Source organism: Arachis stenosperma, chromosome 6 (assembly GCF_014773155.1).
Source record: "Arachis stenosperma cultivar V10309 chromosome 6, arast.V10309.gnm1.PFL2, whole genome shotgun sequence".
Taxonomy (NCBI): Eukaryota; Viridiplantae; Streptophyta; class Magnoliopsida; order Fabales; family Fabaceae; genus Arachis; species Arachis stenosperma.
The window spans coordinates 72,913,303-72,985,391 of NC_080382.1; the positions used below are offsets into that span (position 1 = coordinate 72,913,303).

A 72,089-nucleotide genomic window follows, 5' to 3' on the forward strand; every position below is an offset into this window, starting at 1 on the left:
CGCGTTCTGTTCGATCTTTCAGGTTGGCCTATATTTTCCGCAGTTTTTTCTTCTAATTCTCTGCGCTTGCGAGCCTCCCTTCTCAAATCTTGTTCTTTTCTTTGTTGCCTTTAGGTCCTCTTCGAGTTGTTTCAGTCGGTTTTGTTGTGCCCGGACCGCTTCTAGAATTTCGAGCTCCTTTCTCTTTCGGATTTTGTGGATCTTTGTTTGGGGGTGATGTCTTTGGGCGATCCTGTTTGTTTCCTCCTGGAGTGCGTGGTGATAGAGGCTGTCCGGTCGTTCTCCGGTGTCAACTTCCTCCTCTTGTTCTGAAGCAGCATGGTCATTGTTGAGAGGATCGTCCGCCATGGTAAAGGGATGACTTCCAGGGTCCCCGGCAACGGCGCCAATGTTCCGAGGGTTACCTGAAACGTGTAGCTCGGTCCTCTGGCAAGACCCGAGGTGGGGGTTCCGTGACCCGAGCTTGATGCGCTGAGCGGCGGGTGGTACCTGCAATGACACTCCGATGCTTAAGTTAGCACGGGTCCAAGCAGATATGTGTAGAATATAGAATGTGTGTTATACCTGGGTGCTCCAGTGTATTTATAGTAGTTGGCCGTGATCTTCCCTGGATAAGATATTCTTATCTTTATCTTATCTTTTGGGGGTTTTTTCCCTATCTTTGTGGAACCGCCTTTCCTAGGCCGTTTCGGCCTTTAGGTTTTTGGGCTTCGTTCCTTTTGATGGGCCTTCTTTAGCTTATTTGTCCGAGGTCCGACCTCAGGCGTGGGCCTTGGAACAAGGTCGGACCTGCTATGGACTTACCGAGTTTGGGGAGCTCGGTCAGGGTATGAACAATAACCAACCTACAGCAAGCATAAAGACATGGAAACAGTTGTCAGACAAATTCCTGAATCATTTTTACCCTCCAAAGAGGATGACACAGCTAAGGCTGGACATCCAAGGCTTTAAACAAGAGGATAATGAATCCCTTTATAATGCCTGGGAGAGGTATAGAGGTATGCTAAGGAAATGTCCCTCTGAAATGTTTTCAGAGTGGGTTTAGTTAGACATTTTCTACTATGGGCTTACAGAAAAAGCTCAGATGTCTTTAGACCACTCAGCTGGTGGATCTATACACATGAGGAAGACAATTGAAGAAGCTCAAGAGCTTATAGACACTGTTGCTAGAAACCAATACCTATTCTAGCAATGGAGTTCGTTCCAAAGAAGGAAGTCATGGCATTAGTCACTGATCCTAATCCTCAAGAACAAATGAATGAGCTTAATCAACAACTACTCCTGATGACAGAACAGTTAGCAGAATTTAAGGAGATGCTCCATGAAACTAAAGTTGCTAATAAGAGCATAGAATTGCAGTTAAATCAAGCAAAACAGCAAATATCTAAACAGATAACAGAGGAATGTCAAGCAGTTCAATTGAGGAGTGGGAAGACCTTGAATAACACTGCTCAAAAGAACAAAAAGCCAAACAAGGAACAATTGACAGAGGACAAGCACACTACTGTTCAAAATCTCTTTGAGGACAGTAAGAGCCCAGAGAGGAATGTCATTGGCGTTCAAACGCCAGAAAAGGAAGGAAAGCTGGCGTTAAACGCCCATTCCTTGCCCAATTCTGGCGTTCAAACGCCAGAAAAGGAAGAGAAGTTGGCGTTTAACGCCCAAACTTCACCCTTTCCTGGCGTTCAAACGCTAAGGGAAGATCAGACACCTGAGAGTGCTGAATATCACTCTAACAAGGCTTCTTCAACCACTTCTGTAAGGAATAACCTGCAGCATCCAAGGTTGAAGAATATCAAGCCAAGATGCCTTATCCTCAGAAACTCCGCAAAGCGGAACAGGATAAGCAGTTTGCCGCTTTGCAGAATATCTAAGGACTCTTGAGATAAGATTCCGTTTGCAGAGGCACTTGAGGAAATACCTTCTTATGCTAAATTCATGAAGAAATTTTAAGCCATAAGAAGGATTGGAGAGAAACTGAAAAGGTGTTTCTCACTGAAGAATGCAGTGCAGTCATTCTAAAAAGCTTACCAGAAAAGCTTCAAGATCCTGGAAGCTTTCTGATACCGTGCACATTAGAGGCACTTGCACCAAGACAGCCCTATGTGATCTTTGAGCAAGCATCAATCTAATACCTGCATCCTATCAGAAAGCTTGGGTTGATTGCAGAAGTCAAACCAACCAGGATATGCCTCCAACTTGCTGATGGCTCCATTAAACACCCATCAGGCATAATAGAGGACATGATTGTCAAGGTGGGCCATTTGCCTTTTCCAACTGACTTTATGGTGCTGGAAATGGAGGAGCACAAGAGTGCAACTCATTCTAGGAAGACCTTTCCTAGCAACTGGACGACTCTCATTGATGTACAAAAGGGGGAATAACCTTGAGAGTCAATGAGGATGAGTTCAAGTTGAATGCTGTAAGAGCTATGCAGCATCACACACAAATGACTGCATGGCGCTGACATTATTGACTCTCTGGTAGAAGAGATCAATATAGCTGAAAGCCAAGAATCAGAGCTTGAAGACATCTTCAAAGATGCTCAACCTGATCAAGAAGAACTAGAGGAAGCAAAGGAATTTTCGAAAATTCCTCAGGAAGAGGATAAGCCCCTAAGCCTGAACTCAAACCACTACCACCATCCCTGAAATATGCATTTCTGGGAGAGGGTGACACTTTCCAGTGATTATAAGCTCTGCTTTAAATTCACAGGAAGAGGAAGCGCTGGTTCAAGTGCTAAGGACACACAAGACAGCTCTGGGTGGTGAGCCTGTCCAAGTTGTTCCCAAAAAGGGAGGCATGACAGTGGTCCATAATGAAAAAAATGAACTGGTTCCTACAAGGACAGTCACAGGGTGGCGATGTGTATTGATTACAGAAGGCTCAATATAGCCACCAGAAAGGATCATTTTCCTTTACCATTCATAGACCAAATGCTAGAAAGACTGCTGTCATGATTACTACGCTTTTTGGATGGCTATTCAGGCTACAACCAAATTGCAGTAGATCCTCAGGACCAGAGAAAACAGCATTCACCTGCCCTTCTGGCGTGTTTGCCTATAGGAGGATGCCTTTTGGTCTGTGCAATGCACCTGCAACCTTTCAGAGGTGCATGCTCTCTTCTTCTCAGACATGGTAGAGAAATTTCTGGAGTCTTCATGGATGACTTTTCAGTATATGGAGACTCATTTAGCTCATGTCTTAATCACCTAGCACTTGTCCTGAAAAGATGCCAAGAGACTAACCTAGTTTTAAACTGGGAGAAATGTCACTTTATGGTGACTGAAGGAATTGTCCTTGGGCACAAAATTTCAAGCAGGGGAATAGAGGTGGATAGGCAAAGGTAGAGGTAATTGAAAAATTACCACCACCTGCCAATGTTAAGGCAATCAGAAGCTTTCTGGGGCATGCAGGATTCTACAGAAGGTTTATCAAGGATTTTTCGAAAATTGCTAAACATTTGAGTAACCTGTTAGCTGCTGACACGCCATTTGTGTTTGACACACAGTGTCTGCAGGCATTTGAGACCCTGAAAGCTAAGCTGGTCACAGCACCAGTCATCTCTGCACCAGATTGGGCATTACCATTTGAATTAATGTGTGATGCAGTGATCATGCCATTGGTGCAGTGTTGGGACAGAGGCATAACAAACTCGCATTCATTTATTATGCTAGCCATGTTCTAAATGATGCACAGAAGAATTACACAACCACAGAAAAAGAATTACTTGCAGTGGTCTATGCCATTGACAAGTTTAGATCCTACCTAGTGGGATCAAAGGTGATTGTGTACACTGACCATGCTGCTCTTAAATACTTACTCACAAAGCAGGATTCAAAAACCCAGGCTTATCAGATGGGTGTGCTTCTGCAAGAGTTTGATATAGAAATAAGAGACAGAAAAGGGACAGAGAACCAAGTGGCTGATCATCTGTCCGGATAGAACCAGTAGGTGGGACGTCCCTCCCTTCTACTGAGATCTCTGAGACTTTCCCAGATGAGCAACTCTTTGCCATTCAGGAAGCTCCATGGTTTGAGATCTCTGAGACTTTCCCAGATGAGCAACTCTTTGCCATTCAGGAAGCTCCATGGTTTGCAGATATTGCAAACTATAAAGCTGTGAGGTTCATACCCAAGGAGTACAGCAGAGTGCAAAGAAAGAAATTAATTTCAGATGCCAAGTACTACCTCTGGGATGAACCATATCTCTTTAAGAGATGTGCTGACGGAGTGATCCGCAGATGTGTACCCAGAGAAGAAGCACGAAGGATCCTATGGCACTGCCATGGATCACAGTATGGAGGACATTTTGGAGGTGAGCGAACAGCCACTAAAGTTCTCCAGTGCGGCTTCTACTGGCCTACTCTCTATAAAGATTCCCGAGAGTTTGTGCGTAAACTGTGACAGTTGCCAAAGAGCTGGTAACCTGCCTCACGGATATGCCATGCCTCAACAAGGGATATTGGAGATAGAATTGTTTGATGTATGGGGAATTGACTTCATGGGGCCATTCCACCATCATACTAAAACTTACATTCTGGTGGCAGTAGACTATGTATCTAAGTGGGTAGAAACATTTTCAGCAGGTTTGGCGTCCCCAGAGTGCTAATCAGTGATGGGGGCACTCATTCTGCAATAACAGCTATACTCTGCTATGGTTAGATATGGAATCAGCCATAAAGTGCAACTCCGTATCATCCACAGACAAATGGGCAAGCTGAAGTCTAACAGAGAGCTAAAAAGAATCCTAGAACGGACTGTGATAGCCCGAAAAGGATTGGGCAAAGAGCTTGGATGATGCTCTGTGGGCATACAGAACAGCATTCAAGACTCCTATAGGAACCTCTCCATACCAACTGTGTATGGGAAGGCCTGTCATTTGCCTGTGGAATGGAACATAAGCCTACTGGGCAACCAGATTCCTAAACATGGATGCACAGTTAGCTGGTGAAAAAAGATTGCTCCAGCTAAATGAGCTAGGGGAGTTCAGACTCAATGCCTTTGAAAATGCAAAATTTATAAGGAAAAGGCAAAGAAATGGCATGACAAGAAGTTGTCAACCAGAGTCTTTGAGCCAGGACAAAAGTTCTGCTCTTCAACTCTAGGCTCAAATTGTTTCCAGGAAAACTCAAATCCCGATGGAGGGGTCCATGTATTACAGGATCTCACCATATGGGTATGTCGAGCTTCAGGATATTGATTCTGACAAAAAGTTCATTGTAAATGGACAGAGAATCAAGCATTATCTTGAAGGAAATTTTGAGCAGGAATGCTCAAAACTGAGACTCGAGTGATTCTCAGTGAAAGTCCAGCTAAAGACAGTAAAGAAGCGCTTGCTGGGAGGCAACCCAGTCATTAGGAAGTTGTATGATTAGTTCTTACAGAGGCAAGCATCAAAAATGAAGGAATTCACAGAGTTACAGAAGGATTCAGCTCAAAAAGCAGAGAAAATGAGCTTACTGGCGAAAAAACGCCAGTAAGGGGCATTTTGGGCGTTAAACGCCAGAATGGGTACTGTTCATACCCTGACCGGGCTCCTCCAACTCGGCAATTCTATGAAAAGTCTGACCTCGTCCTAAAGGCCCACGCCTAGAGGTCGGACCTCGGACAACAAAGCAAGGAAGGCCCAACAAAAGGAACGCAGCCCAAAACCTAAAGGCCGAAAAGGCCTAGCAAAGGCGGTTCCACAAAGATAGGGATAAAACTCCCGAAAGATAAGATAAGATAAGAATATCTTATCCAGGGAAGATCACGGCCAACTACTATAAATACACTGGAGCACCCAGGTATGACACACATTCCACATTCTACACATATCTGCTTGGACCCATGCTAACTTAAGCATCGGAGTGTCATTGCAGGTACAACCACCAACCACTCTACATATCAAGCTCGGGTCCCTGACCCCCACCTCGGGCCTCTCCAGACGACCGAGCTGCACGTTTCAGGTAACCCCCGGAACATTGGCGCCGTTGCCGGGGAACCTGGAAGTCATCCCTCTATCATGGCGGACGACCCTCTCAACAATGACCACACCGCATCTGAACAAGAGGACGAAATTGACACCGGAGAACGACCGGACAGCCCTCTATCACCACGCACTCCAGGGGGAAACAAACAAAATCGCCCAAAGACGTCACTCCCAAACAAAGATCCACAAAATTTCGAAAAAGAGAAGAACTCGGAGATTCTAGAAACAGTCCGGGCACAACAAGACCGACTGAAACAACTCGAAGAGGACATAAAGAAGCAGAAAGAAACTGAACAAGACCTGAAAAGGGAGGCTCGCAAGCGCAGAGAATTAGAAGAAAAATTACGAAAAATAGAGGCCAACCTGAAAGACCGGACAGAGCGCGGCACCACCTCCGAAGGCAACCATGATCCCTTCACACGAGAGATCATGAAGGAGAAGGTGCCGCGAAACTTCCAACCACCCGACATGGACCTCTACGACGGCACCACCGATCCAAGTCACCACCTCAGCAACTTCAGAAGCAGAATGTACCTAGTCGACGCCTCCGACGCGATTCGGTGCAAAGCCTTCCCCACCACTCTCACCAAGTCGGCCATGAAGTGGTTCGACAACCTGCACCAAGATCAATCACCAGCTTCGAAGACCTAACCAAAAAATTCCTAACAAGGTTCTCTATTCAAAAGGACAAGGCAAAACATGCCCCCAGTCTACTCGGGATCAAGCAAGGTAACCAAGAAACTCTCCGAGAATACATGGAGCGATTCAACAAAGCTTGCCTGGACATACAACACTTGCCCACTGAAGCAGCCATCATGGGACTAGCAAACGGCCTAAAAGAGGGACCGTTTAGCCAATCCCTATCCAAACGCTATCCGACCTCCCTATACGAGGTGCAGGAGCGAGCAGAGAATATATCAACATGGAGGAAACCTCCCAACTAAGAGACTCTTCTAGGAAGGAATCAACCTACCCACCCCGAGATCGGGATCGGGAACAGAAGAAAAAGAAGACCCCAACTCGGACAAGCCACGGAAGTACCACAACTACACCCCCCTCCGAGTCTCCCTGGTAGACGTCTACAGAGAAGTATGCCACACCGAAAGATCCACCACCCCGACCGCTAAAACACAAGAGAGCGGGAAGAGATCGGTCCGAATACTGTGAATATCACAAGCTCTACGGTCATTCTACCAACGACTGCTACGACCTAAAAATGTTATAGAAAAGCTGGCCAGAGAAGGAAAACTCGACAGATACATAGCAGAGAAAGGAGAAGAGACCAGGAAGAGAAGGCGGGGAGATAACGAAGGTCGGGCCGAACAAACCCCGCGAACCCCTGAAAGACATTCACATGATAAATGGAGGTTTTGCAGGCGGAGGAACATCCAGATCCTCGCGAAAAAGACACCTCAAAGAAGTCTATCATGTCCGAGAAGACAGCCCCCTGCCGAGTTACCTACTATCTCATTTACCCGAGAAGATGCTCAAGGGATAATCCCCGGACACGACGATCCAATGGTAGTCACCATTATCCTAGCAAACGCCAACTTACATCGAACCCTGATTGACCAGGGAAGCTCAGCAGATATCCTATTCAAAACGGCATTCGACAAGCTCGGACTTGAAGAAAAAGAACTAAAGGCCTATCCCACCGACCTATTCGGGCTAGGGGATACCCCGATCCATCCCTTAGGATACATCCTGCTACACACTACCTTTGGAAGAGGCGAGCAATCTAAAACATTAAGCATCGACTACATTATAGTCGACGTCACTTCGGCGTACAACGCCCTCATTGGGCGACCAACCCTAAACAGGCTGGCAGCTATAGTCTCAACCCCACACCTCTGTATGAAGTTCCCTACCGCAAAAGGAATCGCTACCCTAAAAGGCGACCAAAAACTAGCGCGGCGATGCTACAACGAAAGCCTGAGCCTAAAAGGGAAAGAGATCAACACAATAGAACTCGGACGAGTTCAAGCCCGAGAAGATCTTCGGCCACAACCAGAGGGAGAAACCAAAAAAGTCCAGATTGGGAACACACCCGAAAAAGTAACAAACGTAGGAGCAAACCTCAAAGCGGACCTAAAAAAGGAACTCATAACCCTCTTAAAGGAGAATTCCGACCTCTTCGCCTGGAAAGCCTCCGACATGCCAGGCATAAGCCCCGACCTGATGTGCCATAAACTATCAGTTTACCCGGGATCCCGACCTGTCCAACAAAGACGCCGGAAGCTCGGACCCGAGCGCATGCAAGCGATAGAAGAACAAGTACAAGCACTACTAGATGCAGGGTTTATTAGGGAAGTAAAATACCCCCTATGGCTTGCAAACGTGGTCTTGGTAAAAAAGCCCAACGGAAAATGGAGGATGTGTGTCGATTACACAGACCTCAATAAAGCTTGCCCCAAAGACCCATATCCACTACCAAACATCGACGCCTTAGTAGACGCAGCCTCAGGCTACAGATATCTCTCCTTCATGGACGCATACTCGGGATACAATCAAATCCCGATGTACGGACCCGACCAAGAAAAGACCTCGTTCATAACCCCAAGGGCAAACTACTGCTACGTAGTAATGCCCTTCGGGCTGAAGAACGCAGGGGCAACCTACCAGAGGCTAATGAACAAAGTGTTCTCAGAGCACATCGGACTACAGCTAGAGGTGTACGTCGACGACATGCTGGTAAAGACACAAGAAGACAGAAACTTGCTGACCGACCTCGCCAGCGTCTTCGGCACCCTCAGAAAACACAACATGAGACTTAACCCGACAAAGTGCACCTTCGCCGCAGAAGCCGGAAAGTTCTTAGGCTTCATGCTGACTCAAAGGGGCATCGAAGCGAACCCGGACAAATGCCAAGCAATACTCAATATGAAGAGCCCGACGTGTGTCAAAGAAGTACAACAACTGAATGGAAGGCTAGCCGCCCTATCAAGATTCTTGGCAGGATCAGCGATAAAATCACTACCTCTCTACTCGCTCCTAAAGAAAGGGAAACCCTTCTCATGGACCCCGGAGTGCGAAAAGGCCTTCCAAGAATTCAAGGAATTCCTCGGGCAGCCACCAATCCTAACCCGACCTTTAAAAGGAGAAGAACTCGTACTATACCTCTCGGTTGGAAATCGAGCAGTCGCCTCGGCGTTAATACGCGAAAATGATCAAGGACAACACCCTATATACTTTGTAAGCAAGGCACTACAAGGGGCCGAATTAAACTATCAGAAGATAGAAAAATTCGCCTACGCCCTAGTGTTCACAGCTCGGAGGCTCCGTCCCTACTTTCAAGCCCACACCATCAAAGTCCGGACAAACCAACCCATGAGACACATCCTGCAAAAAACGGACCTAGCAGGACGAATACTACAATGGGCGGTAGAACTGTCCGAGTTCGACCTCCACTATGAAGCCCGGACTGCCATAAAATCTCAGTATCTAGCCAACTTCATCGCAGAATACACTGAGACCCCTGGAACCCCACTCTCATGGAACCTGTATGTCGACGGGTCCTCAAACAAAACAGGAAGCGGAGCCGGGGTTATACTCGAAAGCGACCAAGGAACGCAGATAGAACTATCCCTAAAATTTGAGTTCCAGGCTTCGAACAACCAAGCCGAATACGAGGCCCTACTAGCAGGTCTAAAGCTAGCCGAAGAGGTCGGAGCCCAGAGAATCACGATCTTCAGCAACTCCCAGGTCGTCACGTCACAAGTAAATGGAAGCTACCAGGCCAAAGATCTAACTTTGAAAAAATACCTGGACCAAACACAGGCACAATTACGCCACTTTTCAGAAATACAGATCCAGCACATACCTCGGGAACAAAACGCCCGGGCAGACGCCCTCTCAAAAATCGCCAGCACCAAGCCCGGAGGTAACAACAGAAGTCTCCTCCAGGAAACCTTACAATCTCCCTCCGTGATAAGAGAGGAAGAAACGCTAAATATATCCAACCAACAGCAAGGATGGATGACCCCCATACTCAACTACCTGAAGTCGGGAACTCTCCCCGCCGAAAGAAAAGAAGCTAAAAGACTCGCGAAAGACGCCCAGAATTATACACTAATTCACGACGTATTATACAGAAGAGGATTCGCAAATCCCCTCCTTAGGTGCGTCCCGACCTCAGAAACGAAGAGCGTCCTCGAAGAAGTCCACGGAGGAATGTGTGGGAACCACCTCGGAGCTCGGGCATTATCCAAGAAAGTAGTCCGAGCCGGGTTCTACTGGCCAACTTTGCAAAGAGACGCAACGGAGTTTGTGAAAATATGCCCCCCTGCCAAAAACACGCCAATTTTCACAAAGCACCACCCGAAGACCTTATCAGCGTCACCGCACCATGGCCCTTCGCAAAATGGGGACTTGACCTACTCGGCCCGTTCCCCCAAGGACCGGGGCAAGTCAAATACCTCATAGTAGGGGTCGACTACTTCACAAAGTGGATCGAAGCCGAACCCTTAGCCACCATTACGGCTCAGAAAAGCCGCAAATTCCTATACAAAAACATTGTCACAAGGTTCGGAGTCCCCTACTCCATTACAACAGACAATGGAACACAGTTCACGGACACAAGTTTTCAGAACTTGGTAGCCGAACTAAAAATCAAACAGCAATTCACCTCAGTGGAGCACCCACAAGCCAACGGACAAGCAGAGGCCGCAAATAAAGTCATCTTGGCCGGGTTAAAACGAAGACTCCAAGAGGCCAAAGGAGCATGGGCCGAGGAGCTCCCCCAGGTATTATGGGCGTATCGGACAACTCCACACTCTACAAGGGGAGAATCGCCATTCCGACTAGCTTACGGGATGGAGGCAATGATTCCTACCGAAATAGATGAAGGGTCACCCAGAGTCATCTTCTACAACGAAGAAGGTAACCCGCAGGCACAAAACGAAGAACTCGACCTCCTCCCCGAGGTCCGAGAAAGGGCCCGGATCCGAGAAGAAGCCTTAAAACGGCGAACGGCCCTCAGATATAATCAGAAGGTAATAAAACGAAGCTTCTCCACTCACGACCTAATTCTAATCCGAAATGACATCGGAACACAAAAGTCGGGAGAAGGAAAGCTAGCTGCAAATTGGAAAGGACCCTACAAAGTAACGGAAGTTTTAGGAACAGGCTATTACAAGATATCCGACCTAGAAGGCAATGAGCTGCCCAGGGCCTGGCACGCCTGTAATCTAAGACGGTACTACAGCTAGAAAAATTCGACCCGAGGTGTACTCTTTTTCCCTACAAGGGTTTTTAATGAGACACCCGGTCAAGTAAGGCACCCGACCTAGTCAAGGGTAAACACTCTGTAAATATTCTTTCTTTTTAATAACTAATCAAATTTTTCTATTTTCTTTGTTCTTCCTCGTGATGAAACAAATCCTGAAAAAGTACCCCGCCAAGGCGCATTAATTTATGCTCGACAAAACGCAAAAAATCATTGCCAAGAGACCATACAAGGTCGGCAAGATAAAGCGACGAGGTTCAAATTAATGTGAGAAGTTATAAAGCAACTCTGAAAAGGCTCAAAAAGCCAAACAAAAGAGATTACAAAAATAACTTAAAGGGCCGACCAACGACAAGGTCGGACCCAACAAAGGGAAGTACTCGACCGACCCAACCGAGCCCGAGAAAAGCCCAGATCCGAAAAAGAAGCCTTAAAACGGCGAAAACAAAGATTTCGAAAACGCTTACTAAAAAGTTGCTATGCAAAACAACTAAAAAGTACAAGCGAAAAAACGAAATCAAAAAGAGAAAACAAAGATTTCGAAAACGCTTACTAAAAAGTTGCTATGCAAAAACAACTAAAAAGTACAAGCGAAAAAAACGAAATCAAAAAGAGAAAACAAAGATTTCGAAAACGCTTACTAAAAAGTTGCTATACAAAGGCAACTAAAAGTACAAGCGAAAAAAATGAAATCAAAAGGAAAAAAGCGCTAGCTAAAAGGTTGTTACCCAAAAACAACTAAAAAGCATAATGCGGAGCTAAAAGTCAAAACGCAAACCAAACACCGCAAAATAAAGCTAAAGAAAGTTACTACAAGTAGCTAAATAGCAAAAAGGTGTTCAAAGCATCTAAAAAAGAGCCCACAGGCCGGGCAAACAACCAAAAGATAAAAAGATTACAGGGAACCAAGACCCTTCCCGGACTCCACATCGGTAGAAGGCTGCGGAGGAAACATTGAAATCGGGACAGCATTGACGGCACCGTCATCTCGGTTCAAAACCTCCACACCAGATTCCTCCTCGGCCAAAGACAAAGTCGGGTTCACGACCGGAACTTTGGGGTCGGACACCGGAACTTTGGGGTCGGACACCAGAGCCTCATCCTCGTTGGGAGCAAGAACAATATTTCCCTCTACAACAACGTTATCCGTACTGAATAAACTCAGATCCAGGTCAGGAGCAAGAACCCGGACCTGAGCTTTCAAATTTTCATACATAGCATCCATACCCTTAGCCACATGCCCTTCTAGCTCGTAAAAATCATCCTGAGCAGACTGCAACTTCTCCTTTGTCTCCACAAGCTCGGTGTATACCCGAGTATAATTCTCCGTCGCCGCCTTCGCCATCTCCTCAGATGCTTTTGCTGCCGCCACAGCCGCGGTAGCTTTAGCTTTCTCTTTCTCCAAAGAGGCCTCCAGCTCAGTAATCCTAGCAGCCTTCAGCTCACTAATCCTCTCAAACTCAGACTGAGCCTTCTCAAGTCGGGAGCTGGTCGCACCAATGGGGGATTTCTTGAACTCCCGGGCAATAGCAGCATGAAGACTGGCCATCCGAACACAACTCTGCGCCATATACTGAAAATGGTGCTCCATAGACACGTCATCAGTAGAAATAAAAGTCTGAGGGAGAATATGCTGTTCAATCCAACCAAGAGCATCGAAATCCTTATCGTTAAAACCCGCAAGCTCTTGAGAGGTCTTCTGCTTCTTGGAAGGAGGACCCGAGAACGGGGGAGGAGAAGGTAGCAGGCCCGGAGGTCGGAGGGTCTTGACTTATAGCTCGGAACTGGGGAGTCGGAATAGTCTTCGACCGAGTCTGAACACCCACGGTAGTCTTCTGCGGAGAAGATCGGGCAGAAGCCTCCCCAGCCTCGATATTTCGAGCAGCCACAGACTTCTTCGTCCGACGAAGGAACTTCATGGAATCCGCCTGAGAAGACATCTCTGCAGAAATAAAAAGAAAAGGATTACCACAACAGAAATTCCACCAAAAACAAGCAAAACCAAAATACTAAAAAAGAAGAATCTCGGAGAGGTCGGGAAACTACCTAACTCGGAACGGAGAAGGCTTGGATCTCCCAACATTTTCTTCGTATCCAAGTGAGGTGCCCGACCCCATAAACTGCTCACCACACCAACAAAAGCCTGCTCAACCTCATCTAGACTCTCAAAAGTATACTTAGCAGACACTACATTCTCCTGCCAACAAAGAGGAAAAGAAGGCTCCCCACTCTCATCCAGAAAGAAAGGTCGGACGTCTCCAGTAGCCCGGACCTTGAAATAAAAGTTCTTGAAATCATGAAAGGACTCATCATAAAGGGTACAAACTTCCTCCCCTGGTTAGCCCTAAAAGAGACCCAAGACACCTTACCTCCACCCGACCCCGGCTTCGTCAACACAAACAAGTAGGAAAAAAGAGAAATAGAGGGAGCGACGCCCAAAAACTGACACAAAAGTTGAAACAGCTTTAAAAACGCCCAAGAATTTGGATGGAGCTGCGTAGGGGCAAGGTTACAAGACCACAACACCTCGGACTCCAGGTCGGTAAAAGGAAGTCGGACACTCAGCTTAGAGAAAAAACAATCATAAGCATAAAAGAAGAGCTTCTCGGAACTATCTAAGGGCGGGAAGCAAACTCTCTCCTCGGAATCCGGGGCTACTAGTTCATAATCCCTCTCAGACTCTCTATTCTCACATATGCTACAGTGCCTACAGAACCTAGCCAAATATTCAGAATCTACCACAGAAGGGACTTTTAGAGGAAGAGGGTCTACCCAACCAAGACCACTTGGAATCTTGGTCGACATCGCTTGAAGAACCTTTCGAGACATAAAACTCTTACCTACAAAGAAGAAATACAACAGCAAGCAAAAATCACATAAAGCAGACAGCGAAAACCTGTTCAGCCAAGCAAGAAACAAAAACCCAAAAGAAAATGCGGCAACCCGGAACAAAGTACCAGAAAAACAAAAAGAGCCCCCCCCCCATATACAAACAAAGCAATGGCGGCGCCTCTTTTCGGGGCAACCCAGGCATAAAAAAAAAGAAACAAACAAAGAGCCACACGAAGAACAGAAGCATATGATCACAAGAAAATAGAAACAGAAGAACAAACCTGGAAGAAAAGAAAACGAAGGCGAAGAGCTCCGAAGCAAGGAGAACGAAGCGGCGGCGCAGAGGAAACCCCGGAAAGACACACGGAAAGATTCGGGGAAAGAAGAAACAAAGAAAGAGAAGCAGTGCTCGAAAAAGGAGATGGCGAAACTTAGAAAAACAGGAAAGGAGCAGAATAAACGAAGAAAAAGGAAGGGAGCAAATAAATAATGCCTTCACAGAGCCCGAACGGAAATCGAGGAGAAACGGTAAAATGCAATAAATGCAGAAACGGCCATTTTTGAATTTTGAAAAACTACTATGCCCGAGCTCGACCTCCAAAAAAAAAAAAAAAGGACGAACTCGGGCAGGGGCACTGTTCATACCCTGACCGGGCTCCTCCAACTCGGCAATTCTATGAAAAGTCCGACCTCGTCCTAAAGGCCCACGCCTAGAGGTCGGACCTCGGACAACAAAGCAAGGAAGGCCCATCAAAAGGAACGCAGCCCAAAACCTAAAGGCCGAAAAGGCCTAGCAAAGGCGGTTCCACAAAGATAGGGATAAAACTCCCGAAAGATAAGATAAGATAAGAATATCTTATCCAGGGAAGATCACGGCCAACTACTATAAATACACTGGAGCACCCAGGTATGACACACATTCCACATTCTACACATATCTGCTTGGACCCTTGCTAACTTAAGCATCGGAGTGTCATTGCAGGTACAACCACCAACCACTCTACATATCAAGCTCGGGTCCCTGACCCCCACCTCGGGCCTCTCCAGACGACCGAGCTGCACGTTTCAGGTAACCCCCGGAACAGGTACCATTCTGGGCGTTTAACGCCAGGAATGGTGCCATTTTGGGCGTTAAACGCCAGAATGGGCACCATTCTGGGCGTTTAACACCAGGTGTGCAGCATCTTGGGCGTTTTGAAAAAACGCCCAGTGACAAAGGATTTCTGGCGTTTAACGCCAGCCAGGGCACCTGGCTGGGCGTTAAACGCCCAAAAGGGGCAACAAATGGGCGTTAAACGCCAGAATGGGTGCCATTCTGGGCGTTTAACGCCAGCAAGGTGGGGGGGACCACAATTTTGTTTTCAAATCAAATTTTTTCAAACTTTCCTTTTCTTACCCACACTTTTCTACAAAATCACACTTCAATCATTCATCATTCACTTTCAAATCTTCAAAAATCAAAACCATTTTTCAAATTTATTTCAAATCAATTACAAACATTGTTCAAAAATTTCACCCTTTTCTCAATTTCTTTTCATATCTTCTCAAATTTCCTTTCAAATTCTTTTTTTTCGAAAACTCCCCTCCCCAGCTTATAAATACACGTTTGTTCCCCCTCTTCCAACCACACCATTCGAATTTCCTCTTCCTCCCCCTCTCTTATCTCTTTTTTTTTGCTTGAGGACAAGCAAACCTCTAAGTTTGGTGTGCTTTTCCGTGATCACTAAGCCAAGATTCATCAATATCATGGCTCCTAAGGGAAAACAAACCAATTTAAGAGGCAAGAAAGAGAATAATCCAAAGAATCTTTGGAATCAAGAGAAGTTCTTAACCAAGGAACATGAAGACCATTATCACAAAATAATGGGTCTGAGGTCAGTGATCCCGGAAGTTAAATTTGATCTGAAAGAAGATGAATATCCGGGGATCCAAGAGCAAATTCGAAACAGAGGATGGGAAGTTCTAACCAATCCTGAGACAAAGGTTGGAAGGAACATGGTTCAGGAATTCTACTCAAATCTGTGGCTGACAGATAAGCAGAGAATGACTGGAACCGCTTACCATACCTACAGAACCATGGTCAGAGGGAAAGTTATGTACTTCCATCTGGACAAAATAAGAGAAATCTTTAAATTGCCTCAACTGCAAGATGATCCTGACTCCTTTAATAGGAGGATGGTGAGAGTAGATAAGGGGTTGGATCAAGTTCTAGAAGACATATGTCTCCCTGGGACTAAATGGATAACCAATTCAAAGGGTGTCCCAAACCAACTCAAGAGGGGAGACCTCAAGCCAATTGCAAGAGGTTGGCTAGACTTCATTAGGCGCTCCATATTGCCCACTAGCAACCGTTCTGAGGTCACCATCAAGAGCAGTGATGATTCATTGCATTATGCTTGGAAAAGAAGTGGAGGTCCATCATGTGATTGCTTGTGAGATTTACACAATTGCAAATAAAAATTCCACTGAAGCCAAACTGGCTTACCCAAGCTTGATTTCCTTGCTCTGTAAAGAGGCTGGGTGAAGATGGGGGTAGATGAATTCATACCCATTGAACACCCAATCACCAAGAAGTCAATGGAAGGACAAGTGCAAGACAACTCTATCAAAAGGAGGGCGCATGAGTTCCTCCCTGAATTTCCTGAAATTGGCTACTGGGCCAGCCTGGAAGCATCTATCACCAAGTTGCAAGAGACTATGGAGCAACTTAAGGAAGAACAGCAGAATCAGAACTGCATGCTCTGCAAATTGCTGAAGGAACAAGAGAAGCAGGGGCGTGAAATCCAAGAGATGAAGCGCCAAAAGCTCTCCTCTCAAGCTGAGGGAGCATCCACTTCTCAAAATCAAGGTTGTTGAGTCCTAACTCTGTGAAGACCTCTATCATTGGGAGTCTAATTTTTTTTGCGTTTTTCTTTTGCTTTCTATTTTTATTTTAGTCTCATCTTATATCTATATTTGAGTCTTGTCCTTAGTTCATAATTAATAAAATTTATGCCTTAAAGTTATGAATGTCCTATGAATCCATCACCTCTCTTAAATGAAAAATGCTTTAATCACAAAAGAACAAGAAGTACAGGATTTCGAAATTTATCCTTGAAACTAGTTGAATTAGCTTGATGTGGTGACAATACTTTTTGTTTTCTGAATGAATGCTTGAACAGTGCATATGTCTTTTGAATTTGTTGTTTTAAGAATGTTAAAAGTGTTGGCTCTTGAAAGAATGAGGAGAAAGAGAACTGTTATTGAGGATCTGAAAAATCATCAAAATTGATTCTTGAAGCAAGAAAAAGCAGTGAAAAAAAAAATTTTCAAAAAAAAAAAGAAAGAAAAGAAAAAGAAAAAGAAAAAGAAAGAAATAAAGTTGTGAACCAAAGCAAAAAGAGTGTGCTTAAGAAACCCTGGACACCTCTAATTGGGGACTTTAGCAAAGCTGAGTCACAATCTAAAAAGGTTCACCCAATTATGTGTCTGTGGCATGTATGTATCCGGTGGTAATACTGGAAGACAGAGTGCTTTGGGCCACAGCCAAGACTCATACACTAGCTATGTTCAAGAATTATTACACTTAACTAGGAGAATCAATAACACTATCTGAGTTCTGAGTTCTCATAGATGCCAATCATTCTGAACTTCAAAGGATAGAGTGAGATGCCAAAACTGTTCGGAGGCAAAAAGCTACTAGTCCCGCTCATCTAATTGGAACTATGTTTCTTTGATATTTTGGAGTCTATAGTATATTCTCTTCTTTTTATCCTATTTTGATTTTCAGTTGCTTGGGGACAAGCAACAATTTAAGTTTGGTGTTGTGATGAGCGGATAATTTGTACGCTTTTTGGCATTGTTTTTAGTATGTTTTTAGTATGATTTAGTTAGTTTTTAGTATATTTTTATTAGTTTTTAGTTAAAATTCACTTTTCTGGACTTTACTATGAGTTTGTGTGTTTTTCTGTGATTTCAGGTATTTTCTGACTGAAATTGAAGGTTCTGAGCAAAAATCTGATCCAGAGACCAAAAAGGGCTGCTGATGCTGTTGGATTCTGACCTCCCTGCACTCGAAGTGGATTTTCTGGAGCAACCGAAGCCCAATTGGCGCGCTCTCAACGGCATTGGAAAGTAGACATCCTGGGCTTTCCAGCAATATATGATAGTCCATACTTTGCCCAAGATTTGATGGCCCAAACCGGCGTAGCAATCCGGCCTCAGAAATCCCAGCGTTAAACGCCGGAACTGGCATAAAACTTGGAGTTAAACGCCCAAACTGGCATGAAAGCTGGCGTTTAACTCCAGAAAAGGTCTCTACACGAAATTACTTCATTGCTCAAACTCCTGAGTAGGATTCAATGATTGAATGACTGTGACGTGCTTCAAACTCCTGAAGGCGGGGCGTTAGTGACAGACGCAAAAGAATCACTGGATTCTATTCTGGCCTGATTGAGAACCGACAGATGGATAGCCGTGCCGTGACAGGGTGCGTTGAACATTTCCAATGAGAGGATGGGAGGTAGCCATTGACAACGGTGAAACCCTACATACAGCTTGCCATGGAAGGAGCCTTGCGTGTTTGATGAAGAAGACAGTAGGAAAGCAGAGATTCAGAAGATGGAGCATCTCCAAACCTCAGCCTATTCTCCATTACTGCAAAACAAGTAACAATTTCATGTTCTTTTGCTTTTTACAATCAATCCTGATAATTTCTGATATCCTGACTAAGATTTACAAGATAACCATAGCTTGCTTCAAGCCGACAATCTCCGTGGGATCGACCCTTGCTCACACAAGGTATTACTTGGACGACCCAGTGCACTTGCTGGTCAGTTGTGCGGGATTGCAAAAGTGTGATTGCAATTTCGTGCACCAGAGTACTACGAGGAGTTTCAGTAACTTTTTTACTTAGCTGACCCACTTGTGCCTCCAAATTTCTGATGGAGGACCTTGTCTCAGTCATGAAACTGAGAGTGGCCTTAGATAGATCAGAGACTGTGTTTGCTAAGCCAGAGGGACTCTGCTCAGAATTCTTTGTCTGTTGCTGAGAAGATGATGGAAAAGGCTTGCTATTGCCAAACCTATTTCTCCCACCATTATTATTATTGAAGCTTTATTGAGGCTTCTGTTGATCCTTCAATGAGAAATTTGGATGATTTCTCCATGAAGGATTATAGGTGTTTCCATAGGGTTCTCCCATATAATTCACCTCTTACATTGTAGGATTCTCAGGGTCATAAGCTTCTCCTTCAGAGGAGGCTTCTTTAGTACTGCCGGATACAGCTTGCAATCCAGTCAGATTTTGAAAAATCATATTGACTTGCTGAGTGAATATTTTGTTCTGAGCCAATATGGCATTTAGAGTATCAATTTCAAGAACTCGTTTCTCCTGAGTCACCCATTATTCATAGGATTTCTTTCAGAGGTGTACATGAAGTGGTTATTTGCAACCATCTCAATGAGTTCCTGGGCTTCTGCAGGTGTTTTTAGATGAAGAGATCCACCAGCAGGATAGTCCAATGACATCTTGAACAATTCAGACAGACCATCATAGAATATACATATGATGCTCCATTCAGGAAGCATGCCAGAAGGACACTTTTTGGTTAATTGTTTGTATCTTTCTCAAGCTTCATAGAGAGATTCACCTTCCTTCTGTATGAAGGTTTGGACTTTCACTATAAGCATGCTCATCTTTTGAGGTGGAAAGAATTTGGTCAAGAAAGCACTGACCAACTTGTCCCACGAGTTCAGGCTTTCTCTAGGTTGTGAGTCCAACCATATCCTAGCTCTGTCTTTTACAACAAAGGGGAAAAGCATAAGTCTGTAGACCTCGGGATCAATCCCATTGGTCTTAACAGTATCACAGATCTGCAAGAATTTAGCAAAGAACTGATAAGGATCTTCTGATGGAAGTCCATGAAACTTACAATCTGCTGCATTAGAGAAACTAATTGAGACTTAAGCTCAAAGTTGTTTGCTCCAATGGCAGGAATTGAGATGCTTCTTCCATAGAAGTTGGAATTTGGTGCAGTATAGTCACCAAGCATCTTCCATGCATCTCTAGCATTGTTGTTCGGTTCAGCTGCCATGTCTGCTTCTTTTTCGAAATTTTCTGTAAGGTCCTCTCCGGAGTGTTGTGCTTTAGCTTCTCTTAGCTTCCTCTTCAAAGTCCTTTCAAGTTCAGGATCAGCCTCAACAAGAATGTCCTTATCCTTATTCCTACTCATGAAAAAAGAAGAGAACAAAGAGAATAGTGGAATTCTCTATGTCACAGTATAGAGATTCCTTGAGGTGTCAAAAGAACAGATGAATAAAGGAATGAGATAGAGAGAGGAGATGAGTAATTCGAACAGAGAGAAGAGATAGGGGTTTGAATTATGAGTAAAAGAGAAGTGTTAGTGATTACATAGAATAAATAGAAAGAGATGAGAGATAGAGTATTCAAATTTTAAAATAATTAGTTAATTAAAAAGATTTTCGAAAAAGTGGTTAGTGATTTTCAAAAATTAGAAGTGGAAAAGTAGTTAGGTGGTTTTGAAAAAGATAAAAAATAGTAAACATTTTAAAATTAAAACAAACAAGTCAAGTGGTTAGTTGAAAATATTTGAAAATAATTTTGAAAAGATAAGGAGTTAGAAAAAGATTTTGAAAGTAAAAATTTAAAATGATATGATTGAAATTTATTTTGAAAAAGAGTTGAAAGAGAAATAAAAATGATTTGATTTTTAAAATTAAAGTTGATGACTTGACTAAGAAGAAACTAAAAGATATGATTCTAGAATTTAAAGATTGAACCTTTCTTAATAAGAAAGTAACAAAATTAAAATTTTTGAACCAAAACATTAATTGTTAGCAAGAATTTTCAAAAATATGAGATAAGGTTAAGAAAAAGATTTTTGAAAAATTAGTTTGAAAATTTTCAAAAACATAAAAAAATTGAAAGATGAATGTTTAAAATATGTTTGATGCAAAAAGTTATGAATTAAAACATGAAAAATTGAAGAAAATTTCAATTGGAAACAAAATTACCACCCATGTGTCATCCTGGCGTTAAACGCTCAGAATGCTATCCATTCTGGTGTTTAACGCCCACTTGACTTCCTCTTTAGGCATTTAATGCCCAGCCAGATACCCTGGCTGGCGTTAAACGCCAGGAATCCTTTTTTACTGGGCATTTTTCTAAACGCCCAGAATGCTGCCTATTCTAGCGTTTAACGCCCAGAATGATACCTTTATTGGCGTTAAATGCCCAGAATGATAGCCATTCTGGCGTTTAACGCCCAAAATGCCTCTTTACTAGCGTTTTAACGCCAGTGAGCTCTTTTTCTCTGTGTTTTCTCTGCTTTATATTCTGATCCTTCATTTCTCTGTATTATTTACTGAAAATATATATATTTTGATTTGAAATTTTGACTTGACTAACATGAAACAACTAAATTTTTAAAAAATTTTTGACTAAGTCAACTCAAAATTTCAAAAATTATGAGAAGAAAAAGGAAAAGATATTTTTTATTTTTGAATTTTTAATGAGGAGAGAGAAAAATAACAAAATGAATCAAAACATAAAAATTTAAGATCAAAACCAATAATGCATGCAAGAACACTTTGAATGTCAAGATGAACATTAAGAGTACTTTGAAGATCATGATGAACATCATGAACATTTTTTTGAAAATTTTTAAGAAAAGAAAAACATGCAAGACACCAAACTTAGAAATTTTTAATGTTTAGACACTATGAATTCGAAAATGCACAAGAAAAACAAGAAAAGACTCAAAACAAAAAAATCATAAGATTAAACAAAGAAAATCATCATGAACAACTTGAAGATCAAGAAAGAACACATGATGAATTTTTGAAAATTTAAGAAACTTTAAAAACATGTAGTTGACACCAAACTTAAAATTTGACACTAGACTCAAACAAGAAACACAAATTTTTTTTTGGATTTAAGATTTTATTAAATTTTTTTTTCGAAAAATTTTTGAAAAGAAAATAAAGGTTGAAACAAGAAAGAAGGTTACCTAATCTAAGCAACAAGATGAATCGTCAATTGTCCAAACTCGAACAATACCCGGCAACGGTGCCAAAAACTTGGTGCACGAAATTGCAATCATACTTTTGCAACTTTGCACAACTAACCAGCAAGTGCACTGGGTCGTCCAAGTAATAAAACCTTACGCGAGTAAGGGTCGATCTGATGAGCGGATAATTTATACGCTTTTTGGCATTGTTTTTAGGTAGTTTTTAGTAAGTTCAAGCTACTTTTAGGGATGTTTTCATTAGTTTTTATGTTAAATTCACATTTCTGGACTTTACTATGAGTTTGTGTGTTTTTCTATAATTTCAGGTAATTTCTGGCTGAAATTGAGGGACTTGAGCAAAACTCTGAAAAAGGCTGACAAAAGGTCTGCTGATGCTGTTGGAATCTGACCTCCCTGCACTCAAAATGAATTTTCTGGAGCTACAGAACTCCAAATAGCGCGCCCTAAATGGCGTTCGAAAGTAGACATCTGGAGCTTTCCAGCAATATATAATAGTCTATACTTTATTCGGGAATTGACGATGTAAAGTGGCGCTCAACGCCAAATACATGCTGCTGTCTGGAGTCAAACGCCAGACACACGTCACGACCCAGAGTTGAACGCCAGAAACACGCTATAACTCGGCGTTCAACTCCAAAGAAAGCCTCAGCTCGTGGATAGATCAAGCTCAGCCCAAACACACACCAAGTGGGCCCCGGAAGTGAATTTATGCATCAATTACTTACCTCTGTAAACCCTAGTAGCTAGTTTAGTATAAATAAGACTTTTTACTAGTGTATTAGTTGTCTTTTGACCACGTTTGATCTTTGGTCTCAGTTTTGTATTATTCTTTATCTTAGGAGGCTATTGATCACGTTTTGGGGGGCTGGCCATTCGGCCATGCCTGAACCTTTCACTTATGTATTTTCAATGGTGGAGTTTCTACACACCATAGATTAAGGGTGTGGAGCTCTGCTGTACCTCAAGTTTCAATACAATTACTATTATTTTCTATTCAATTCTCTTTTATTCTTATTCCAAGATATACGTTGTACTTCAACTTGATGAATGTGATGATCCGTGACACTCATCATCATTCTCACCTATGGACACGCGTGACTGACAACCACTTCCGTTCTACTTTAGGCCGGGCGCATATCTCTTAGATTCCCCAACAGAATCTTCATGGTATAAGCTAGATAGATGGCGGCATTCGTGGGAATCCGGAAAGTCTAACCTTGTCTGTGGTATTCCGAGTAGGATTCCGGGATTGAATGACTGTGACGAGCTTCAAACTCCTGAAGGCTGGGCGTTAGTGACAAACGCAAAAGAATCAAGGGATTCTATTCCAACCTGATTGAGAACCGACAGATGATTAGCCGTGCTGTGACAGAGCATATGACCATTTTCACTGAGAGGATGGGATGTAGCCATTGACAACGGTGATGCCCTACATACAGCTTGCCATGGAAAGGAGTAAGAAGAATTGGATGAATGTAATAAGAAAGTAGAGATTCGAGAGGAGCACAGCATCTCCATATGCCTATCTGAAATTCCCACCATGGAATTATATGAGTAACTATTTACTATTTTATTTTCTGTTTATTATTTATTTTTGAACTTATCATAAACCATTTAATCTGCCTACTGAGATTTACAAGGTGACCATAGCTTGCTTCATACCAACAATCTCTGTGGGATCGACCCTTACTCATGTAAGGTATTACTTGGATGACCCAGTACACTTGCTGGTTAAGTTGAACGGAGTTGTGATCACACGTGCCATTACCAGGGATTATGAAGATCCCAATTCATCATACCATGATCTCTTTGGGGTATTTTTGATAGAGCCAATATTTAAATTTCATACAAGTACAAAGAGACCAACTTTGAGGATCACAATTTTGTCCACCAAGTTTTTGGCGCCGTTGCCGGGGATTGTTCGAGTATGGACAACTGACGGTTCATCTTGTTGCTCAGATTAGGTAATTTTCTTTTCAAAAATTTTTCAAAAATCTTTTTCAAAATTTTTCTTTTCTTTTTCGTTTTTCCAAACTTTATTTTCGAAAAAATTAATAAAAATCCAAAAAAAATTAGAAAATCATAAAAATTAAAAATATTTTATGTTTCTTGTTTGAGTCTTGAGTCAATTTTTAAGTTTGGTGTCAATTGCATGCCTTAAATTTTTTTTTCTTGCATATTTTCGAAAATTCCATGCATTCATAGTGTTCTTCATGATCTTCAAGTTGTTCTTGGTAAGTCTTCTTGTTTGATCTTGATGTTTTCTTGTTTTGCATCTTTTGTTATTTTTCATATGCATTTTTCGTTTGTTAGAATCCATGCATTAAAGATTTCTAAGTTTGGTGTCTTGCATGTTTTCTTTGCATCAAAAATTTTTCAAAATTATGTTCTTGATGTTCATCATGATCTTCAAAGTGTTCTTGGTGTTCCTCTTGACATTCATAGTGTTCTTGCATGCATCTTGTGTTTTGATCCAAAATTTTTATGTTTTGGGTCATGTTTGTGTTTTTTTCTCTCCTCATTAAAAATTCAAAAATAAAAAAAATATCTTTTCCTTATTTCCCTCCAAATTTTCGAAATTTTGGGTTGACTTGGTCAAAAATTTTTTAAAATTAGTTGTTTCTTATAAGTCAAGTCAAATTTTCAATTTTAAAAATCTTATCTTTTCAAAATCTTTTTCAAAAATCACATCTTTTTCATTTTTTTCTATTTTTTTCGAAAATTTCAAAAATCTTTTCAAAATATTTTCAAAATCTTTTTCTTATCTTTATATCATATTTTCGAAAATTCACTAACAATTAATGTGATTGATTCAAAAATTTGAAGTTTGTTACTTTCTTATTAAGAAAGGTTCAATCTATAAGTTCTAGAATCTTATCTTGTAGTTTCTTGTTAGTGAAGTAAGTAATTCTAAATTTAAAAAATTAAATCTTTTTCAAACACACCTTTTCTATCTTATTTTCTTATCTTATCTTTTTATCATATCTTTTTTTTCAAAATTTTATCTTTTTCAAAAATTTGATTTCAAAATATCTTATCTAACTTCTTATCTTCTCAAATGTGATTTTAATATCTTTTTCAACTAACTATTTGACTTTTTGTTTGTTTCTTATCTTTTTCAAAACCACCTAACTACTTTTCCCTCTCTAAATTTCGAAAATATCTCATCTCTTTCAAAATTCTTTTTTTGTTTTAATTTAATTTAATCTTATCTTATCTTAATTTTCGAAAATACTAACCTCTTTTTCAAAATTATTTTCGAAATTCTCCCTCTCTTTTCTTATTCTATTTAATTATTATTTAACTAACACTTCTCTTCACCTCTCTTCATCTAAAATCCGAACCCATTCTTCTTCACTCTTCCCCCCTTTCTTCTTCTACTAACTAAAGGAATCTCTATACTGTGACATAGAGGATTCCTCTTCTTTTCTTGTTTTCTTCTCTTTCATATAAGCAGGAACAAGGAAAAGGCACTCTTGTTGAATTGATCCCGAACCTGAATGGACTCTGAAGAGGAACTAAGAGAAGCTAAATTACAACAATTTAAAGGTAACCTTTCAGAAATATTAGAACAAGAGAAGGATGGCAGCCGAACCCAACAATAATGCAGGAGAATGCTTGGTGACTTCACAAAACCAACGTCCAAATTTGATGGAAGAACATCTCCATTCCTGCTATTGGAGCCAATAATTTTGAGCTTAAACCTCAACTAGTTGCTTTAATGCAACAGAACTGCAAGTTTTATGGACTTCCATCTGAAGATCCTTACCAGTTTTTAACTGAGTTCTTGCAGATTTGTGAGACTGTTAAGACGAATGGAGTTGATCCTGAAGTCTACAGACTCATGCTTTTCCCTTTTGCTGTAAGAGACAGAGCTAGAATATGGTTGGATTCACAAACCTAAGGATAGCCTGGACTCCTGGGATAAGCTGGTCACGGCTTTCTTGGATAAATTCTTTCCTCAAAAGCTGAGCAAGCTTAAAGTGGATGTTCAGACTTTAAACAAAAGATGGTGAATCCCTCTATGAAGCTTGGGAAAGATACAAGCAGTTGACCAAAAGGTGTCCATCTGACATGTTTTCAGAATGGACCATATTAGATATATTCTATTATGGTCTATCTGAGTTTTCGAAAATATCATTGGACCATTCTGCAGGTGGATCTATTCACCTAAAGAAAACGCCTGAAGAGGCTCAAGAACTCATCGACATGGTTGCAAATAACCAATTCATGTACACTTCTGAGAGGAATTCCGTGAATAATGGGACACCTCAGAGGAAGGAAGTTCTTGAAATTGATGCTCTGAATACCATATTGGCTCAGAACAAAGTATTGACTCAGCAAGTCAACATGATCTCTCAAAGTCTGAATGGATGGCAAAATGCATCCAACAGTACTAAAGAGGCAGCTTCTGAAGAAGCTTATGATCCTGAGAACGCTGCAATGGCAGAGGTTAATTACATGGGTGAACCTTATGGAAACACCTATAATTCATCATGGAGAAATCATCCAAATTTCTCATGGAAGGATCAACAAAAGCTTCAACAAGGCTTCAACAATGGTGGACGCAATAGGCTGAGCAATAGCAAGCCTTTTCCATCATCTTCTCAGCAACAGACAGAGAATTCTGAACAAAACACTTCTAATTTAGCCAATCTAGTCTATGATCTGTCAAAAGCCACTTTCAGTTTCATGAGTGAAACAAGATCCTCCATCAGAATCTGAAGGCACAGTGGGCCAGCTGAGTAAGAAAAGTCATTGAAACTCCTCCCAGTATTTCCCCAAGCAATACAGAAGAGAATCCAAAAGGAGAGTGCAAGGCCATTGATGTGATCAATATGGCCGAATGCACAAGGGAGGAGAAGGACAAAATCCTAGTGAGGAAGACCTCCTGGGACGTCTCTCAAGCAATAAGGAGTTTCCTATTAAGGATCCAAGGAATCTGAGGCTCATATAGAGACCATAGAGATTCCATTAAATCTCCTTCTGCCATTCATGAGCTCTGAAGACTATTCTTCCTCTGAGGAAGATGAAGATGTGACTGGAGAGCAAGTTGCTCAATATTTAGGAGCTATCATGAAGCTGAATGCCAAGTTGTTTGGTAATGAGACTTGGGAAAGTGAACCTCCCTTGCTCATTAATGACTAGATACCCAGCAAATTTACCTCAAAAGAGACAAAATCCTGGCAAGTTCTTAATACCTTGTACCATAGGCACCATGATCTTTGAAAAACCTCTATGTGATCTGGGGTCAGGGATAAATCTTATGCCACTCTCTGTAATGGAGAAGCTGGGAATCATTGAGGTACAACCTGCCTTGTTCTCATTACAATTGGCAGACAAGTCATTGAGACAAGCTTATGAAATAGTAGAGGACGTGTTAGTAAAGGTTGAAGGCCTTTACATCCCTGCTGATTTCATAATCTTAGACACTAGGAAGGAAGAGGATGAATGCATCATCCTTGGACGACCTTTCCTAGCTACAGCAGGAGCTGTGATAGATGTCAACAGAGGTGAATTAGTCCTTCAATTGAATGGGGACTACCTTGTGTTTAAGGCACATGGCCATCCCTCTGTGACAAAAGAGAGTAAGCATGAAGAGCTTCTCTCAGTTCAGAGTCAAGAAGAGCCCCTACAGTCAAACTCTAAGTTTGGTGTTGGGAGGCCACAACCAAACTCTAAGTTTGGTGTTAAGACCCCATATCCAAACTCTAAGTTTGGTGTTGGGACTATACAACATTGACCTGATCACCTGTGAGGCTCCATGAGAGCCCACTGTCAGCTAATGACATTAAAAGAGCGCTTGTTGGGAGGCAACCCAATTTTATTTATCTAATTTTTATTTTATTTTATTTTATTGTTATTTTGTGTTTTATTAGGTACATGATCATGTGGAGTCACGAAAAAAAATATATAAAAATTAAAAACAGAATCAAAAACAGCAGAAGAAAAATCACACCCTGGAGGGAGGATAGACTGGCGTTCAACGCCAGAACAGAGCATGAATCTGGCGCTGAACGCCAGAAACAAGCAATATTCTGGCGTTTGAACGCCAGGAATGTTCCTTGAGGAAAGCTGGCACTGAACACCAGTAACAAGCATGGAACTGGCGTTCAACGCCAGAAACATGCTACACATGGGCGTTGAACGCCCAGAGTGTGCATCATCTCGGCGTTTAAACGCCAGAATGGTGTGCAAAGGCATTCTACATGCGTAGTTGGTGCAGGGATGTAAATCCTTGACACCTCAGGATCTGTGGACCCCACAGGATCATCTCAGGATCTGTGGACCCCACAGGATCCCCACCTAACATATTCCCACCTTACCTCCTAATCCTATAACACTCTTCCCCATATCACACTTCCCAACAACTTCAATCTCTCTTCCCAATTACCCCCTTCACCACTCACTCCATCCACTCTTCCCCATAACCCCACCTACCTTCAAATTCAAAAACACTTTCCCACCCAATCCCACCCAAAATGACTGAAACTACACCCTCCCCCTCCCTATATACCCTTCCATTCTACTTCATTTTCACACAACACAAACCCCCTCTTCACACCTTGGCCGAAAACACCATCTCTCACTCTCTCCTATTTTCTTCTTCTTTTTCTTCTCTTCTTTCTTCTCTTGCTCGAGGGCGAGCAATTTTAAGTTTGGTGTGGTAAAGCATAAGCTTTTTGTTTTTCCATTACCATCAATGGCACCTAAGGCTGGAGAATCCTCTAGAAAAGGAAAAGGGAAGACAAAAGCTTCCACCTCCGAGTCATGGGAGATGGAAAGATTCATCTCCAAAAGCCATCAAGACCACTTCTATGATGTTGTGGCAAAGAAGAAGGTGATCCCTGAGGTCCCTTTCAAGCTCAAGAAAAATGAGTGTCCAGAGATCCGACATGAGATCCGAAGAAGAGGTTGGGAAGTCCTAACTAACCCCATGCAACAAGTCGGAATCTTAATGGTTCAAGAGTTCTATGCCAATGCATGGATCACTAGGAAACATGATCAAGTATGAACCCGAGTCCAAGAATTATCTCACAATGGTTCGGGGAAATACTTAGATTTTAGTCCGGAGAATGTGAGGTTGGCGTTTCCACTTGCCCATGATGCAAGAAGATGTACGCCCCTACACTAGAGGGTCAACTTTAATCAAAGGTTGGACCAAGTCCTAATGGACATGTGTGTGGAAGGAGCTCAATGGAAAAGAGACTCCAAAGGCAAGCCAGTTCAACTAAGAAGACAGGACCTCAAGCCTGTGGCTAGAGGATGGTTGGAGTTCATTCAACGCTCCATCATTCCCACTACAACCGATCTGAAGTTACTGTGGATCGGCCATCATGATTCATAGCATCATGATTGAGAGGAAGTAGAAGTTTATGAGTCCTCTCCAATGAATTCTACAAAATAGCGAAAAGCCCTCCACCATGGCAAGGCTAGCTTTCCTCACCTTATTGCCATCTATGTTACTCAGATGGAGTTATCATAGAAGGAGACATCCCCATTGAAGAGGATAAGCCCATCACCAAGAAGAGGATGGAGCAAGCAAGAGAAACCCTCCACGGATCTCAAGAGATGCATGAGGAAGCTCATCATCAAGAAATCCCTGAGATGCCTCAAGGGATGCACTTTCCTCCCAACAACTATTGGGAACAACTCAACACTTCCTTAGAAGATTTAGCCACAATGTGGAACAATTAAGGGTGAAACTCATTACTCCATCATTCTCCATGAAATAAGAGAAGATCAAAGAGCAATGAGGGAGGAGCAACAAAGGCAAGGAAGGGACATAGAAGAGCTTAAGGTCATTGTTGGTACTTCAAGAAGAAGACGCCACTAAGGTGGATTCATTCCTTGTTCTTATTTCTTTCTGCTTTTCGGTTTTTATGTTGTGTTCATTTATGTTTTGTACCTCTACTTCACGATCATTTAGTAACTATGTCTTAAAGCTATGAATAATTCTATTAATCCTTCACCTTTCTTAAATGAAAAATGTTTTTAATTCAAAAGAACAAGAAGTACATGAATTTAGAATTTATCCTTGAATTTAGTTTACTTATATTGATGTGGTGACAATACTTTTTATTTTCTGAATGAATGCTTGAACAGTGCATATTTTTTATCTTGTTGTTTATGAATGTTAAAAATGTTGGCTCTTGAAAGAATGATGAACAAACAGAAATGTTATTGACAATCTGAAAAATCATGAAATTGATTCTTGAAGCAAGAAAAAGCAGTGAATAGCAAAAGCTTGCAGAAAAAAATGGTGAAAAAAAAAACAGAAAAAGCAAGTAGAAAAAGCCAATAACCCTTAAAACCAAAAGGCAAGGGTAAAAAGGATCCAAGGCTTTGAGCATCAATGGATAGGAGGGCCCAAGGAATTAAAATCCAGGCCTAAGCAGCTAAAATCAGCTGTCCCTAACCATGTGCTTGTGGCATGAGTCCAAGTGAAAGCTTGAGACTGAGTGGTTAAAGTCGTGATCCAAAGAAAAAAGAGTGTGCTTAAGAGCTCTGGACCACTAACTGGGGACTCTAGCAAGGCTGAGTCACAATCTAAAAAGGTTCACCCATTATGTGTCTGTGGCATTTATGTATCCGGTAGTAATACTGGAAAACAAAGTGCTTAGGCCACGGCCAAGACTCATACGTAGCTGTTTTCAAGAATCAACATACTTAACTAGGAAAGTCAATAACACTATCCGAAATTCTAAGTTCCTAGAGAAGCCAATCATTCTAACTTCAAAGGAAAAAGTGGGATGCCAAAACTATTCAGAAGCAAAAGCTACAAGTCCCGCTCATCTAATTAGAATTAATATTCATTGATATTTTGGAATTTATAGTATATTCTCTTCTTTTTATCCTAATTGATTTTCAGTTGCTTGGGGACAAGCAACAATTTAAGTTTGGTGTTGTGATGAGCGGATAATTTATACGCTTTTTGGCATTGTTTTTAGGTAGTTTTTTAGTAAGTTCAAGCTACTTTTAGGGATGTTTTCATTAGTTTTTATGTTAAATTCACATTTATGGACTTACTATGAGTTTGTGTGTTTTTCTGTATTTCTGGCTGAAATTGAGGGACTTGAGCAAAACTCTGAAAAGCTGACAAAAGGACTGCTGATGCTGTTGGAATCTGACCTCCCTGCACTCAAAATGGATTTTCTGGAGCTACAGAATTCAAAATGGCGCGCTCTCATGGCGTTGGAAGTAGACATCCAGAGCTTTCCAGCAATATATAATGTCCATACTTTTAATCGGGAATTACGACGTAAAGTGGCGCTCAACGCCAAGTACATGCTGTTGTCTGGAGTCAAACGCCAGAAACACGTTACGACCCGGAGTTGAACGCCAGAAACACGCTATAACTCGGCGTTCAACTCCAAAGGAAGCCTCAGCTCGTGGATAGATCAAGCTCAGCCCAACACACACCAAGTGGGCCCGGAAGTGATTTATGCATCAATTACTTACCTCTGTAAACCCTAGTAGCTAGTTTAGTATAAATAAGACTTTTTACTAGTGTATTAGTTGTCTTTTGACCACGTTTGATCTTTGGTCTCAGTTTTGTATTATTCTTCATCTTAGGAGGCTATTGATCACGTTTTGGAGGGCTGGCCATTCGGCCATTCCTGAACCTTTCACTTATGTATTTTCAACGGTGGAATTTCTACACACCATAGATTAAGGGTGTGGAGCTCTGCTGTACCTCAAGTTTCAATGCAATTACTATTATTTTCTATTCAATTCTCTTTTATTCTTAGTCCAAGATATACGTTGCACTTCAACTTGATGAATGTGATGATCCGTGACACTCATCATCATTCTCACCTATGAACGCGCGTGACTGATGGTGGACGAAATTGTGATCCATGTTCTTTTGTACTTGTATGAAATCATTATTATGGCATCAGTTGTTTTCACAACTCCGTTCAACTAACCAGCAAGTGTACTGGGTCGTCCAAGTATAAACCTTACGTGATAAGGGTCGATCCCACAGAGATTGTTGGTATGAAGCAAGCTATGGTCACCTTGTAAATCTCGTTAGGCTGATTAAAATTGTTTATGGTTTCGAAAATTATAATAACAATAGAAATAATAAAAGGGATAGAATACTTATGCAGATTCATTGGTGGAATTTCAGATAAGCGAATGGAGAGACTGTATGGCTCAAGGACGCCTACTTTCCTACTGCTTCAACTCAATCCTCTTACTCCTTTCCATGGCAAGCTGTGTATAGGGGTTCACCGTTCGACGATGGCTACTTTCAATTCTCTCGGGAAAATGGTCCTCTGCGGCTGTCACTCGCATGGCTAATCGTCTGGAGGCATCACCTGGCCGAGGCTACATCCATCTCGCATGAAAACTACGCTCACGCGCTCTGTCACAGCACGGCTAATCACTGTTGGTTCCCGCGCCTACTGGAATAGAATCCCTTGATTCTTTTGCGTCTGTCACTAACGCCCACACTTGCGAGTCTGAAGCACTCACAGTCATTCATTACCGGAATCCTACTCGGAATACCACAGACAAGGTTAGACTTTCCGGATTCCCAGGATCCTACTCGGAATACCACAGACAAGGTGAGACTTTCCGGATCCTCATAAATGCCGCCATCTATCTAGCTTATACCACGAAGATTCTGTTGGGGAATCTAGAGATACCCATTCAAGCTCTGTTGCATGTAGAACGGAAGTGGTTGTCAATCACACGTTCATAAGTGAGAATGATAATGAGCGTCACATAATCATCACATTCATCATGTTCTTGGGTACGAATGAATATCTTGGAATAAGAATAAGATAGAATTGAATGGAATAAAATAGAATTGCATTAATACTTGAGGTACAGCAGAGCTCCACACCCTTAATCTATGGTGTGCAGAAACTCCACCGTTGAAAATACATAAGTAAAAGGTTCAGGCATGGCCGAATGGCCAGCCCCCATGATCTGAGAACTAATCGTCCCAAGATGAGATTATGATAATAAAAAGTTCTATTTATAATAAACTAGCTCCTAGGGTTTACGTGAGTAAGTAATTGATGCATAAATCCACTTCCGGGGCCCACTTGGTGTATGCTTGGGCTGAGCTTGATCAATCCACGAGCTGAGGCTTCTCTTGGAGTTGAACTCCGAGTTATGACGTGTTTTGGGCGTTTAACTCCGGATCATGACGTTTTTCTGGCGTTTAACTCCAGACAGCAGCATGTACTTGGCGTTCAACGCCAAGTTACGTCGTCAATTTCCGAATAAAGTATGGACTATTATATATTGCTGAAAAGCTCTGGATGTCTACTTTCCAACGCCGTTGAGAGCGCGCTATTTGGAGTTCTGTAGCTCCAGAAAATCCATTTTGAGTGCAGGGAGGTCAGATTCCAACAGCATCAGCAGTCCTTTTGTCAGCCTTTTTCAGAGTTTTGCTCAAATCCCTCAATTTCAGCCAGAAATTACCTGAAATCACAGAAAATCACACAAACTCATAGTAAAGTCCAGAAATGTGAATTTAACATAAAAACTAATGAAAACATCCCTAAAAGTAGCTTGAACATACTAAAAACTACCTAAAAACAATGCCAAAAAGCGTATAAATTATCCGCTCATCAACTGACAACCACTTCCATTCTACTTTAGGCCGGGCGCATATCTCTTAGATTCCCCAACAGAATCTTCGTGGTATAAGCTAGATAGATGGCGGCATTCATGGGAATCCGAAAAGTCTAACCATGTCTGTGGTATTCCGAGTAGGATTCCGGGAATCCGGAAAGTCTAACCTTGTCTGTGGTATTCCGAGTAGGATTCTGGATTGAATGCTGTGACGAGCTTCAAACTCCTGAGGCTGGGCGTTAGTGCCAAATGCAAAAGATCAGGGATTCTATTCCAACCTGATTGAGAACCGACAGATGATTAGCCGTGCTGTGACAGCATAGGACCATTTTCACTGAGAGATGGGATGTAGCCATTGACAACGGTGATGCCCTACATACAGCTTACCATGGAAAGGAGTAAGAAGAATTGGATGAATGTAATAAGAAAGTAGAGATTCGAGAGCACAGCATCTCCATATGCCTATCTGAAATTCCCACCATGGAATTATATGAGTAACTATTTACTATTTTATTTGTTTATTATTTATTTTTAACTTATCATAACCATTTATCTGCCTAACTGAGATTTACAAGGTGACCATAGCTTGCTTCATACCACAATCTCTGTGGGATCGCCCTTACTCACGTAAGGTATTACTTGGATGACCCAGTACACTTGCTGGTTAAGTTGAACGGAGTTGTGATCACACGTGCCATTACCAGGGATTATGAAGATCCCAATTCATCATACCATGATCTCTTTGGGGTATTTTTGATAGAGCCAATATTTAAATTTCATACAAGTACAAAGAGACCAACTTTGAGGATCACAATTTCGTCCACCACGATCCCACAGAGATTGTCGGCTTGAAGCAAGCTATGGTCATCTTGTAAATCTTAGTCAGGCGGATTCAAATGGTTGAGGTTTTGATAATTAAAAGAAAAATAAAACATAAAATAAAATAAAGATACTTATGTAATTCATTGATGGGAATTTCAGATAAGCGTTTGGAGATGCTTTGTTGATTCTAAACCTCTGCTTTCCTATTGTCTTCATCCAATCATGCGTGCTCCCTTCCATGGCAAGCTGTATGTTGGTGGATCACCGTTGTCAATGGCTACCATCCGTCCTCTCAGTAAAAATGGTCCAGGTACGGTTTTCGCACGGCTAATCATCTGTTAGTTCTCACTTGTGTTGGAATAGGATCTCTCTATCCTTTTGCACACTGTCACTGTGCGCAACATTCGCGAGTTTGAAGCTCGTCACAGTCATCCCATCCCTGATCCTACTCGAAATACCACAGACAAGGTTTAGACTTTCCAGATCTCAGGAATGCTGCCAATTGGTTCTAGCCTATACCACGAAGGTTCTAATCTCATGGATTCGAATGCTCTGTTGTCAGGAGAGGCGAGTCAAATCCACCTGTCGTCCAATGAGTACGTTGAATATCATGTAGACCGCTTGTGGTTGTCAAGCACGTGGATCTTGGCTAAGCGAGTAACAAAGATAGTGGGTGATTATCACGGGTCACCCCTTCATTCTGAAAACTGAATTAAGTACGAGAGTATATCTTGAAGAAGAAGTTGGTGTGAATTGAAAGAAAAACAATAGTACTTGCATTAATTCATGAAGAACAGCAGAGCTCCACACCTTAATCTATGAGGTGTAGAAACTCCACTGTTGGAAAATACATAAGAGAAAAAGGTCTAGGTATGGCTGAATGGCCAGCCTCCCAAATGTGAAAAATGGCATAAGCTGATTTGATACAATAGTAAAAAGTGCTATTTATATTAAACTAGTTACTAAGGTTTACAGAAAATAAGTAACTAAGTGCAGATGCCAGATAGTGCAGAAATCCACTTCCGGGGCCCACTTGGTGTGTGTTTGGGCTGAGCTTTAAAGCTTTCACGTGCATAAGCCATTCTTGGAGTTAAACGCCAGCTTGGATGTCAGTTTGAGTGTTTAACTCCAATTCTGGTGTCAGTTTTGGCATTTTACGCTAGAAAAGGATCTTTGGTGGGCATTTGGACGCCAGTTTGGGCCATCAAATCTCGAGCAAAGTATGGACTATTATACATTGCTGGAAATCCCAAGATGTATACTTTCCAACGCAATTGAGAGTGCACCAATTGGGCTTCTTTAGCTCCAAAAAATCCACTTCGAGTGTAGGAGGGTCAGAATCCAACAGCATCTGCAGTCCTTTCTCAGCCTCTGAATCAAACTTTTGCTCAGATCCCTTAATTTCAGCCAGAAAATACCTGAAATTACAAAAAAACACACAAACTCATAATAAAGTCTAGAAATGTGAATTTTGCATAAAAACTAATAAAAATATAATAAAAAGTAACTAAAACATACTAAAAACTATGTAAAAACAATACCAAAAAGCGTATAAATTATCCGCTCATCAGGGCTCTATTGTAATTCACATGATTCAATGAAATTCTTCTTCTTCTCATTCCGCTTATTGTAGCTAAGAGATAACTTCTATGCTCATTTTGATCTATTCACTCCGGAACGGGGTTTATATCCATTGAATTTCTATGTGAGCCTCGGAAGGGGAGTCATGGAAATTATATTGAAGCTCTATCTCTCACAACTCTCTTGATTAACACCATTCGGGAGGAATTGAGATCTTGAGATCTTTTGTGGCTCACAGATAAGAGAAATGCACTTAACCTCTTCTCATGACAATTAGATCAAGGAATTCGCAAATTTATTGTGTTTAGAGAAATTGGGTTGCCAAGGAATTGGGACTCAATTAATTATAATCTGCCATAGATCTACTTCATATGATTGAGAATGAAGTTGAGACCCATTGATTCATGATGGATTATGATATCTCCACTCCCTAATGAATCTTTCTCTTTATTATTCTTCACTTTGAATTTCTTGAGTTCACTTTAATTGGTTTGATTTACTGCTTTCTTGATTCCTAGCACCCAATCCTCATTTACATTTCATGCAATTTACTTTTCATCGTCATTTATATTCTTGCCTTTAACTTCTTGTCATTTAAGCTTCAGCTCATTTAAGTTTCTTGCCATTTTTGTTTCTACAATTCACATTAAGCAATTTACTTTCAGTGTTTTAATTCCTAGCAATCTACATTTCGTTGTTTTACTTTCTTTATTGATTTACTTTCCGTTAATTCAATTTCACTCAAATCATCAACTATTCGCTTGACTAGACAAACCACCTCACTAAAGTTGCTTAATCCATCAATTCCTGTGGGATCGACCTCACTCTTATGAGTTATCACTTGACGATTCAGTATACTTGCCGATAGGGATTTGTGCTGTGCAAATTCCCGATCATCAAGTTTTTAGTGCCATTGCCGGGGATTGATTTAGATTGACAATGATTAAGTGGGTGATACTCTAGATTAGGCTTTTTTTTCTTTTGTTTTCTTTCAAGCATATTAACTGTTTGACACATTGTGACACCTAACTCTCTAACCACACTCTAGCACTAGAATGTCCATTTTTCATTTGGTTTGTTTGTGATTGTGCAAGTCATGGAGGATAAGGTGCATGAGGAAGGAGTGGCTAACAACAATGCCCAACCTACTAGGAGCGTGTTGGCCTCTTACACCATCCCTAATCCCAAACATTATGGAAGCAGCATCCTCACCCCAAATGTTCATGCAAATGACTTCGAGTTGAAGCCTCAAATTATCACTTTGGTGCAGATCAATTGCTCTTATGGAGAAGGCCCTCTTGAAGACCCCAATCAACATTTGTCTGTTTTCTTGAGGATTTGTGAAACTGTCAAGACAAATGGGGTGCATCCTGACATTTACAAGTTGCTTCTATTCCCATTCTCTCTGAGGGACAATGCGTCTCAATGGCTAGAATCCTTTCCCAAGGAGAGCATTAACAATTGGGATTACTTGGTGAGCAAATTCTTAGCCAAGTTTTACCCACCTCAAAGAATCATCAAGCTGAAAACAGAGGTGCAAGCCTTCACACAAATGGAGAGAGATTCACTCTATGAGGCGTGAGAGAGATACAAAGCACTGATAAGGAAATGTCCACAACATATGTTCAGTGAGTGGGTGAGACTTCAAAACTTCTATGAAGGTCTTACACTAAAGGCAATAAAAGCATTAGACTACTCCTTAAGAGGTTCACTCCAGATGATGAAGACCCCTCAAGAAGCACAAGACCTCATCGATATGGTGGCCAACAATCAATATTTCTATTCTTCTGAGAGGCACCAAAACATAACTCCAAAGAAGGGAGTGATGGAACTTGAAGGAGTAAATATAATCCTAGTCCAGAACACACAGATGCACCAGCAAATTCAACAACAAATGGAGATGATGGCCAAGAGAATTGATGAACTACAACTTGCTGTAGTGAGCACACAAGGCCAATCTCAAGTCTCACATGGATAGAATCAATCTAAAGAAGGCTTTGAGTCATTCAATTATGAGCAACAAGGCCTTAAGCAGGTGCAATACATGAACAACACCTCAAGTTCGTTCCAACATGACTTCTATGGTGATACATACAATCCATCTTGGAAGAATCACTCTAAGTTGAGGTGGGGTGACAACTAGAATCAAGGACAAAGGAACTTCAATTCCAACAGCTTCTGCCATACAAACAAGCACAACCAACTCCCTACTAACAACAACCAATACAGAAAACCATAAAACACATACCTCCAACCCCATAACACTTTTTAATTTACCCAGAACAACTTTTCCACACCACCATTTAACATACAAAACACCTCTTCCAATGTCTCAAATAACTTCCATCAGCAACCATCACATCTGGTGCGCGTGAAGGCAAACCCCACACTTTTCGTACAACACCAGTACCACAAGTGCACTGGGTCATCCAAGTAATAACTGAGCGAGTCAGGATTGATCCCACGAGGATTGTGACTTGAAGTAAGCTATGGTTGTCTTGCAGGTCTTAGTTAGGCAGAATCAGAAGGTTGTATATGGAGTTGGTTGAAGTATCATGAAACTATGAAAGCAATAATAGGAATAGAGTTGAAAGTTGGAGTTGCTTTGCCTTTCTGAATTAACTGTGGCATTATTGTCTTCTTTTCTTGTGAATGATCTTCTTCTATGGCAGGCTGTAAGTGATTAAAGCCATTGCCCATGGTCATTAATCTCCTCTACTACAGAATGAACGCCATTGCTCGTGGTCATTCAATCTGACGAAGGGTGAAGCTCTTGCAGGTCATCCTCTTGGCGATCCTACTCAAAACGCCACAGACAAGGTTGAATCTTCCGGATAAGAGAATTCTGCTTCTTTGGAATCTAGCCTATACCACGGAGACCCTAATCTCCCCATAAATTGGCTGAACTGGTGTCTTGAGAAGTTCCCAACGAAGTCGTGGATTAACCGTCTGAGAGATGTATAAACATAGTTGTTGGCTTGTGCTTTCCTTCCAAGTATTCACACGAACCCAAGTAGACGTGGGTGATTGCCAGGCACGTTCGTCTTAATGTGATGAACAGAGCTAATTTGTCAGACCATCCTGTTTACCACGATGAAGATCGGATATACATCTTAGAAGTAAATCAAACACGGATCGAAGAAGAAACAGTAATACTTTTATTAATTCATAGGACTCAGCATGGCTCCTCCCTTCAACCTAGGAGGTTTAGAAACTCATACTAAAGTAAAAACAATGGTAAAAACGTGTATGGTTACTCAAAAGAGTCCAAGAAGGTGCTTCAAGGTTTGAATTACATAAACATAAACCCTTAAATACTAAACAGATGACTAGTAAGGGTAAAACAGTTTATTTAGTGCTAAAATCCACTTCTGGGGCCCACTTGGTGAGTGTTTGGGCTGAGTTTTGATAAGATTCACGTGCTATGAGGTCTCTTGGGCATGTAACACCAGCTAGGGGGTCTTTTTTGGGCGTTTTTACTTTAGTCTCTGCTCTTTGGGCGTTGGACGCCTAGAAGGGGCAGGAAACTGGCGTTGGACATCAATTTTGGGCCTTCTAATCCGAAGCAAAGCATAAACTATTATATATTGCTGGAAAGCTCTGGAAGTTAGATTTCCATAGCCGTTAAGAGCGCTCCATTTGGACTTCTGTAGCTCCAGAAAAGCTCTTTCGGTTGCAGGAAGGTCAGATCCGGATAGCATCTACAGTGCTTTCTCTGTCTCTGAATCAGACTTCTGCTCCAGCTCCTCAATTTCAGCCAGGAAATTGCCCAAAAACACAAAAACTCATAGTAGAATCAAAAATATGAATTTAAAACTAAAACCTATAAAAACTCCATAAAAACTAAATAAAAACTACCAAAAACTATATGAAAATGATGTCAAAAAGCGTATAAAATATCCGCTCATCACAACACCAAACTTAAACTGTTGCTTGTCCCCAAGCAACTAAAAACACTGTAGGATAATTAGAAAATTAAGATACAATAAATTTCTAAGTTTCAAATGAAGCTTAGTTAAAATCAGAAGAGTGGGACTTAGTAACTTTTTGCTTCTGAATAGTTTTGGTATCTCACTATCAATTGAAACTCAGAAATGTTGGCATCCTTAGGAACTTAGAATCGAGATGATATTATTGACTTTCCTAGTTAAGCTTATTTTGATTCTTGAACACAACTTTCTGAGTCTTGGCCGTGACCCTAAGCACCCTGTTTTCCAGTATTACCACTAGATACATTCATGTCATAGACACTTTAACTGGGTAAACCTTTTCAGACTGTGACTCAGCTTGCTAGAGTCCCCAGATAGAGGTGTCCAGAGTTCTTAAGCACACTCTTTTTGCTTTGGACCACGACTTTAACCGCTTAGTCTTAAGCTTTTCACTTGACACCTTCACGCCACAAGTACATGGTTAGGGACAGCTTGATTGAGCCGCTTATGCCAGGATTTTATTCCTTTGGTCTCTACTACCCATTAATGCTCAAAGCCTTGGGCCATTTACCCTTGCCTTTTGGTTTAAAGGGTTATTGGCTTTTTCTGCTTGCTTTTTATTTATTTGATTTATTTTTTCTTTTTATTTATTCGCCACCTTTTTCTTTCTTGTATGCATAGATATATTTTTTTCTTTTGCAACATGCTTTTTCTTTTTCTTTTTGCTGCTTTTTCTTGCTTCAAGAATTAATTTTTAGATTTTTCAGATTATCAATACTATTTTTCCTTTTTTCTTATTCTTTTAAGAGCCAACATTCTAAAGTTGCAACTTTAAATATGCATTGTTTAATCATACATTCAGAAAACAAAAGCACATGACACCACATCAACATAATTAAACTAATCTTATTTTAAACTTGAAATTCATGCATCTCTCAATTCTTTTCAAATAAAAAATTTTTATTTAAGCAAGGTGAGAGATATATGGAATATTTTACAACTTTAAGACATTAAATGCAAATGATCATGTAACTAAAACAGGAGAACGGAAAATAAACAGACAAAAAATAGAAAAATAAGAAGAAAGGGATAAAAGAGAACGAGTCCACCTTTAATGGTGGCGTCTAGTCCCCCTCCTTAAGGATCCAATGTGCTGCTTGATCTCTTCTATTTCATCCCTTTGCCTTTGTTGCTCTTCCCTCATAGCCCTTTGGTCTTCCCTTATGGCTCTTTGGTCTTCTCTTATTTCATTGAGGGTGGTGGCATGTTCTTGATGCTCCATCCTCAATTCCTCCATGTTAGTGCTCAATTCTCCAAGAGAAGTTTGCCATTGATCCCAATAGCTTTGGGGAGAAAAATAAATCCCTTGAGGCATCTCAGGGATCTCATGATGAGACGGATGCACAGGCTTTTATGCATGCTCTCTGGTTTGCTCCATCCGCTCCTTAGTGATGGGCTTATCCTCCCTAATAGAGATATCTCTATTTATGACAATTCCAGCTGAATCGGATAAGTGACAGATGAGGTGTGGAAATGGTAACCTTGCATTGGTGTGAGGCTTTTCAGCTACCTTGTATAGTTCTTGAGGTTCTTGAGGAATCACCTAATGAACTTCCACATCAGTTCCAATCATGATACAATGAATCATGATGGCTCTGTCAATAGTCACTTCTGATCGGTTGCTAGTAGGGATGATAGATCTTTGGATGAAATCCAACAATTCTCTAGCTATGGGCTTTAGGTCAACCCTTCTTAACTGAATAGGCTTGCCTTGGGAATCCCTTTTCCACTGTGCGCCTTTTACACAGATATCTGAGAGCACTTGATCCAATATCTGATCATGGTTGACTCTCCTAGTGTAAGGATGAGGGTCTCCTTGCAATAGAGGCAAGTTGAACGCCAACCTCAAACTTTTTGGGCTAAAATCTAACATTCTTCCTCGGACCATGGTGATCCAATTCCTTGGATTTGGATTCACACTAGTGTCATGGTTTTTGGTAACCCATGCATTAGCATAAAACTCTTGCACCATAAGAATCCCAACATTTTGAATGGGATTGGTTAGGACTTTCCAACCTCTTCTCTGGATCTCTCTTCGGATTTTTGGATACTCATTCTACTTGACCATGAAAGGGACCTTAGGGATCACTTTCTTCTCAGCCACTACTTCATAGAAGCGGTCTTGGTGGGCTTTGGTGATGAATCTCTCTGTTCATACCCTGACCGGGGTCCTCCAACTCGGCAAATTCGTAAGAGGTCCGACCTTGTCCTAAAAGCTCGGACCTAAAGGTCGGACCTCGGACAAAGAGCAAGGAAGGCCCATCAGAAGGAACGCAGCCCAAACCTAAAGGCCGAAAAGGCCTAGAAAAGGCGGTTCCACAAAGATAGAGATAAAACTCCCAAAGATAAGATAAGATAAGAATATCTTATCCGGGGAAGATCACTGCCAACTACTATAAATACACTGGAGCACCCAGGTATGGCATTCATTCCAAATCTACACATATTTGCTTGGACCCATGCTAACTTAAGCATCGGAGTGTCATTGCAGGTACAACCACCAACCGTTCTGCATATCAAGCTCGGGTCACTGAACCCCTCTACCTCGGGCCTTTCCAGACGACCGAGCTGCACGTTTCAGGCAAACCCTCGGAACATTGGCGCCGTTGCCGGGGACCTGGAAGTCATCCCTCTACCATGGCGGACAAACCTCTCAACGATGAGCGCGCTGCTTCTGAACAAGAGGACGAAATTGACACCGGAGAACGACCGGATAGCCCTCTATCACCACGTACTCCAGGAGGAAACAAACAGAATCGCCCAAAAACATCACCCCCAAACAAGGATCCACAAAATTCCGAAAGAGAGAAGAGCTCGGAAATTCTAGAAGCAGTCTGGGCACAACAAGACCAACTAAAACAACTCGAAGAGGACATAAAGAAACAGAAAGAAACTGAACAAGATCTGAGAAGGGAGACTCGAAAGCGCAGAGAATTAGAAGAAAAACTGCGGAGAATAGAGGCCAACCTGAAAGACCGGACGGAACGCGGCACCACCACCGAAGACAACCATGATCCCTTCACGCAAGAGATCATGAAGGAGAAGGTACCGCGAAACTTCAAACCACCCGATATGGACCTCTACGACGGTACCACCGATCCAAGTCATCACCTCAGCAACTTCAGAAGCAGAATGTACCTAGTCGACACCTCCGACGCGACTCGGTGCAAAGCCTTCCCCACCACTCTCACCAAGTCAGCCATGAAGTGGTTCGACAACCTGCCACCAAGATCAATCAACAGCTTCGAAGACCTAACCAAAAAATTCCTAACAAGATTCTCTATTCAAAAGGACAAGACAAAACATGCCCCCAGTCTACTCGGGATCAAACAAGGTGACCAAGAAACTCTCCGAAAATACATGGAGCGATTCAACAAAGCTTGCCTGGACATACAACACTTGCCCACCGAAGCAGCCATCATGGGACTAGCAAACGGCCTAAAAGAGGGACCGTTTAGCCAATCCCTATCCAAACGATACCCGACCTCCCTATACGAGGTGCAGGAGCGAGCAGAAAAATATATCAACATGGACGAAACCTCACAGCTAAGAGACTCTTCTAGGAAGGAATCAACCTACCCACTCCGAGATCGGGATCGAGAACAGAAAAAGAAAGAAGAACCCAACTCGGACAAACCACGGAAGTACCACAGCTACACCCCCCTCCGAGTCTCCCTGGTAGACGTCTACAGAGAAGTATGCCACACCGAAAAGATCCCACCACCTCGATCGCTAAAACATAAGAAAGCAGGGAGAGATCGGTCCGAATACTGTGAATATCACAAGCTCTACGGTCATTCTACTAACGACTGCTACGACCTAAAAAATGTTATAGAAAAGCTAGCCAGAGAGGGAAAACTCGACAGATACATAGCAGAAAAAGGAGAAGAGACCAGGAAGAGAAGGCGGGGAGACAACGAAGATCGGGCCGAACAAACCCCACGAACCCCTGAAAGACATGTTCACATGATAAATGGAGGTTTTGCAGGCGGAGGAATATCCAAATCCTCACGAAAAAGACACCTCAAAGAAGTCTATCACGTCCGAGAAGACAGTCCCCTGCCCGAATTACCTACTATTTCATTCACCCGAGAAGATGCTCAAGGGATAACTCCCGGACACGATGATCCAATGGTAATCACCGTTATCCTAGCAAACGCCAACTTGCATCGAACCCTGATTGACCAGGGAAGCTCAGCAGATATCCTGTTCAAAACGGCCTTCGACAAACTCGGACTTGAAGAAAAAGAACTAAAGGCCTACCCCACCGACCTATTTGGTCTAGGGGATACTCCGATCCATCCCTTAGGATACATCTCGCTACACACTACCTTTGGAAGAGGCGAGCAATCTAAAACATTAAGCGTAGACTACATTATAGTCAACGTCACTTCAGCATACAATGCCCTCATTGGGCGACCAACCCTAAACAGACTGGCAGCTATAGTCTCGACCCCACACCTCTGTATGAAGTTCCCTACCACAAAGGGAATCGCTACTCTAAAAGGCGACCAAAAACTAGCGCGACGATGCTACAACGAAAGCCTGAACCTAAAAGGGAAAGAGGTCAACACAATAGAACTCGGACGAGTTCAATCCCGAGAAGACCTCCGGCCACAGCCAGAAGGAGAAACCGAAAAAGTCCAGATTGGAAACACACCTGAAAAAATAACAAGCATAGGAGCAAAGCTCGAAACGAGCCTAAAAGAGGAACTCATAACCCTCTTAAGGGAGAATTCCGACCTCTTCGCCTGGAAAGCCTCCGACATGCCGGGCATAAGTCCCGACCTGATGTGCCATAAGCTATCGGTTTACCCGGGATCCCGGCCTGTCCAACAAAGACGCCGGAAGCTCGGACCCGAGCGCATGTAAGCAATAGAAGAACAAGTACAGGCACTGCTAGATGCAGGGTTCATTAGGGAAGTAAAATACCCCCTATGGCTCGCAAACGTGGTCCTGGTAAAAAAGCCCAACGGAAAATGGAGGATGTGCGTCGATTACACAGATCTCAACAAAGCTTGCCCCAAAGACCCATATCCACTACCAAACATCGACACATTAGTAGACGCAGCCTCAGGCTATAGATATCTCTCCTTCATGGACGCATACTCGGGATACAATCAAATCCCAATGTACGGACCCGACCAAGAAAAGACCTCGTTCATAACCCCAAGGGCAAACTACTGCTACGTAGTAATGCCCTTCGGGCTAAAGAACGCAGGAGCAACCTACCAGAGGCTAATGAACAAAGTGTTCTCAGAGCACATCGGACTACAGCTGGAGGTGTACGTCGACGACATGCTGGTAAAAACACAAGAAGACAGAAACTTGCTGACCGACCTCGCCAGTGTTTTCGGCACCCTCAGAAAGCACAACATGAGGCTTAACCCGACAAAGTGCACCTTCGCTGCAGAAGCCGGAAAGTTCTTAGGCTTCATGCTGACTCAAAGGGGCATCGAAGCAAACCCGGACAAATGCCAAGCGATACTCAATATGAGGTGCCCGACGTGTGTCAAGGAAGTACAACAACTGAATGGAAGGCTAGCCGCACTATCAAGATTCTTGGAAGGATCAGCAATAAAGTCACTACCTCTCTACTCACTCCTAAAGAAAGGGAAACCCTTCTCATGGACCCCGGAGTGCGAAAAAGCCTTTCAAGACTTCAAGGAATTCCTCGGGCAGCCACCAATCCTAACCCGACCTCTAAAGGGAGAAGAACTCGTACTATACCTCTCGGTCGGACATCGGGCAGTCGCTTCAGCGTTAATACGAGAAAATGACCAAGGACAACACCCCATATACTTTGTAAGCAAGGCACTACAAGGGGCCGAATTAAACTATCAGAAGATAGAAAAATTCGCCTACGCCCTAGTGTTCACAACCCGGAGGCTCCGTCCCTACTTTCAAGCCCATACCATCAAAGTCTGGACAAACCAACCAATGAGACACATCCTCCAAAAAACAAACCTGGCAGGACGAATACTGCAATGGGCGGTGGAACTGTCCGAGTTCGACCTCCACTATGAAACCCGGACTGCCATAAAATCCCAGTATTTAGCCGACTTCATCGCAGAATACACTGAGACCCCTGGAACCCCACTCTCGTGGAACCTGTACGTCGACGGGTCCTCAAACAAAGCAGGAAGCGGAGCCGGGGTTATACTCGAAAGCGACCAAGGAACACGGATAGAACTATCCCTAAAATTCGAGTTCCAGGCTTCGAACAACCAAGCCGAATACGAGGCCCTACTAGCAGGTCTAAAGCTAGCCGGAGAGGTCGGAGCCCAAAAAATCACGATCTTCAGCGACTCCCAGGTCGTCACATCACAAGTAAATGGAAGCTACCAGGCCAAAGACCCCACTATGAAAAAATACCTGGACCAAACACAAGCACAACTACGCCACTTTTCAGAGATACAGATTCAGCACATACCTCGGGAACAAAACGCCCGGGCAGACGCCCTCTCAAAGCTTGCCAGTACCAAGCCCGGAGGCAACAACAGAAGTCTCCTCCAGGAAACCTTACAATCTCCCTCCGTGCTAAGAGAGGAAGAAGCACTAAATATATCCAACCAACAGCAAGGATGGATGACCCCCATACTCAACTACCTAAAGTCGGGAACTCTCCCCGCCGAAAGAAAGGAAGCTAGAAGACTCACAAACGACGCCCAGAATTATACACTAATTCACGACATATTATACAGAAGAGGATTCTCAAACCCCCTCCTTAGATGTGTCCCGACCTCAGAAACAAAGAGCGTCCTCGAAGAAGTCCACGGAGGCATGTGTGGGAACCACCTCGGAGCTCGAGCATTATCCAAGAAAGTAGTCCGAGCCGGATTCTACTGGCCGACTTTGCAAAGAGATGCAACGGAATTTGTAAAAATATGCCCCCCCTGCCAAAAACACGCCAATTTTCACAAAGCACCACCCGAAGACCTTATCAGCGTCACCGCACCATGGCCCTTCGCCAAATGGGGACTTGACCTACTCGGCCCGTTCCCTCAAGGACCGGGGCAAGTCAAATACCTCATGGTGGGGGTCGACTACTTCACAAAGTGGATCGAAGCTGAACCCTTAGCCACCATCACGGCTCAGAAAAGCCGCAAATTTCTATACAAAAATATCGTCACGAGGTTCGGAGTCCCCTACTCCATCACCACAGACAATGGAACACAGTTCACAGACACAAGTTTTCAAAACTTGGCGGCCGAGCTAAAAATCAAACAGCAATTCACCTCAGTCGAGCACCCACAAGCCAACGGACAAGCGGAGGCCGCAAATAAAGTCATCTTGGCCGGGTTAAAACGAAGACTCCAAGAGGCCAAAGGGGCATGGGCCGAGGAGCTCCCCCAGGTGCTATGGGCATATCGGACAACCCCACACTCTACAACGGGAGAATCACCATTCCGACTAGCTTACGGGATGGAGTCAATGATTCCTATCGAAATAGATGAAGGGTCACCCCGAGTCATCTTCTACAACGAAGAAGGTAACCCACAGGCACAAAGGGAAGAACTCGATCTCCTCCCCGAGGTCCGAGAAAAAGCCCGGATCCGAGAAGAAGCCTTAAAATGGCGAACGGCCCTCAGATACAATCAGAAAGTAATAAAACAAAGCTTCTCAATTCACGACCTAATTCTGATCCGAAATGACATCGGAACACAAAAGTCGGGAGAAGGGAAGCTAGCTGCAAATTGGAAGGGACCCTACAAGGTAACAGAAGTCTTAGGAACAGGCTATTACAAAATATCCGACCTAGAAGGCAATGAGTTGCCCAGGGCCTGGCACGCCTGTAATCTAAGACGATACTACAGCTAGAAAAACTTGACCCGAGGTGTACTCTTTTTCCCTACAAGGGTTTTTTAATGAGACACCCGGACAAGAAAAGCACCCGACCTAGCCAAGGGTAAACACTCTGTAAATATTCTTTCCTTTTAATACTAATCGAATTTTTCTCTGTTCCTTCTCCTTTTTTCTCCCTCATCATGAAACAAATCCTGAAAAGTACCCCGCCAAGGCGCATTAATTTATGCTCGGCAAAACGCAAAAAATCATTGCCAAGAGACCACACAAGGTCGGCAAAGATGAAGTGACGAGGTTCAAATTAATGTGAGAAGTTATAAAGCAACTCTGAAAAGGCTCAAAAAGCCAAAATAAAAGAGGTTACAAAAATAACTTAAAAGGCCGACCAACAACAAGGTCGGACCCAACAAAGGGAAATACTCGACCGCCCCCCCCCCCCCCGAGGTCCGAGAAAAAGCCCGGGTCCGAGAAAAAGCCCGGATCCGAGAAGAAGCCTTAACACGGCGAAAACAAAGATTTCGAAAACGCTTACTAAAAGGTTGCTATACAAAAACAACTAAAAAGTACAAGCGAAGAAACGAAATCAAAGAGAAGTGTAAAACAAAGTTTCAAAAAGCGCTAGCTAAAAGGTTGTTATCCAAAAACAACTAAAAAGCATAAAGCGGAACTAAAAGTCAAAACGTAAACAAACACCACATAATAAGCTAAAAAGTTACTACAAGTAGCTAATAGCAAAAAGGTGTTCAAAGCATTTAACAGGAACCATCCAAAAAAAGAGCCCACAGGCCGGGCAAAAAACCAAAGACAAAAGGATTACAGGGAATCAAGATCCTTTCCGGACTCCACGTCGGTAGAAGGCTGCGGAGGAAGAACCATAGAAATCGGGACAGCCTTAACAGCACCGTCATCTCGGTTTGAAACCTCCACACCAGATTCCTCCTCGGCCAAAGATAAAGTCGGGTTCGCAACCGGAACTTTGGGGTCAGACACCGGAACCTCATCCTCGTTGGGAGCAGGAACAATCTTTCCCTCCACGACAACATTATCCGTACTGAATAAACTCAGATCCAGGTCAGGAGCAAGAACCCGGACCTGAGCTTTCAAATTTTCAAACATAGCATCCATACCCTTAGCCACGTGTCCTTCTAACTCGTAAAAATCATCCTGAGCGGATTGCAACCTCTCCTTTGTCTCCACAAGCTCGGCATATGTTCGAGTATAACTCTCCTTCGCCGCCTTCGCCATCTCCTCAGATGCATTCGCTGCCGCCACAGCCGCGGTAGCTTTAGCTTTCTCCTTCTCCAAAGATGCCTCCAGCTCAGAAATCCTAGCAGCCTTCAGTTCACTAATCCTCTCGAACTCAGACTGAGCCTTCTCAAGTCGGGAACTGGTCGCACCGATGGGGGATTTCTTGAACTCCCGGGCAATAGCGGCATGAAGACTAGCCATCCGGACACAGCTCCACGCCATATACTGAAAATGGTGCTCCATAGACACATCATCAGTAGAAATAAAAGTCTGAGGGAGAATATGCTGTTCAACCCAACCAAGAGCATCAAAATCCTTATCATTAAAACCCGCAAGCTCTTGAGAGGTCTTCTGCTTCTTGGGAGGAGGACCCGAGGACGAAGGAGGGGAAGAGTGACCGGGTCCAGAGGTCGGAGGATCCTGATTTATAGGTCAAAACTGGGGAGTCGGAATAGTCTTCGACGGAGTAGTGACACCCACAGTAGTCTTCTTCGGAGAAGATCGGGCAGAAGCCTCCCCAGCCTCGATATTTCGAGCAGCCACGGACTTCTTCGTCCGACGAAGATACTTCATGGAATCCGCCTGAGAAGACATCTCTGCAAAAATAAAAGAAAAGGATCACCAAGACAGAAATTCCACCAAAACAAAAACAAGCAAAGCCAAAATACCAAAAGGATAATCTCGGAAGGGTCGGGAACTACCTAACTCGGAACGGAGAAGGCTTGGATCCCCCAACATTTTCTTCGTGTCCAAGTGAGGTGCCCGACCCCATAAACTGCTTACCACACCCCCAAAAGCCTGCTCCACCTCATCTAGACTCTCAAAGGTATACTTAGTAGACACTACTTTCTCCTGCCAACAAAGAGGAAAAGAAGGCTCCCCACTCTCATCTAAAAAGAAAGGTCGGACATCTCCAGTAGCCCGGACCTTGAAATAGAAGTTCTTAAAATCATGAAAGGACTCATCATACAGGGTGCAAAACTTCCTTCCCTGGTTAGCCCTAAAAGAAACCCAAGATACCTTCCCTCCACCCGACCCTGGCTTTGTCAACACAAACAAGTAGGAAAAAAGAGAAATAGAGGGAGCAACGCCCAAGAACTGACACAAAAGTTGAAACAGCTTTAAAAACGCCCAAGAATTTGGATGGAGCTGCGTAGGAGCAAGATTACAAGACCACAACACCTCAGACTCCAGATCGGTAAAAGGAAGTCGGACGCCCAGCTTAGAGAAAAAACAATCATAAGCATAAAAGAAAAGCTTCTCGGAACTATCTAGGGGCGGGAAGCATACTCTCTCCTCGGAATCCGGGGCAACTAGTTCATAATCCCTCTCAGACTCTCTATTTTCACATATGCTACAATGCCTACGGAACCTAACTAAGTACTCAGAATCGACCACGGTAGGAACTCTTAGAGGAAGAGGGTCTACCCAATCAAGACCACATGGAATTTTAGTCGACATCGCTTGAAGAACCTTTCGAGACATAAAAATTCTTACCTACAAAGAAGAATACAACAGCAGACAAAAAATCACATAAAGAAGACAACGAAAACCCATTCAGCAAAGCAAGAAGAAAAGTAGGGCAACACAGAACAAAAACACCAGGGAACAAAAAGAGCCCCCCCCATATAAAAACAACAGCAATGGCGGCACCTCTTTTGGGGCAACCCAGGCATAAAGAAAAAAGAAATAAACAAGAGCCACACAAAAAACAGAAGCATATGATCACAAGAAAAGAGAAACATGGGAACAAACCTGGAAGAAGAAACGAAGACGAAAAGCTCCGAAGCAAGGAGAACGAAACAACGGCACAGAGGAAACCCAGGAAAGACACACAGAAAGATTCTGGAAAGCAGAACAAAGAGAAAGAAGAAGCGGCGCTCGTAAAAGCATAAGAAAAACAAACGCAGAAAGGAGGAAAGGAGCAAATAAATAAAGCCTTCACAGAGCCCGAACGGAAATCGAGGAAAAACGGTAAAATGCAATAAATGCAGGAAACGGCCATTTTTGAATTTTGAAAAACAGACTACTATGCCCGAGCACGACCTCCCGAAAAGGACGAACTCGGGCAGGGGCACTGTTCATACCCTGACCGGGGTCCTCCAACTCGGCAAATTCGTAAGAGGTCCGACCTTGTCCTAAAAGCTCGGACCTAAAGGTCGGACCTCGGACAAAGAGCAAGGAAGGCCCATCAGAAGGAACGCAGCCCAAACCTAAAGGCCGAAAAGGCCTAGAAAAGGCGGTTCCACAAAGATAGAGATAAAACTCCCAAAGATAAGATAAGATAAGAATATCTTATCCGGGGAAGATCACTGCCAACTACTATAAATACACTGGAGCACCCAGGTATGGCATTCATTCCAAATCTACACATATCTGCTTGGACCCATGCTAACTTAAGCATCGGAGTGTCATTGCAGGTACAACCACCAACCGTTCTGCATATCAAGCTCGGGTCACTGAACCCCCCTACCTCGGGCCTTTCCAGACGACCGAGCTGCACGTTTTAGGCAAACCCTCGGAACACTCTCCATCTTCCAAGATTCAGAGGGATTGGCTACTGGCTTTCCTTTCCTCTTTCTAGAGGAGTCTCCAACCTTAGGTTCCGCGAATGGTAATGTAAAGAAAAAAGAGCTATGATTTTGCAACACCAAACTTAAAACTTTGCTCATCCTCGAACAAAAATAGAAGAATGGGCAAGAAGAAGAAGAAAATAGAGAGAGGGAGAGGGAGAGAGAGGGTTCGGCCTTGTGGGGTGTGTGAGGGTATGAGAGGTGTGTGTATGAAGGGTGATGGAGAGGGGTATTTGTAGGAGTGGGGAGTGTTAGGTTTCAGCCATAGGGTGGGTTTTGGGTGGAAAATTCAATTTTGAAGTGGGTGGGGGTAGGTGGGAGTTTTGATGTTTTGGGAAAATGAAATGGATGTGAGTGGGCTAGGGTTTTTGGGGAAGTGTGTGTGGGTAATTGGGAAAGTAAGTGGGGTAGGTAGGGTAGGTGAAGATTCTCTGGGACCCATAATTCCTGAGAGGCTAGGGAATTTAGATTCCTTACTTCTCTGCACTGGCATTTGAACGCCTAGGGGCTGCCCCCGGCTGGCGTTCAACGCCAGCAATGCTCCCTTCTTGGGGCATTGAATGCCTAGCAGGGATGCCCTGGCTGGCGTTCAACTTTAACACTCTTTCTGGATTGTTCTATTTTTACTGTTGTGAATTCTGTCTCTGTACTGATGCACATGATCATGACTCTGACAACTGAAAGAAAAACAAAATGAAAAGAAAATAAATAAAGTTGAGTAAAATTGGGTTGCCTCCTAACAAGCGCTCTTTTAAAGTCACTAGCTTGACCTTTAGCTCCTTACAGAGGTGAGTATGGGCTCAGATTTTTGCCCCTGACAGTGAATTTCCTTCCTGTCCTCTCATGAATGAGCTCGACATGCTCAAGAGATTTGACACGACTCACTGTATATGGTATGACTGGATTCTTAGTGACGACAACTATCATACCAGGTGAGAGGCCTTCAGTTGGGACTTTCTTGTCCTTCCAGCCTTTAGGTACTTTCTTTTTAGGACCCTTGTGCTTAGAGCTTATTGAAAGCTGCCCAACACCAAACTTAGAATTGATGTTTGGGGCTTTGCAGAGCTCTGCACAGAAAGAGATGGTTGGCACACCAGGTGTTGCACTGTTATCTCTCTTTTAGAGGGAGAATTAGGATGAGGCAACTTGAATAAGATGTGATCCTCCCCTAACTTTAGGGTTAGTTCTCCCTTAGCCACATCAATGATACCATTAGCCGTGGCTAGGAAAGGTCTTCCAAGGATGACACAGTCATCCTCATCCTCTCCTATGCACAAGACAATGAAATTTGCAAGGATGTAGTGGTTTTCAACTTTAACCAAGACATCCTCCACTAAGCCATACGACTTTTGCATGGTTTTGTCTGCCATTTTTAAGGAGATGTGTGCAGCTTGTACCTCAAGTATGCCCAGCTTCTCCATTACAGAGAGTGGCATGAGGTTAATGCTTGACCCTAGGTCACATAGAACCTTCTCAAAGGTCATAGTGCCTATGATGCAAGGAATCAGAAAGCATCCAGGGTCTGGGAGCTTCTGAGGTAGCTCTTGTTGAACCAAAGCATGGAGTACTTTGGTGAGCAGTGGAGGTTCTTCCTCCAGAGGTTTTATAAGAAATAGTTTGACATTCAGCTTTACAAGAGGTACTAGGTATCGAGCAACTTGCTCTTCCTTAGTGTCTTCACCCTCATCTGAGGATGAATAGTCATCAGAACTTATGCACTGCAGAAGTAAATTCAATGGAACTTCAATGGTTTTTATGGTTTCCTTTGGTTCTGGGCTAGAGGGTTCTTGAGTGGTCTTTCAACACTCAAAGGGTGTGCTTTGGCTGGCGTTCAACGCCAGCTCTGTCAGCTTATTGGGTGTTGAACGCCCTTGCTGTCCACCCTGACTGGCATTAAACGCTAGTCCCTCTAGCATTCTGGGCATTGAACGCCCACCAGGGATGTCCTTGCTGGCGTTCAACACCACCTTCCCTGGGCTGGTGGGTGTTGAACGCTCAGTGAGGGGTTCCTCACTAGTGTTCAGTGCCAGAATGGCTGGGAGTTTGGGCGTTGAATGCCCAGTGAGGGGTTCTTCACTGGCGTTTAACGCCCGAAAGTCTCCCTGTTTGGGCGTTGAATGCCCAGCCAGTGCTCCTTGGCTGGCGTTCAACGCTAACTTTTCTGCCAGGATGGGCGTTAAATGCCCAGTGAGGGTTTTCTCACTGGCGTTTAATGCCAGACTTGCTGCCACTGTAGTCGTTGAACATCTAGTGAAGGCTTCTTTAGAACAACTTGGACGGGACTTACCCATTCACTATCCAAAATGGGGTAAATGATGTCCGCCTCTAATAATCGGGTTACCTCCTTCTTTAAAACCTCTAGAATGGTAGGATTCAAATGACTTTGAGGTTGCCGAACGGGTCTAACTCCTTCTTCTAAGAAGATTCGGTGCTCACACACTTGGGGGCCTATGCCCACTAGGTCCGCCAAGCTCCACCCTATAGCTCTTTCACTCCTCCTCAAAACATGAAGCAACTTCTCCTCTTCATGGGGAGTGAGCTCCTTCGCAACAATTACTGAAAACTTGTGGGCTTCATCAAGGTAGGCATATTTTAGGTGGGGCGGTAGTGGTTTCAACTCTCATTTTGTTCTTGACTTGGCATTTGAACTTCCGGTGGATCCGGAGGGAGTGCGGTGTTCTCTTCACATTCGTGGGGGCTCCCCACACTTGATCCTTCAAGCATACTTGATGATTGCGCATCATGTACTCTTTTTCTTATCTAAAAGGACCATAAAAAGAGCATAATCTCATTTATCAATTCAATTTCATGAACTAAATGATATATATTATGGTACATTGCTTTGTAATGGGTTTGTGTTGAATTTCAGGTGAAAAGAGCAACAAAAAGGGAAGAAAATAACATATGAAGCTGGGTGTGCCACTTGAAGCTATGGGTGTGGCACGCCAAGCCAACATTCTAGTAAAGAAGGTTGAAGAATTTCACATGGGCGTGCCACTTGGAGCTCTGGGCGTGGCACGCCAAGTTGTTAAGCCAAGTCTCAAAGAGGGCGTGCCACTTGGTGCTATGGGCGTGACACACTAAGTTTGTGAAGCCAAGATATTAAAGAGGGCATGCCACTTGGTATTTTGGACGTGGCACACCAGACTTAAGTTCCAGAGGAGTGATTTTGAGCCCCACTATGGGCGTGGCACGCCAAGAAGTGGGCGTGGCACGCCGGGGCATATGCCAGCCTGACCTTCTATCATTAAAATGAAAATATCTTGAGTTACACAACTCCAAATGGAGAGATTCTAGTGCCATTAGAAAGTAGACATCCAGGGTTTTCCAACCATATATAAAACTTTATGATGGACACTGGAATTAATGAAGATATTGACCCTGAAAACACAGGGAGCAAAAGACGCACTGCAGAGTTACCAGTCTGACCTCTTCTTCTTCAAAGGAACATAACTTGAGTTGTAGAGGTCCATATGATCTGATTCTTGTGGCGTTGGAAAGATGATATCAAGAGCTTTCCAACGATTTATAACACCTTAGGATGGACATTAAAACAGAAGGTGAAAAAGGCTATTATTTCAGCGTTGTAAAACCTGGGCGTGCCACTTGATATCGAAGGCGTGGCACGCCAGCTCAAGAATCTCACTATGGCGTGCCACTTGGAGTCATGGGTGTGGCACACCAGTTCTAATGGCCAGAGGGCATCATTTAAGGCATGGCACACCAAAGAATGGGCGTGGCATGCCAGTTTCATAATATATGGGCGTGGCACGCCAGAGAGTGGGCGTGGCACGTCGGGCTACCTGACAGACTGACCTATCCACGTTCAAATGGGCATAACTTGAGCTACAAAGATTCAAATGAGTTGATTCTAAAAGTGTTGGAAAGCTAACATCCAAGGCTTTCCAACAATATATAATACTTCATAGTGGTCATTCATTTTGAGGCCTAATCAACTCCATAATTTTAACATTGCAAAGTGGATCATACTCCAAAGGGCAAAATCAAGTGGGAGTGGCACTTGAAACCACACGCCAACTTCTCCCTGCAGCCTCCACCCTTCAACCAAGCCCACTCCAACTCTCATTCAAGCCACACTCATCAATCAATCAAGGCCACAAGAAGCATCTAGAATAGTTTATTTTCATTTCATTGTAATTTGTTTTTAATTTCATTTAAGTTTATAATTTAGGAGAGCCTATTTAAAGGCCTTAGTTTCATAGAATTAGGATGTTGGATTGGGGGAAGTCTTAGGACCCTCTCCGTTCACCATCAATTTCTCCTCTTTTCTTTCTTACTTTGTAAATAATTTAGTTATGAATTACTAACTGATGCATGAGAATTTGTCTCTCAACAAATTTCCTTCGGCAAGTATACTGAATTGTTGTCAAGTAAAAACTCACAATAGAGTGAGGTCGAATCCCACAGGGATTGATTGGTCAAGCAATTTTAATTGGAAGAATGCTCTAGTTGAGCTAAGCAGAAAGTGGATATAGAATTGCAGAAAATTAAATGGCGGGAAAGTAAATGACAGAAAATAAAGTGCAGAATCTTAAAGGGGGAATTAGGGTGATTAGCATAAAAGTAAATGACAGAAAGTAAAGAGAATGGGTAAGATCAGAAATGGGGAATTCATTGGGTTCAGGAGGTATTACATTCTCTGGATCAAGTTCATTCTCATCTCTTCCTCAATCAATGCATTCATTGATCTCCTTGGCAATCTTAAGTGATTGAATCCCAATTCCTTGGCAATCCAATCTCTCTAAACTTGAACAATTGCCCAATTCCTTGATTTAATTTCTCATGAGAAGAGATGAGGTATGGTCACTGATTATACCACATGTTTTTCCAAATCAAAGTGTTGGTAAGGTTAAATGTCACAATACACATCTAAACCCCAATTTGGTCCAACATGAGAAAGCATTTCTAGCATGATCTCCTCATCCCTTTTCCAAGGTTCAGAGGAGATCTAATTATGGAGAGTTTCTTTCCCAAGATAACAACCCAATTAGATGAAGATCGAAAGCTTTCTAGTAAGATCAAGAGAAAATAAAGAAGAAGAATAATGAAAACTATGATTGATCCATCAAATTACAACAGAGCTCCCTAACCCAATGAAAGGGGTTTAGTTGTTCATAGATCTAAAAAATGGAAATGAAGAAGAAGAAAGATACATTTTAACTCTAGAAGTTGTAGAAAAGTAAAATATACAGAGTGTAGTTTTCTCCAATGTGCCAATCTCTTTTCTAGTTCAAAACTACTCCTATATATACTACTCTTCTTGGTCTTCTAATCAATTCTGCAAGTCTTGGATATGGGCCTTTGACCTTAAGTTGAAGCAGTTGGGAATCTTCAGTGGGCTCAACTTTAGTTGCAGAGAGAAAGTGATGTAAGCATGGACTTTGGCTTGGAGCGTTAGTGGCGTTAACGCTGAGTGACATTATGGGTTCGAGAACGTTAGTGGCAATCACTTTTTTCATTAACGTTCCCACCACATGGCCCACGTTAACTCCAACGTTAGTGGTACTAACGTTACCTTTCAAACCTTCGCAAGCGTTATTGGGACTCACCTTTCCCAATAACGTTGCCTTGTGCCCCTAGTCTCCACATTAGAGCTCACGTTAACTAAGATAACGTGGCTCTTAACGTGGTTATGTCTCATCTTCGCAAGCATTATTGGGACTCACCTTTCCCAATAACGTTGCCTTGTGCCCCTAGTCCTCACGCTAGAGCTCGCGTTAACTAAGTTAATGTGGCTCTTAACGTGGTTATGGATGCCATCCCAACGTTAGTGACAAAGGTGAGTGTAACTAATGTTGGCTCATCAGCTTCAACTCCACGTTAACTTTCATGTTAGTGGTCTTAACGTGACCACTAACGTGGGCAATGCAAGCTTGATCCAATGTTAGTGACAAAGGTGAGTGTCACTAACGTTGGCATTGTTCCTCTCTTCCACGTTAGAGTCCACGTTAACTTAGTTAACGTGGCTCTTAACGTGGTTCATTGCCACATCTTGGAGCGTTAGTGGTGATCACAATTACCACTAACGATGGAGTCTTTTTTGTCTCTACGTTAACTACCACGTTAATGTAGTTAACGTGGCAATTAACGTGGCTCATGATGGCTTCGAGGGCGTTACTGGTGTCCACTTTTCTCATTAACGCTATAGGCTTATCCCTATTCCACGTTAGTACCTACATTAACTAGGCTAACGTGAATGCTAACGTGGCTCTTCCTTGCTTCCTTTGTCCTGAAATAACACACATAAAGTGCATCAAAGCTCTAATCCAAGTCATGAAATCATGCATTATCCAATCTAACATTCATTCCTTGCATAATTCTCATGATATAATGTAAAATTCACAATATTTGTCTAAATCAAGATGTAAGTGTTCTTTTACCTAAAACTTGCTTATTTCCTAAGAAAATGCATGAAACTACACTAAAACAGTAAAGAAAAGGTCAGTGAAATTGGCCTAGATGCCCTGGCATCACAACACCAAACTTAAAGCTTGCTTGTCTCTAAGCAAGTACTGAAACATGAATGATGAATAAAAAGGCAAGAGGAATGAATCATTATTGTGGAAGTCAAATCCTTGGTTTTATGGAGTTTCATGCATAGCAACTTAGGTTCGTTCCTTTACCAGGTTTCAAACCTTTATCATGTCCTTGAACACTTACTTGTTTACATCCCCTGAGACTTCCTAGTTATTGATCCTTCCTTCTTTTGTTTTCTTAAGATTTATTGCGTTCCTCCTTTGGCTAAGTGCTCTATAAAAGGGCAACTCTTTATGATAAGCTTTTAGTCAACACTCCCAAACCAGTTGGTTTAAGGTGCTAGGTGTTGAGACACCCCTAAGGACTTACTGATCGGGGTAAAATTTGCCTCTCAACAAATTCCCATTCGGCAAGTGTACCGAATTTGTCGTCAAGTAAAAACTCACAATAGAGTGAGGTCGAATCCCACAGGGATTGATTGATCAAGCAACTTTAATTAGAGGAATGATCTAGTTGAGCGAATCCATGAATAGAGTTGATAATTGCAGAAATTAAAATGGCAGGAAAGTAAATGACTGAAAGTAAATAGCAGAATTGTAAATGGGAATGGGGGAATTGCTCATAAAAGTAAATTGCAGAAAATAAAGAGAATGGGTAAGATCAGAAATGGGGAGTTCATTGGGCTTAGGAGATGGTGCATTCTCCGGATCAATTTCATTTTCATCTCTTCCTCAATCAATGCACTCATTGATCTCCTTGGCAATCTTAAGTGATTGAATCACAATTTCTTGCAATTCAATCTCTCAAATCTTGATCAATAGCCAATTCCTTGGTCAATTGCTCATGAGAAGAGATGAAGTGTGGTCACTGATTATACCACATGCACTTCCCAAATCAAATGCTTAGAGGGTTATAGCCACATACCCATCCACACTCAATTTGGTCCAGCATGAGAAAGCATTTCTAGCTAATCTCTTCATTCCTCTTTCAAGGATCCGAAGAGATCCATGTTTGAATAGCTTCTTTTCCAAGATCACTATCCAATTGGATGAAGATCGAAAGCTTTCAAGTAAAATCAAAAGGAAAGATTGAAGAAGAATAAAAAAATTAGTATTGATCCATCAAATTACAACAGAGCTCCCTAACACAATGAAAGGGGTTTAGTTGTTCATAGCTCTAGAAATCAAAATCAAATATGGAGAATACATGATAAAGCTAGAAGTACAAAGTAAATACAAAGAGTAGTTTCCTTTCCTAGCTCCTTCCAAAAGCTCTTCTCTCTTTCAAAACTACTCCTATATATACTACTCTTCTCAGCTTCTAGTTAGCTCTTCAAGTCTTGGGCCTCTGGATCTTTGAGCTTGAAGCAGTTCCTTTCTTCAATTGGGCTTGGCTTACTTGCAGAGAGATAGTGTGAAGTGGGCATAGACTTTAGCTCAAGACGTTAGGGGTTTTTATCATTTAGTGAAAATACAAGTTCGAGAACGTTAGTGACACTTAACATTGTCACTAACGTTGCCATGCACCCCTTTGCCTTGCGTTAAAGCCCACGTTAACTGGGTTAACGTGGCTTTTAACGTTGCCTTGTTGGCCTTCGAGAACGTTAGTGACACTCAACATTGTCACTAACGTTACTGACAATGTTGAGTGTCACTAACGTTGGCTCATTCTTCATTCCTCATCGTTAGCTTCCACGTTAACCAAGTTAACGTGGAAGTTAACGTGGCTCTTGGGGGTTGTGTGGTTGCTCCAACGTTAGTGACAATGTTGAGTGTCACTAACGTTGTCGACGACTCTCCATCTCTTACGTTAGCTCCCACGTTAACCAAGTTAACGTGGGAGTTAACGTGGCTCTTTGCTCCTTAGGCCAACGTTAGTGACAATGTTGAGTGTCACTAACGTTGGCTTCTCTTCCCCCTTTAACGTTAGAGGCCACGTTAACTAGGTTAACGTGGCTTCTAACGTGGCCATTTGTGAGCAATTGCCAACGTTAGTGACAATGTTAAGTGTCACTAACATTGGCTCAACTTCTCTTCTCCACGTTAGAGTTCACGTTAACTTAGTTCATGTGACTCTTTAACGTGGGCATTGATGGCTTTTGAGAGTGTTTTTGGCAATTACTTTTCTCCTTAACTTTGCAAGTTACCTCCCATTCCTTGCTTCCTTTGGTCCTGAAATCAAGCAATAGAGTGCATCAAAGTTCTAGTCCAAGTCATGGGTAATGCAATATACAATTTTGTCATTAAAATCATGCAAAATCCTCATGAAACAATGTAAAATGCACAATGTATGCTTGAATCAAGGTCTGAGTGAATATCTGCCCAAAACTAACTTATTTCCTAAAAAAATGCATGAAATTACCTAAAAACAGTAAAGAAAAGGTCAGTAAAACTGGCCAAAATGCCCTGGTATCACAACACCAAACTTAAAGCTTGCTTGTCCCTAAGCAAGTACTGGAACAAGAGAATGATGAATGGAATCTCCAGAGAAATGAGTCATTCTTGTGGAAGTCATATTACTGCTTTTATGGTGGTTTCATGCATAGCAACTTAGGTTCATTCCACTACTGGCTTTCAGACCTTTATCATCTCCTAAAATACTCACTTTGTTATATCCCTTGAGACCTTTATTTATTGATCCTTTTATTGTTATTTCAAGGGCTGTTTGTGTTATTTAGGCTAAGTGTTTTGTAAGGGGGCAACTCTTTAGGATAAGCTTTCAGCCAACACTCCCGAACCAGTTGGTTCAAGGTGCTAGGTGTTGAAGCACCCCTAAGGACTTACTTACTCAAGTCTCTCCCCTATACATACACACCACATGCATATAGTTTATTTATTTTCTTTCCTTCAGACCTTGGTGTCCAGCACCTCTTTGGGTTACTAAATGCTCTGTGGTGAGGGTTACTCTTGATAGTGGATTTTCAGCTGATAATCCCGGGTTAGTTAACCCAAGTTACCAGGTGATGAAGCACCCCAATGAGCTTATTCATCCAAGTAGATCCCCCACACAAGAGCACCACAGACACATGTCTTAGGGTAAACCATTGGTGCCTAGCCTTATTGCTTACTCTTTTTCTTTTGTTTTTCACTTCCCTTGTTCTTTCCCTTTTTTCTTATTAGGATCTTGTTGTTATCTTAGTCTCATGGGTATATCAAAAGTAAAGCATTCAGGATAGATAGTTGTCATCCTAACCTTGTGGTTGAACCAACTTAGCTAACTTATGACTACCCCCAAAGATTCATGAATGCACTTCCACATTATGAGCCTTACTCTGCTCTTTTAAAACATAAAACATTCCCTTCTTCAAACAAATAGACAAGCTTACAAGTAAATAAGGGAAAGATGCAGTGACACTTAAACCAGAATCACAGACCATGCTCAACAACAAGGTAGAGTAAAAAAAATTGTTTAGGCCTCACTGGTAATCATTAATCAAGATTGCATTTGAGCTTCCAATGTTCGAACTGTAAATATATGGAATTAAGTGACAATACAACCTTCAGGTGACAACTTCTAATCGCCTTCTTTTCGTTCTCCTCTTGCTCTTTGCTTCCTTGAGCGAGGGTGCACCATAAGGTTCCTGTAAAGTTATTGGAAGTTGCTTGTTCCCAAAGCACTTGAGGAATAATTAGCTTGCATGTGCTTGTGTCTTATGAACTTGATTTGGTGTGTGAACACCAAACTTAGTTCCTTGTTTAGTACACAATCTTGCACATACGCTGATAACTCATATCTTGTTGTTAACAGAACAATGATTATCTAAAGTCTAACTACATCTAAGTGGTTTCCCTCAATTGGTTAGAGCTAGCAATGTGTTTTGGGAGCAGGTGTAATTCTAACTAAATGTCCTTTTGGTGGAACACCAAACTTAGAATTACACTGTCTCTGTTGATTGTTCTGGTGTGAAACACCAAACTTAGCTCCTTGCAATACAGGGGAAACAACTTGTGATTTTTATTGAAATGAAGATGAAAAAGACTACCTGAGGTTGGGTTGCCTCCCAACAAAGCGCTTTTTTATCGTCGCTAGCTCGACGTTACCGCCTTGTTTTGGTGGTTGGTAATGCTTGAAGTCTTCTTCTCTGGCAGTGGACTTGTATCCGTTGGTTGTATCAATGATCTCTACATGCTCCAAGGAGAGAACTCTGTTGATGGTGAAGACCTTAGGTAGCTGAGATGGTACAGTGGGGAGAGTAGGGGGGATATCTGTGAAGTAGGCTGAGATTACTTTATCCCCTGGAGAGAAATCTTCCGTAGGAATCTTCTTGTTCCGCCACCCCCTTGGTACCTTCTTCTTTGCCCCTGGTGCTGTTTTCTTACTCCCGGTGGCCTCCTTCTTTGATGAGCTTTTGTTAATGTCCTCACAAACTTCTGGTGGCTTAGGTTCCTCCAATTTTTCTTTGACCTGTGGCACTTGCTGCTGGCCTTGTCCATCAATCCAGTGAATCTCAGGATAAGCTGGTTGTGCTTCAGTGCTTGCTTCTTCCTTTAGTATCTCATGATGCACTTTGCTCGGTTCTTTGTCCTCTTTATCTTTTTCCAGTGAGAGTTCGAAAACACTGAAGCTCAGTTGTTCATCATGGATCCTTAATATTAGCTCTCCTTTCTCCACATCTATGAGTGCTCTAGCAGTAGCTAGAAATGGTCTCCCCAATATGATTGGGTGTAGGTGACTCTCTTCCATGTCCAGGATGACAAAGTCTGTTGGGAGAAAGTATTTTCCAACTTTGAGCAACACATTTTCCACCACTCCTACTGCTTGCTTTTGAGTCTTGTCAGCCAGCCTTATGACTACATCTGTAGGTAGTATCTCATTGATCTGCAGCCTTTTTACCAGGGATAGGGGTATTAAGTTGATGCTTGCTCCCAAATCACAAAGTGCTCTATCAAAATTTGTTTCCCCTATAGCACAAGGGACATGAAAACTCCCTGGGTCTTTTCTTTTCGCAGGCAATTGTGTTTGAATGAGGGTGCTGCAATCCTTGTTCATCACTATAGTCTGGCCCCCTTGAGTGAGCTCTTCCTGGGAAGTAGTTCCTTCATATACTTGATGAATGCTGGCATTTACTGAATGACCTTGATGAATGGTATGTTCACATTCAAAGATGCAAACGAGTCTAAGAACCTTGAGTACATTCTCTTTCCCACAGCACCCTTTAGCAGTTGAGGAAATGGTGCATATAGTCTCAGCAGCTCCTGTTGTGAGATTTTTGGTTCTTGTTGGTCTTTCTTCTCCTTCTCTACTAAGGTATTTTTAGGTTGTTTTGATAGCTTGCTTGGCTTGTCTTCAGTCTCCTTGTCATTTGTAGTGACCATATTGCAGTCTTCCCATCTTACTTTCTTCGCTTCACCTCTCGGATTCTTCTCCGTGTCACTTGGGAAGCTATCAGTGGGTCTGGGCATCTTCTCAGACAAATATCCCACTTGGAATTCTAGCTTCTTGATTGCTTCCCCCCAATTCTTCATACTGGCTCTCACCTCCTCTTTGAACACCTTATTGTCTTGAATGTCTTTGCATATGCTTTCAAGTAAGGTTTCAATCTTAGAGATTCTGTCATCAAATGATGGTATGTTGGGGGTAGAGGTAGAAGAGTGAGATGTATTGCTGTGATTTTGTTGGTATGTCCTCTGTGTGAATTGTTGGGGAGCTGTGTTGTTGAGGTTGTGACGTCTCTGATCTTGGCCTTGGTCTTGTTGATTCCCCCACCCAAAGTTTGGGTGATTCCTCCATCCAGGGTTGTAGGTCTTGGAGTATGGATCATGGTTGTATCTAGGTGAATTCCCAATGTAGTTGGCTTGCTCCTGAGTGCCTTCTTCCTCTTCACTTGCTTCCTCTTGAGTTAAAGTGGTGATTGCTGCCACTTGACTTCTCTCCATCTTCTTGGTGAGGTCAGCTAGCTGCTTGGTGATGAGTTTATTTTGAGCAAGCAGAGCATCTACATTGTTCAGCTCTATTACCCCTCTAGTGTTCCCTCTTTCAGAAGCATAGAAGTAGTCATTCTCAGCTACAGTTTCAATGACATCTATGGCTTCCTCAATGGTCTTCTTCTTGTTCAAAGAACCTCCGGATGAATGGTCTACGGCCTTCTTAGATTCATATGACAGTCCTTCATAGAAGATGTGCAGCTGCACCCATTCATTAAACATATCAGATGGACATCTCCTTGTTAGGTCTTTAAACCTCTCCCATGCTTCATATAGAGTCTCACCATCTTGTTGCCTGAAAGTTTGGACCTCAGCTCTCAGCCGATTGACTCGTTAAGGAGGGTAAAATCTTGCCAAGAATCTGTTCATAACATCATCCCAAGTTGTCAAGCTATCCTTTGGAAAAGACTCCAACCACTTGGTTGCCTTGTCTCTGAGAGAGAATGGGAACAACAACAGTCTATAGACGTCTGGTTGAACGCCATTGGACTTCACTGTGTCACATATTCTCAGGAATGTGTTTAAGTGTTGGTTGGGGTCTTCTTGAACACCTCCTCCGAACGAGCAATTGTTCTGAACGAGGGTGATGAGCTGTGGCTTTAGTTCAAAGTTGTTGGCATGGATGGTTGGTTTTTGGATGCTACTTCCGCAGTTCCCTGGGTTTGGGTTAATGTAAGAGCCCAAGACTCTTCTATTTTCCCCACCAGGATTTGCTCTATCTCCTCCACCATGGTTGTGCACCTCTTCCTCACGATGGTCCTCCATGGTTGTTTCAAAGTATTCTTCAAAGTGTTCCTCTTCTTCTTCGGCACCCACTACACGTTTTTCTTTTGCCTCCCTTCTTAATCTTAAGAAGGTTCTCTTAGGTTCAGAATCAAAGGAAGTTGAAGCTCCGCTTCTTCTCCCTATCATACAACCAACAGAGTACAAGCAAGAAAAGCAATGCAGAAAGTATCTTGTTAGAATAACTTGTTAGTGTCAGTGATGCAATATATCAAACAGTTAGTGGGTTAGTGAACTGAATTATAAATAGCAAAGAAAAACTCAGAAACAGGGGAGGGGAAGAATTAAACTAAGACGAAAAGCAAATTAACCAAACAGAAAATTAAATCAAACAAAATACAAATGCTCAATCTAGTGATCCTATAATGTAATCATTGTTGATGCACAATCAATCCCCGGCAACGGCGCCATAAACTTGATCGGGGTAAAATTTGCCTCTCAACAAATTCCCATTCGGCAAGTGTACCGAATTTGTCGTCAAGTAAAAACTCACAATAGAGTGAGGTCGAATCCCACAGGGATTGATTGATCAAGCAACTTTAATTAGAGGAATGATCTAGTTGAGCGAATCCATGAATAGAGTTGATAATTGCAGAAATTAAAATGGCAGGAAAGTAAATGACTAAAAGTAAATAGCAGAATTGTAAATGGGAATGGGGGAATTGCTCATAAAAGTAAATTGCAGAAAATAAAGAGAATGGGTAAGATCAGAAATGGGGAGTTCATTGGGCTTAGGAGATGTTTCATTCTCCGGATCAATTTCATTTTCATCTCTTCCTCAATCAATGCACTCATTGATCTCCTTGGCAATCTTAAGTGATTGAATCACAATTTCTTGCAATTCAATCTCTCAAATCTTGATCAATAGCCAATTCCTTGGTCAATTGCTCATGAGAAGAGATGAAGTGTGGTCACTGATTATACCACATGCACTTCCCAAATCAAATGCTTAGAGGGTTATAGCCACATACCCATCCACACTCAATTTGGTCCAGCATGAGAAAGCATTTCTAGCTAATCTCTTCATTCCTCTTTCAAGGATCTGAAGAGATCCATGTTTGAATAGCTTCTTTTCCAAGATCACTATCCAATTGGATGAAGATCGAAAGCTTTCAAGTAAAATCAAAAGGAAAGATAGAAGAAGAATAAGAAAATTAGTATTGATCCATCAAATTACAACAGAGCTCCCTAACCCAATGAAAGGGGTTTAGTTGTTCATAGCTCTAGAAATCAAAATCAAAGATGGAGAATACATGATAAAGCTAGAAGTACAAAGTAAATACAAAGAGTAGTTTCCTTTCCTAGCTCCTTCCAAAAGCTCTTCTCTCTTTCAAAACTACTCCTATATATACTACTCTTCTCAGCTTCTAGTTAGCTCTTCAAATCTTGGGCCTCTGGATCTTTGAGCTTGAAGCAGTTCCTTTCTTCAATTGGGCTTGGCTTACTTGCAGAGAGATAGTGTGAAGTGGGCATAGACTTTAGCTCAAGACGTTAGGGGTTTTTATCATTTAGTGAAAATACAAGTTCGAGAACGTTAGTGACACTTAACATTGTCACTAACGTTGCCATGCACCCCTTTGCCTCGCGTTAAAGCCCACGTTAACTGGGTTACCGTGGCTTTTAACGTTGCCTTGTTGGCCTTCGAGAACGTTAGTGACACTCAACATTGTCACTAACGTTCAAGTGTGCCCCTTCTTGCTTCACGTTAAAGCTCACGTTAATTAGGTTAATGTGGCTTCTAACGTGGCTTTTGCCAACCTTCGAGAACGTTAGTGACACTCAACATTGTCACTAACGTTCAAGTGTGCCCCTAGGTCTCACGTTAGAGTCCACGTTAACTAGGTTAACGTGGCTTCTAACGTGGCCATTCTTAGCCATCCCAACGTTAGTGACAATGTTGAGTGTCACTAACGTTGGCTCATTCTTCATTCCTCATCGTTAGCTTCCACATTAACCAAGTTAACGTGGAAGTTAACGTGGCTCTTGGGGGTTGTGTGGTTGCTCCAACGTTAGTGATAATGTTGAGTGTCACTAACGTTGTCGACAACTCTCCATCTCTTACGTTAGCTCCCACGTTAACCAAGTTAACGTGGGAGTTAACGTGGCTCTTTGCACCTTAGGCCAACGTTAGTGACAATGTTGAGTGTCACTAACGTTGGCTTCTCTTCCCCTTTAACGTTAGAGGCCACGTTAACTAGGTTAACGTGGCTTCTAACGTGGCCATTTGTGAGCAATTGCCAACGTTAGTGACAATGTTAAGTGTCACTAACGTTGGCTCAACTTCTCTTCTCCACGTTAGAGTTCACGTTAACTTAGTTCACGTGACTCTTTAACGTGGGCATTGATGGCTTTTGAGAGTGTTTTTGGCAATTACTTTTCTCCTTAACTTTGCAAGTTACCTCCCATTCCTTGCTTCCTTTGGTCCTGAAATCAAGCAATAGAGTGCATCAAAGTTCTAGTCCAAGTCATGGGTAATGCAATATACAATTTTGTCATTAAAATCATGCAAAATCCTCATGAAAAAATGTAAAATGCACAATGTATGCTTGAATCAAGGTCTGAGTGAATATCTGCCCAAAACTAACTTATTTCCTAAGAAAATGCATGAAATTACCTAAAAACAGTAAAGAAAAGGTCAGTGAAACTGGCCAAAATGCCCTGGCATCACTTACTCCCTCAAGTCTCTTTCCCTCATACTTACACACCACAGGCACATGGTTTGTTATTTTTCTTTCTTGAGACCTTAGTGTCTAGCACCTTTTTGGGTTACTAAGTGTTCTGTAGCAAGGGTTACTCTTGATAGTGGACTTTCAGCTAATAATTCCGAGTTAGTTAACCTAAGTTACCAAGTGATAAGGCACTCCTGAGAGCTTATTCATCCAAGTATATCCCCTATACATGAGCACCACAAACACATGCCTCCATCTTAAAACCCTTGGTGCCTAGCATTACTTCTTATTGTGTTCTCTTCCCTTTTTTATTGCTCTTTTTCTTTTCTTATTGGGATCTTATTATTTAGTTAGTCTCAAAGGATGTGTTTCAAGCATAGGATTCAGGGTAGATAGTTGCCTTCTTTCTTTGTTTGGGGAACCAACTTAGCTTACTAATCTTCCTACCACAAACATATAAAATTTACTTCACAAAATAACTATACTCTTGTTTTTGATAACATTTCTTTTCATTTGGCTTAAGGGACAAACATACAAGTAAGCAAGATGAAGTTGAAAACCAGGGACATTAGACTAGTAATCATAGACTTGAGCTATGAAACTTAAATGCAGAATTGAAAATCCTAAACTACTATGGAAGCATGTTCTATTTCATACATGATTTTCCTTATTTAAAGCTTGAAAAGGTAGAGAACAAGAAGGAACTCCACCACCTTTTACTCATGAGGTTGATCATGCTCTTTTGCTTCCTTGTCTTTCTCTTGACTACTTGACTCCCCCGCTCCTTTGCTCTTCCTAATCAATTTCTTCCAGAAGCCAGCGTCTTCCATTTTCTTTTTCAGTGTTTCCTTTTGTTGTTTCACCTTCACCTCCTCTTGCTCTGTTAAGTCCTTGCGAACTGCCTCATAAATTGGGATGGTAAGGTACAAGTTATGCATATGCCCAATCATATAGTTTAACTTAGCCTGAGTGTTTATGCTAAATTCTTCTCGATGCAGCTGCCTTCATTCGTTGAGCACACTGAATTCGTTGAAGGCTTTCATCTGAGCTTTCTAACATTGGTTGAGTTCTTGGAGGAGTTTGTCTTGGCTTTCTTGCCTTTCGGACACTTGACCGATGGCTTGAGTGAGCTGAGAGTAGTGCTATTGTTGCTGCTCCATTAGCTGTTTCTGCCATTCCCTTAGTTGATTCATCCAATTTGATAGCATTTCCTCTTGACGATCCATTCTCTGAGATTGAAAATGCAACTGTTGTTCTTGTCCTTCCATGTATATTCTTGATAAATCATCAATGGCTCCTCGAATGTGACCTAAATTTATGTTGGTTGGGTCATAGTACCCTTCTTGATGATATTCTACTGGTTGGGTTTCTTCTTGGAAAGGTTCTTCTTCTGGTTCTTCTCCTGATGTCTTCTTCTTTAGATGGGGTCTTTTCTGCTGTTGAGCTGGTGTCACATGAGTTATGCGTTGAAGTGTAAGTGACCTCCCAAGACATACCCAAATTGGATTGCTGTCCTCGAAGACTACCTTGGCTTTCATGCATAATCTAAAGATGGTGCCGGGGTACTGATGACATGTCACCATGTCATGTTTTTCTATGCTTTTTCCTTTGTTTTCAATAGGTTCTATGCACTTTCTTGAGCCATAAGCAAGCCAATTGGGTAGATTTTCATGCTTCCTTTGATTTAATCAACCATATGTGAATTAATGCAATTTCATGAGGTTTTATGCTATATTTGATACATATTGTGAAAGAATGAATATCTCATGATTTTAAGCATAGCTTTGATGTGTTTGGTTGATTAATGATAGGTGAAGAAAGCTTGAAGAAAGGTTGAAGCAAGAAGGAATGGCTAGGAGCAAAGAGAGGACAATGAAATAAGTGAAATTGAACCAGGAAGCAAAAAGTTGGACTTGAAGTTAGCCCTCAAACTTTTGCACAAACTTTTGGGTGAAAAGTTAGCCTCAAAGTTAGACCCCTAACTTTTGGGCTAACGTTAGAAATTGAAAATCACTCCCTGGGCTACTCACGTTTGCGCCAACGTTAGCCCCCTAACTTTTGGGCTAACGTTGGCACATGAAAAATACAAAGGGAGTACCAAAAGTTTGCGCCAACGTTAGACCCCTAACTTTTGGGCTAACGTTGGCGCCACACACCACAACAGCTTGAAGGGGTATACTTCCAACAAGAATAACTTGAGCGACAGAGCTCCAAATGAGGTGATTCAAGAAGCATTGGAAAGTAGGAAGAGCAAGATAAGGATGCCACTGCATCAAGTGAACTTTCAATGAAGAATGAGGTTGTTGAACCTGAAACTACACTTGAGATGACAAGAGAACATGAAGACTCACAACTCTCACAAACCTCCCTGGACCAAAATGCCTCAACACTTGAATCCATGATTGAAAGGTATGACGAGGAGATGAAGAAATGTTGGGAAGATCAACAAACCTCCCCCATGATAGAGCTATTAAAACAAATGTTGGGTGCAAAGAAAGGAGTGGAGGAGCATGAAAGTGAGGAAGTCATTCCAGAGAATTCACACTCAAGTGAAGCAGAAAATCACATGAAGAAAGGGCTCGTGGAACCACCAATGCAAGAGGCCCTTAATGAAGAAATCACTCCAATAATCACACAGCAACCATGTCTTGACATCCAAGAAGTGAAGGCAATTGACAAAAGCACCAAGAAGAGGATTGTGACCAAGATACCAAGGACAACATTCATGAGAAGGTCAACTGCAAACAATCCTCCCCCTGATCCAGCAAGCAAGATCAATCAAGCCAATTTCACAAGGGAGCTTGTTGAAAGAAGACCAAGACAGGGGATAATAACTGAAACTTCTCCCCTCTTGGAGTCATTCCTCTTAACAAACTGGAAGAAGAGGAAGAAAGTAAACAACATGTCAACAGTAGGTACAAATTCTCTTCTCTGCTTTGCTTTCGTTCTTTGTTTTGTTTCAAATTCAATAAATTGGCATATGGTTACATTCTAAGTTTGGTGTTGCCTTGCAACAAATTGTTTTCAATCTTTTTGGATGATTGCATCAAATCAAAAATGAAAGCGGCACACCAAGATTCTAAGTTTGGTGTGCCACCTATTTTTCTAAGCAAATCATTCAGCAACACCACTTGTCTGCATAACCATAATGTATTGGCAGTGTTAATTTTCTTTTGGTTTGATATTTTGTTATTCTGTTTACTTTAGTTAATTCTTTGATTTTAATGCTTTCATTTTAGTCTGCTTATTTGCTGTGTTTATTAATACATCACCAAGAGAGCTTTATTAATGACAGATTCTTGGCTTAGTGATCGTATTTAATAAAGAACAGTTTCATTTGCTTGGTTTTAATTCAAATAAATGGACATAGGATTGCATTTTAAGTTTGGTGTTGTTATGCAACACAATTTGCCTCAAATCTTTACTGGATACTTGCATTAATTCCAAGAGAAAGTGTCACACTAAGTTTGGTGTGCCACTTATTCTTTATGCAAAGTATTACGTTCACCTTCTTAAGCTTGCAATCACAATGTCTCTGTCTCTTGTGCCTTGATTATTATCTTTAATTTTGCTTGCTTGAAACACATGTACTACTAACATTTCTTGTGTAAGACATTCATGATCCATCTTAGCCCCATAGCCACGGTTCTAATAGTTGCTTGAGGATGAGCAAGCATTCTGAGTTTGGTATGGGAAGGAGGAGAATGGGAGGAAAATGACAACAATAGAGAAGATGAACTACAAGGTTGTAAAGTTCCTTTTCCTCTCATTTGTTTCAAGCACTATAAACTGCATGATTGTCTTTACCTTCTCTGTATGCATGTGTGTATGAAAAGGCATAGTTTGATTTCTAAATTGCAACATGGTGCTATGTCATTATGATTACCAACTTGAGTTTTGTGAATTCAAAAGCAACAAAGTATCATGATCATAAACAAACAAGGCATTAAAGAAGATTTTAGCATGTGCATAAAAGTATTGGAAAGCTAGTATGTTTGATTGTTGCTTAATTGCATTGGATTTTATTTAATTGAAGTTTTCATCTAGGACATTTTGGGAAATCTTTTGAAAATCATGAAAACCTTGAAGAAGCAAATACAACTAAAGCAAGAAAAGAAAACGGGAAAGAATGAGAAAGTTGAAGGCTCTGAGTACCAATGGCAATTTATTTGCTAAATACTTGTGGTGTTTATGTATCAAGCCAAATGCTTGAAAACAAAACACTTAGAAGTCAAGGCTAGGCTCAAAGTGCAAAAGCACTCCCTCAAAGCTCAAGGCTCTGAGCATCAATGATTAGAGAGTCAAGAAAAGAAAAGAAAAATGAGCTTAATGAAGTCCTCTAATCAAATGCTTGTGGTGCTTATGTATCAAGTGGTAATACTTGAAAACAAAGCATTTAGAAGTCGTAGCTTTGTTATCAACTCATGGGGCAAAGCACTCAAAAGGAGAAGCTAATAAGAAAATCAAAAGCTTGTTTCAAGGAAGAAATATAAAAGAAAGATTTCATAAATTGAGCTAGATGGAAGCATCAATCATTTACATTTC

At 42.1% G+C, this 72,089-nt stretch overlaps 1 protein-coding gene and 1 non-coding gene across 2 annotated transcripts; both read right to left on the bottom strand.

Annotated features, from left to right (window-relative positions):
• Window positions 1-26,033: 26,033 nt before the first annotated feature.
• On the bottom strand, window positions 26,034-26,135 carry LOC130938507 (small nucleolar RNA R71). The gene has a single exon (XR_009069672.1). It is a non-coding gene; the product is annotated as a small nucleolar RNA R71 (small nucleolar RNA).
• Window positions 26,136-62,146: 36,011 nt separating this feature from the next.
• LOC130934183 (uncharacterized) lies at window positions 62,147-63,157 on the bottom strand. Its single transcript, XM_057863771.1, has one exon. The coding sequence runs from the start codon at window positions 63,155-63,157 to the stop codon at window positions 62,147-62,149; it is 1,011 nt and encodes a 336-aa protein (XP_057719754.1).
• Between the last annotated feature and the right edge of the window lie 8,932 nt (window positions 63,158-72,089).

Bases quoted from the DNA above. Each gene is read 5' to 3' on its own strand.
- LOC130934183 (XM_057863771.1), bottom strand. From the start codon at position 63,157: ATGAACAAGGATTGCAGCACCCTCATTCAAACACAATTGCCTGCGAAA.